Raw genomic sequence first — 60,419 nt, 5'->3', positions numbered from 1 at the left:
AACAATAAATACCATTTTGGGTCCTAAACTGTCTGGGAAATATGGCTTTTATTCTGATGTCTGAGAGAAGGTGAAACTTTAGGGAGAGGGCTGCAATATCTGTCCTTGACAGTCTGCATTTCTAAGGATGTTGACCCAGGTTCAGTTTCTCTTTCTTTCTTTTTTCAGTTACAGAAGAACCAAATTATTAGGTATTTCCTCTTTCAGACAACTTATGAGTGGTTGTCAAAACATGAGACTGGTGGTGACTGGCTTTTAATTTTCCCCCCACTAATGAGGCATTAGTGTGCAGCGTTTGCCTTTTGCCTCAGCCTCCATATCTGGAAAATGAAGAAAAATCCCACTTCCCTGTGCATCAAGTCTTGTGAGAGATGATGTGTAAATGCCCAGAAACCTCCAGTGCTTAGGAGTGCGAAAAATTAGGTGGATTTCTCTGTTCCTTCCAGTGTGGAATACAAGAATTACGCTAAAATGAACTGAATTCATTTTAAAGAAGAGGGAGTTTTCATTTCATCTGGGCAGCTTGGGAAATGCCACTCATGGGGTCAGCATGCCTGGGTTGGTCTGCATGTGTCAGAGAGCTCTGTAAGGGGATGAGCGTGGGTTTCCTTTTGTCCCAGTGCTGGCAATTCTGCGTCACTGTGGACAGGCTGTAACCAAAGTGACGCTCCCAGCACGCCTGACCAATATCAGCCCATTGGAACGGCCCCTTGGAAAGGGGAAGCAGAAGACACACACTAGCTCTGTGGTGCTGTTCCTCCTTACTGATAAGCTCTTCCCTGAACACGTCTTAATCTCCTGGAGAAAAGGGTGCAGGGTGAGAAGTGGGACATATATTTTGAAGTTTGGAGAGGGATGTTCACTGTGGGGTTGGGATATAGGCCACCCATAAGCAAAAGTTGTTGTATGTAACTGGAAGCCAGGGCTTGTCCATCCCCACTGGTTTTGCAGGAAGATGGAGACAGTGCCGGAAATTGTTTGCATTATTTTCCTAAAACTGCATCTCTCTCACAGATGGCAAAACTCCCTCTAGGCCTCCTCCTTGAGGAGGAGCCAGCACGCTGCAAAAAGCCTGCAAGGCTCTTTTTTTTAGAGTCCTGGCTGCTTTTAACCACTCCTTGACATTATTTACAAAGGCAAGGAACAACTGTCTGGCACGTCTTGTCCTCGGGTACAACTGCATGGAAAGCAGTTCACCAAACAACCTTGGAAGCACCTCGGAGCCTGCGTCACACGTCCTGCAGACCAAGGAGATGGGCAGCTCACCTGTGCCCACACAGGGCTCATCTCACGCAGGGCAGTGTGCCCCCCACAGCCAAATGCCCAAATGGGAGCAGCTGGGTTTGCAAGCCACGGGAGGATGGTCAGACTGTGCCAGGATCACAGCCAGGGGTTTGCTTTGTGGGTGCTGCGTGCCCGGCTCGGAGCGAGCAGCGAGCGCTCAGAAGAAGGTGGGTGCGGACGAGCCGCTCCGGGGCGCAGCCCGCTGCCCTCTGCCCGCGCTGCCGGGGCTCGGAGCCCCGCGGGCAGCGTCCAGCCCGCCGCTGGGCTGGTGCCTGCAGTGCAAATAAGGCCTCCAAATGATGGCTGCATTAAAGTGTTCCCAGCCCCCACCGATTACAAAGGGTGCCTGGCAGAACAGGAGTCTGTTTGTCTGCTGCGCTCTGCACAAACAGTCGCTTCTGTAAATACATTTCACATGAGCAATTAGCCCCGACAATAAAGAGGTCCCATCTCTGCTGAGCTCTTCGGGGAAGCTGCTCTTCACCGGGCACAGAAGAAGGCTCAAACAGCAATCCCCCACCGGCTGCCTTCCCTGGGAGACCACGGCTCTGGGTCTGCCAGGCATCCCCTCTGCTCTGCTCCAGCCCTCTTGGCTGGGTCTCGGTGCCTTGGCATGACACCGTGATGTGACTGCTCTCAAAACAGCCCCTGGGTGATAACTGAGCACCCAGTGGCCTGGGGCTGCACAGGGAGGGGACAAACATTGCTCTCCAGCTCCTCTGACACCCTGGGGGCAGGGAGAAGTTATTTTAAGGGTACAGGAAATATTATGCTGTGAAATTGAAGCTGGCTCCCACTGTGCTTGGAAACCACCCAGCCCAGCTCAGCAGCCATTCTTATCACTGACTAAATGCACTTGTAATGATTTCTCCTTTCCCTCCTTCCTCACTTTACTAGCATTTTTCTCCTCTTTCATCTTGCACAATTAAATATGAAAACCAACCCAGGAAAAGCACTAATCAGTTGTTATTCATGCATACTTGCAATGCCAGGTAGAGGCCTCAGCTGGACAGCAGGGCTCTCCGTGCCAGGCTCTGGTCATTGCAAAATCCACAGAGAATTATAAGCACCAAAGCCCTGGAAGTCCTGGCCCCACATGTGGAGGGGAGATGTCAGATGTGATGAGCATATTGTGGGCAACGTGCCTTGATGCCTCTTCTTTTTACAGAACATTCTGTGCTAAAAAAAGAAAAATTAAAAAAAAAAATTAAAAGGTAGAAGGAAGAGGCAGGGAGAGGTAGAAATGAGAGAGTCACCCCCAGGCATCGGGCAGCCTCCTGCCTGCTGTCTTAACTTTCCAAGGAGAGCAAGTCCTGTGTTCCATATATCGCTGTTGTGGAGGGGAAAGGGGCTTTTGCTAATGCTGCTCCCTCTTTAATTTCTAGCCTTGCTGCCTGAAAGCAGTTCATCCTCTCTAAATCTTTCCAGAAGCGAACACACATCTTTTTCATGGAGCAGAAATTGAAGTGCTCCTATACTGCTTTGCTGGTATCACTGGAGTCCAGCTCCAAGAAGATAGCCAGTCTGGCAAAACTTGTGCAAAACAAACAAACAACCAGACAAAACAGTGACACATATCCGTTAATTTATTTAAGAACATCAGAGTATTTCTGTACCACTACTTGCAACTGAGGAATAAAGTGCTATTCCCTGCCTTTGAGGGGGAGCAAGAAGCCGGTGTGATCCCTGGCGGCAGCCTGCTGTCCTCCGGACTCCACATTCTATGAAGACTCAATGGCACCATCTGATGGTTGAGAGGAAACATTCATGAATTCGTGAATACTCCTTCAGTGCTGACACAGGGGAAGCAGCAGCACTGAAGGAGTAGATTGAAAAACGGCTGACAGTGAGCTTGTAGGGCACAATCACAAAAATATAGGATGCTGCTGAAGCTCCCCAAAATCAGCACAGATCAGAGTGCACTGTGCAAGACTGGTGTGCTAGTAGAAACAAAGAAAAAGTGCTGCCACAGCAGCACAGACAAGGGAAAGCTGAGCTGGAGCTACTGGAGAGGATTTGGTGTGTATAGATGGCCATGTAAGGCTCTGTTGATGCAGGTGGTTCAGACCAGTGGGGATTTGTTTGGTAAGTGCCCTCCATTGATTTTTCTATGTATAGGAAGTGTTGATTTCTCCAGCAAAGTCTGTAAAGGAAGGTCTGGTTTATTCCATGTCTGCTTTGCAGCATTAGCAGTGGAAGGTGACCTGTCCTCCTTGACTCTGATGACTGCTAAGGCAGTAAATGCAAGGAGTCAGCTAAATTTTGCCCTCTGCTCACAGTAATCTGCTACTACATGAAATCCAGAAGGATAGGGTGACAGGTAAGGAAGCTTTGCCCAGGGCAACTTCCTCAGATTTGTTGGGGTACAATGCTGCCATGAATGAGTCATCACTTAAAACAGATACCACCATTTGCTTCCTCAGCATGATTTGTGTATGTGGAACCAGCTGGAACAAATCCCTGGAGTTTATCTTTGTGGGAGTATGGGAGTACATCCATTGGTCTTTTCATGGGATCAGACCTGTGTGTCTCATGTGCAAACTGGGGCCACATGAGCAGCTTTTAAAGGAAGACATGAAAACTCCTGTGCTGGGCATGCTGGGGATCTGGCTGAGCTGGAGGTTTTCTCACAGAATCCACAGGCTCTGTTGTCCACAAACTTACCCAAAAATTAATTACTTCTCTCTGCTAGTCCTAATCTGTCTGCAGGGAAAAACATGGCCACTACCAAATCCCTCCCAGGTCTGCAGTGGGGGCTGTAGCAAGATGTGAGCTTTCCTCCATCTGCAAAGGGTCACTCCTCCTTCCCAAACACTGCCTGCCTGGGCCTGCCTGGTCCAGCACGGGGCAGTTGTTGTCTGCCTGTTGCTTAATCTGGCTGATGTCAAAGGGAAGTCTGCTTCCTGGGTGGAGCTGATGGATGCAAGGGAAGGCTTGATCTCAATCTGCTTCTGGCAGCCAGCACCAGTGCTAATGCTTTAGATGGCTCATTAGTCATTTCTAGAGTGCACCAAGGCACCTGAGAGTCTTCCTGGGGATGTGGGGAGAGTGAGGCAACACATTTTATAAGGGGCTGGGCAGCAAGTTGCTTGCGTCATACCTAGGAAATCAGCCCAGAGCAGATATGTGGTTTCTGGCTGTAGGTCCACCAGGTTTTTTTGATGCCCCAGCTGCCCAGCATGGTTCCTCACCCTACCACCTGATTGCTTGGGCAAGGTGAGCCTGAAGGGATGGGAGAAGCAGCCCAAGGGGTGTAGGATTGTCCTTCAGGAGTAGCAGGATGCCACTGTGCTGATCATTACCATAGGTAATTTCCCCAGCAGACTCACAGACCTATCTGCTTGTGCCATCAGTGTGAGTCTGCACAGAGATGCAGTCACCTGTTAACCAGCTGGTGCAAGTCATGCTGGCAGCCCTGAAATGTGGAGAGGGTGGAGGGGGCACTTCCATGGACACAGCCCCTTCAGGAATTCTGTGCCACGGATGAGCAGAGACCATGGAGGCTGCATTCCCATGAAAGGCACCAAGCTTTCCCTCCCCTGTTCTGAAACCCTAACTTAGGGGAAAATGTCCTCCCCTTCCTCCACTGAGGAAGATGGAGATGATTAATAAAGCCACACACAGCCAACCAAAGCAAACAGGCAGTTCTGGCCAGGCTAAATCCCTGGCCCTCTCACTGCAGTTCCTGTTACTTTTCCCTTAACTCTCAGCTTCAAGGTCCCTCAGAAAAGCATTCTCTGGAGGTTGCAGAGAAGAAACAAGGAGAGGACAAGCAAAGAGGTTTCCTGAAACCAAAGGCCTGAGGGGGACATGTAAGAGGAGTGGATCAATAGCTGCACTTCTGAGAGCCTCCAGGCTCCCTGGATCAGCAATAATAGCGGGCTGAGCTCATTGCTAATGGCTTTGGTGGGTGAGAGAGCCAAGGGCAGCCTGTCTGCCTTAGAGAGAGCCTTGATGCTGTCTCTGTGCCTCTGTCAGCAGCACTGCCTGGTGCAGGAGGAACCAGGAGGATCCTTTTTCATTACTTCTCTGTACATGGATCCTGTTTTTTGGTGAGGAGGGGTATCAAGACTTGGTCTTTGACTGGGTGCTATCAAAAGAAGAGTAGAACTGGCAAAACCACAGAGGTTATCTGAACTGGATTACTCCCTGCTGTGATCTGAGTTATCTTGCTGCTTGTATTCTCTTTAATCCACCCTGATATAAAAATACCCCAAGGAAGGATAATTGCCCTGCACAGGGAAGTTATTCCTCTTCCTAAGAGATATCCATACTCCCAGTGCTGCTCTGCCAGGCACCAGATTGCCTGGCTTTGAAGGAGTACAAGGTGCACACTTGTGGAACTGGGGTGAAACCAATTACCATCAGGAGTCCAGGGCCTGGTGAAGAAGGCACCTAAGCTTCATAATTCTTGTTTACTGCCTCCTCCTGCTTTGCCTGGCAGGGTTTACCTCCCCTGTGCCAGCCTTGCACCCAGGGCTGCAGCATGGAGAACCAGGGTAATGTGAGTGATAGGATTTTCAGAGGAATACTGAATTTTCCTTTTTTCTTCTTTCCTTAGGTTTCCACAGCTAAACAAACTCCTCAGGGATGAAAGCCCTTTGGGGGCCCTGAGTGACCCTGAGGACTAATTATGGGGCCAAGGGGGAAGAGGAGAGGGCAGAAAGTTCAGTCATCAGAATGCCATCCTGCTGTGCTGTCTCAGTGGTATTACAGCCTCAGCTACAGCCCTCACAGGCACCACCTAGCCAACCAGTGCCTTCACCCTGGTGGAAACTGCACTTCTTCCATCTCCAACTTCTCCATACCCTCTGTGCCCTGCCCTCAGCATGGTGCCCAGGGCTGAACGCACAGCTGTCTGCAGCAGGGGTAAGCCCCACAAAGCCCTGAGCTCCTGGGTGTTTTCTCAGGGGCTTCACAATAAAAATATCCTGGTCACCTGTGCCAGTCTGTCCCAGAGGTTTGTAGCAAGTGAGAGGCAAGCATGCCAGGTGCCTGTGGGGAGCATCTTCTGCACATCCTGGCTGCTGCTCCCTAATGGATGGTCTGGTCAGCAATTAACAGGGAAAGCAGAGCAGGGAGAGGCAGCCCTGGCAGCGCTCTGACTTTGTGATGTACTTTTGCAAGTACAAGCAAGGGCTGAGGAATGTCTCTGGTGGGGGAACGTTAATGCTGCCTGGCTGGAGACAAGGCAGTCTGGCCCTTGCTCGGGCACCACCAAGTCTGCTGGACAGGGGCTGTGGGGGGTTCCCAAATGCAGACGCTTCGTCACAGCACTGGGCTCAGGGGATGTCAGGGCAGAGCCAAAGCCAAGCCTTGAGACAGGCTGAAGGCAGCAGCATTCCTGCCCATCCCAGAATGATGTGCTGAGCCAGAGAGGATTGCTGCCGGGCATTTCTCACCTCCTGCAGTTGGAGGGGACTGCACAGATGTGTCACAGCTGGCACGTGGAATCTGTAAGGCAGCGGTCACTTGTCACTGGCCTCTCTAATGAAGGAGAGAGGGTGGGATGTCAGTAAAGAAAGAGGTTTTGGGGTGCAGAGCAGGGTCTCCTAGAAGTGAACTGTAGCATCTTTTACAGCCTTCTGTCCACAGCCCAACAGTTGGTGCCTTGAGTTTATCAGTGCTTCAACCCAAATCTGGTTCTCAGTGGGTTCAGAGATGTAAAAGACTTGAACCACATGGTTCGAGTGAGTGGAGCAGCACACGGGTGGCTCTTAGGAGCACATGGAGCCCTTCCTTTCTCCAGTACCTAATGTAGCCTGGAGATGAGATGGGAGCTGGATACTGCAAACATTAGGGTTGACACGTTTTTCCCAGCCTTGCTGATGAAGGACAGGTTGCTTGCAGGGGCACTGAACCTCCACAGCCTTGCTCTTAATGCTCTTAGTTTGCACTTGTAGGGTGCAAGAGATTTCAAAGCTGGAGCGTAGAGTGGCACTGACCCTTCCTCAAGTCACAGCCAGGCTGGGGGCTTCTGGCCGATCGAGGGCTGTGGCCTTGAAGATGTCTTCCCTCTCCAGAATTCTGTCCTGCATCGCTCCAACAGGATGTGTGAACAGCTGTTTGCCTTCGTCCCTCTTTCCTCTCCTCCTCCTCCTCTTTGTACCAACACCTGCAGCAGTGCTTCAGCACCCTTGCTCAAAGGGGTTTCTCCGGCACCGAGTGTCACCGAGCTCTCCTGAAGGACACCAAACGAGGGTTAACTTTTCTCCCTGGTGTTGCACAGACAGATCTGCGGTGGTGTGAAGGCTCCCAGTAGAGGCCAGTAGAGGCTGCTCGCTCTCCTCGCTCTCCTCGCTGCAGGGCCGGTGCCTGCAATGGTACAGCTCAGGGACTGCCCTCCCCTCCCCTCAGGTGCCAGGGAAAGGTGTCCCACAAAGCTTGCTTTGAGCTTGTCCCCATTGCCTCCTCTGACACGGCCTGGCTTTGCTGTGGCCTCAGCTCCCGGGGATGGAAGCAGCCCTTGGCAGTGTGATGGATGCTGTGGATGCTGTGAGGTCTGTAAGAAAGGACCAAACTGGGCAGGGTGGTCCTGTTCTCCTACAACACCATGACCCCAGATGGCCCCAGGGGTTGTTATCGAGGGGAGGTCACTGGGATGAAGGGAGCACACAAATATGTGTTTGCCAGCAGGACATGCAGCACCCCATTTCCAGCCCATGGTGGATATTCAGGCTCCTGCTTCCTTCTGTTCTGCATCCCTGGCTGCTGCCAGCCTTGACTGAGATGGAGACACCATGTCCTCTGAGGAACAAGCCCCCATCTCTCCTGTGCTGGGCTTTGGGGAGAGGCACTGGTAGCCCACTCATCCTGGATGGATGGATGGATGGATGGATGGATGGATGGATGGATGGATGGATGGATAGATGGATGGATGGATGGATGGATGGATGGATGGAAAGGCTCCCTTGGGGTTAGCAATCCAGGATCAGAATGTGTTGTGTGGAGACCCAGGGCACAGTGGTGACAAGTGCCACAGCCCAAATCCAGACCAGCTGCCCACTTCCATGCAAGGTGGATCCATTTACACCCAACATGCATCTCTCCGAGACACACACCACACCTGGCCTGGGATACTCAGGTGTGCCTCTCATGGAGGTTGTGCCTGCTCTCAAGAAGCCCTCTAGGTGCTGTTGAGGCTTCATGAAGCATCTTGGAGCAGAGTGCTGGGATCCCTGATGACAGCAGGGTTGAAGAGTGATGCCATGAAAGAGCAGGATTGGAAAAACTGGAAGAAAAACTTGAAGAAGGGCAAAAAAGGGAAACTATGGGGCTGAAGCAGCAGAAAGAGAACAAAATGCCATTCCTACAAACCTCCTCCAATTCCTTTGCCCACGCCATGCTTTCCTTAGCCCAAGCAACTGTCCCTGTGTCCTTCCCTGGCAGTGCTGTTGAGGCAGTGCCTTACAGACACAGATGTGCACTGGTCAGGATGCAGCTCTGCTCCCAGCAGGACTGGCTGTGACTCAGAGGATGCCTCAGGGGAGCAAACCAGATGAGGAAGATGCTGCCTTTTTGTTGTTTGGAAATGAAGCCTCTTTTTTAAAAAATTGAGGCCTTTTTAAATTTGCTGAGGTGCTTTGCCCACTGGGCAGTGACACACTCAGTGGAGAGGAAAGAGGATTGCAATTAGTGTGGGCTGTGGGCAAGATGGGAGCAGCTGGGTCATGCCATGGGCATCTGAGAGGCCAGCTGGATTTGGGCACAGTCAGATCCACACCGGTATTCAACACAGATGGTTCCTGCAGGAGAGGATTTTTGTTTCCATTGTTACCCTGGTGCCACAAAATGCAATTTTGGGAGGCATTATCATTTACCTTGTTCCTACCAGCACAGCTCCTTCCTGGCAAGGCAGTGAGAAGGAGCAATGCTGGGCTGCCACTGTGATCTATAGGGGTTGCAGCATTTTGGGTCAGGGCACACATATTTAGAGGTAAATCTACAGCAGGAAAACTACCTCTCCTTGTGCATGGTGGCTTTATTAAATAGAAATAAATAAAGTATCTTTAAAGAAGAGGCAAAGGAGAGACACAAACCCCATCCTTGGGGCAATGCAGACAGATGAGTAATGGGGCCCTTTGAGTAAGTGCCTGCCTGGCCAGCTCTGAGTCACTGAGCAAACAGCACCAGCCTGGAGCCAGAGGCAGGGCTATTCTTAGCTCGCTTGTCAGGAGATGCTGCTGAGGGAGAGGAGGCAGGTTAAGGGGTGTCAGAGGGCGAAAGTATTTGGTTTTCACTTAGAAAGCCCCCAAAAGCCAGCCCCAGGCTCAGTTGCAGTAACCCAGACTGGAGATGACAAGTGTGAGGATGAGGAGGGTGACCACTGCCATGCTGGGGAGTGCAGGACAAATTTCTCAGGGAGTTGCAGGGAGGTAAAAGGACACCTGGAGGGACAAGTGCTCCTCTGCTGTGTGCATTGCCCAGAGGGAGCTGGAGATTCCTCTGCCTGGGGAGCATCTGTTACACAGACTAAGCATCACCCTCACCTGCCCCTAACAGCATCTCCCTTTCCCACCTGCCTGGCAAGGTCTCATTTTGAGGTTCCAAGAACCACCTCTTTTCAGGCATCCTGATGTCCCTGCTGCTGATGGGATTGCATCAGCAGGGAAGGGAGGTGGCAGAGGGGTGCTGCAAAGACCTGGACTCAGTTGCACTTGGGCTCCTTCTAAATAAAGAAGCTCCAGTCATACTGGCTCGAGCTGCTGGCTCAGCCCAGAAGCCTGGAAAACTAAATGACATCATCTGGGTGCTGCCGACAGACAATATTTCCACTCAGACGCTGAGTGCCTGGGTTTCAGCTGAGGAGTGTGGCCAGGGAGCATTGATGGCTTTATGGAACCCCCTAAAACTGCCTTTCCTCTCTGCAAAAGACCCAGGGAAGCAGCTGACCCTCATTTTGGTCTATACTTGCCTGGGGCATCCTGATGCAGACCCTCTGTGCCCCTGGAGGAACCCCAGCAGCATCTCAGCTCTCCAAGCCAGCCTTGTTCCAATGCCACATGGCTGGGACAAGCCCAGTGACCATCCCATCAGCTCCTTTCCCCCCCTGGGGTGCTCTGGCCAGTTGTGGAGGCCACTCAGTGGCTGAGGGCTGGTGGGATCTACCACACATGGCAGCAGGTCTGGGGCTGTTATTCCAGAAGGGGAGGTCACGTGTGGGAATTTTGTGATTTGCTGCAGTTGTGCTCCAAGCCAATATGCTCATGAGCCTTTTCAGCACCTACTGTCATGGAGAGCAGGGTATCTCTCTAATCACCTTGTGAAGGGACATCGTGGACAGGAAGGTAAGCAGTAATACAGAGCATCTGCACATCCCGTGGGTATCCTGCAGGTGAGGACCTGAAGGGACCAGAATTACCCTAATTACCCTGTCAGATGTGGAATTATAGTCTGGTGTTTAGGAGGACTGGAGCAAGGATTCTCTCCCCGCCCCCCCCCCCCACCTTTCACTCCACAGAGGCCCCAACTCTGCCTTCCTGGGTGGCCTTTGGCAAATAACCTGCCCCATCCTGGTTCCACATTTCCTAATTGTACAAGCTGGGATGAGGGGGATACTTCTCTGATTTCCAGAGCTCTCTGGACAAAGTAGAGTTGATCCCCATCTGCAGGGGTACATGGAAAAGGAAAAATTAAGTCCAATAACAATAATTACTTTTCTCCTTCCCATGGGTGTTGTAAGAATTAGCTCATGTTTAGCAAAACCCTCTGTAAGTGCTAAACATTATTAATGTTCTCGGATTGCTCCAGGAGCGAATGTGGCTTTCCAGGGAGTGACGGGGTTTTTCCCTTGGCTGGCACACAGCTGCAGTGAATTCCTCACAGCCCAAGGAAAGCAGCATCCTATTCCTGTTAGGCTCAGGGTGTAGAAGAGCATCTACAGCACAGAGCAGTACTCACCTTGTTTTCCATCAGTCCTTGAGAGGCGAAGCCCATCCCTTCTTGCATCAATGCACAACCAACAGTACTCTGGAGGAGCATGCATCCCCCAGAGCCTCTCAGAGTGTGGGGCCCTAATAAGGGCTCATCTCACCAGTTTGGCGAAGGGCATCTCCCAGGCTGCTCCCAGACTCACCACAAAGTGGGATAGCCCCGGGAGGGGACATGGTTGCAGCACTGCCTGAAGACCACCCAGCAGCTGAGGCCAGAGACCAGGTCAGAGCCACAGCCCAGCTTACGAGTTTGAGTGTCCTGGCTCAAGGAGGTGTGCAAGGGTGGGGTCAATTCATGCCCCTGGCTGTCCTAAGTGTCCTAACACACAGCAGCTCTGTGCACCAGGAGTAGTTATGCTCCTGCTAAGTGTGGAAAAGCAATGCACACCACCTAATGCTGGAAAGCCTGGGGGATATGATAGATAGATTCTCTTTTCCAGGCTCTGGTGCTGGAAAAAGACACCAAGTCCTCACAGGAGAGGAAACTGGCTTGTGACTGGTTCAGCCCTGCCTGACTGCTCCAGCAAATGTCCCTCCTGGGGACCCCCAGCTCTCTGGGCAGGGATACAGGGTGTCGAAGCTCCTCCATCTGCCAGACCCTGTCACCCTGGCTCTCCTGCCCTGCAGAGCTGGAGTTGACTTTTTGTGACCCCTTCTCCTCGTGCTGACTCAGCCATGCCCCCATGGTGGGTGGCCACAGCCCCGGGTGGGACAGCATGAAGGTAAAGGCAGTATGGACTGGCAAGCTTTCAAAAAGGCCACAGCTAAATAAATAGCCAGCAGCCTATTTCAGTGGCTGCTATATTTAGCTCAAGGAACATTTATTTATAGGCTTGGCAGCCTTTCTGAGTCAATAAAAGCCAGAGAGCTGGAAAAAGGACGTTCCTGGGTTTCTCGTTGCAGTAATGGTTTCTGCCTTCAAACCATGAGGAACAAGAGGAGAGGGGAGGAAGCTGTGCTGGCTGCACACCCATGGGTGCCTCTGCCAGGGGACAGAGCCTCCACATACTTATCGATAGCCCCAGCTAAGAGCAGCTTCACCTGGGTTTCCTCCCACCTGGGTGCTGCTGGCAGTCCCCTGGCGCAGAGGCAATGTCTCTCTGAAACATGAGAGGATTTAATTGTGCCTGTGGAGGTGGTGACACAAGATGTCAACTCCAGGGACTCTACTGCAGCACTACTCTTCCCCTGGGTAGTGAGTCTGGAAAAACTAAGCCAGGGGCAGGTTAACTGGAGGGGAGATAGGAGCAGTGTTCATGTTTCTCTGTTAAATAATTGTCCCTTCCCACGTCACACATGGCAGCAAGTGGTTGAGAGAGGAGGACAAACAGCCTCTCTGGAGCTGCTAGTGGTGTCAGATGCAAAGGAGGCCAAAGCTTCACACTGGGCTTCTACTCCAACAGCAGGTGATGGCAGCAGTTTTGTGAAGCTTTACAAAACACCCAGCAATTGCAGCTGGTTAAGGGGAATGAATTTATAAAAGACACAGGGGTTTAGCCCAGCCTGTGGAAAGCAGCTGTGAGGATGGATGTCCCTTCTGCATACATGTCAATAAGTGCTGAGGCTTTCTGGAGCCAGAACTGCAGGGAGCCTGCTCACTCCTCCCTCCAAAGAAAACCTGCTGCAGGGGAGCAGGGAAATGCCTCCACCAGCTTCCACTTGAGCACAGTCCAGTCAAAATGGGGCTGCCGCTTGGCTCCTGGCAGCTGCCCCCTGAGCACAGCATGGCTCAGTTTGCCATGGGTGAGTAGGGAATCTTTATAGGGTTTTGCTGTAGTGCACAGCAACTGTGTGGCTACATGTTGCTATTATGTCAGGAGCAAGGCGGGAGCAGAGCAGAGCTGGGAAGCAAAATAATAATAATAATGATAATAATAAAACCATCAATAGTATGTCTCAATGCAAACAGTGCATATCTGTGCTCTTTAGCTTGACGATCTGTACCACTACCTACACGTGTGTCCCCATCTGGAGCAGGACTGGGACAGTCCTTTCCATTAGAAAGTGGATGCTTAGGCACCTGACTACAGCTTCAGAGCCCCTAGAGTGGCAGTTTGCAGTCTGAGTGCCCATGAATGCCCCAATTAATTTTTATGCCACTACTCTCTCCGCCATGAGCCTTACTTCTGCTTTGAATTAGTCCAGCTGCAGCTTTCAGCTGCTGGGCCCTATACATAGACACAGGTCTGGCTGTGCATCCAGGTCTGTCTGTGTCCAGGTCTGCCTCTATGTCCAGCTCTCCACCAGCTCTAGGCCCCATCACTACAACCAAAGGTCCATTGCCCTCCCCAAACTCCCAAAGAGCCCCATCCTGGGAAGGTCTGACCCTCAAAAACCAAGGCTGACACCAGCTGTTAAAACACCTATTTGGGTATTTATTACAACACGTTGTTTCAAAATACAAAAGAAAGGAAAAGAAAGTAGAGGGTAGAAAAGCACAGCTGTTTACAGCCTCCGGTAATAAATAAATAAAGACGAGGCAGGGGCAGGGTGTCTCCCCGGGCCCGACGCCGGCGCTGGCCAAACGGACAGCGAGGAAGGGAGTGTGGTGGGGCTGGAGGCCAGACCCTCTCTTCCATGCTTGGGAGTCCCCAGGTACACCAGGGTGGGTACAGACCCCCTCTCTGTGTTGTGCTTGCTGAGGAAGGGTCTGATCCTACAGGGATGAGGAAGGGAGAAGAGGGTCAGTCCCGGCATGGTCGGAACCTGCCTGCTCCCTCCCTGTCCACAGCTGCTCCAAAGGCAGGTGAGGTAGGAAGGGTGATGCTGGACCGGGACCCCAACAGACATCTACCAGAGTCCCCCAAGAGAGGGGTGAGACCTGAGCTCTCTCCTCTCCAGTGTGGTCTCAGAGGAACCTTGGAAATGTGTTCAGCACAGCATGATGAGAAGGACCCCGACCCATGACAAAGCAAAGTCATGACAGAGACAAGAAACTGTGCCTGGGCCACTTGGAGAAGGGCAGTGTTAAACCCCGCAAATTAAAATGACTCTTCATGGGGCTGGCGCAGTACAGGGAGTGTTTTGTACCACAGTGCAGATGGGGGTCCTCTTCCCTTCCCCTAATGTCTCCTCTTAGGCCCAGATGACCACAGCCATCTGGAAAGCTCCAGGTTGTACAAGGAGAACAGGCAATGGGTGCAAAAAGCGAGCACCAGCCTCTGCCTACACATGACACTACGATTTATCAGTGTTTGATAAAGACCACACCAAGTCCCATGCTGGGAGCTATTCCCAGCCTGTCTAAATCCCTCCAGGTACCGGAGGCCTCTCACATGTCTCCCTGGGGCTCTGCCACTGGACTTGCTCTAGCACTGTCCATGTGTCTTCCCCAGGCTGTGCTGCTCCTGGGCAGGGGAACCACCAGCATGAGGAGGACACTCAAGCCCAGAAAGCCCAGGGCACGTGGCTAAAGCAGCAGCCACTGTTCCAGGCTCAGCTCAGCAGGGCAGCTTTTCAAAGCAGCTGCAATTCCAGGGCAAGAAGCCCCTGTGGGTGAAGACGCAGCCTGCAGCTGCAGCCAGCTGAAGAAGGTGAGAGGACCATGACCTGGAGGGAGCTGATTCCATGAACTGAATGCCTGGCCAATGCTCCTTAAAGCTTTAAGCTTTTGCCATTTAATCCTCTGTTGTTGGTGCCAGTGGGTTCCTGCATCTTGCAAAGATGAGCAGGAAGCTATATGGGGGAGAGGAGCTGCAGGAAGGGAAGAGTTAAGAGAATGGATCTGCCCCAGGTTTGGGTGCCTTTATATCCTTAGGAAGCACCTCCCTCCAGCTCCTCTGATAAGGGTTTGCCTCCTGAGGCTTGGGGCAGCCAGAAGCTGTGCCGAGTCAGCCACAGCTGGGCTGCGGGGAGCAGAGAGAAGGTGAGATGGGGCCTTGCTTTTATTCACAACAGAGAAACGAAGAGCAACATACAAAGAGTAAGAAGCAAAAAAGTACAGAATCATAACCATAATAATAATAATAATCATAAATACTCAAATCTATCATTCATAGATTGCAATGACAACACTGATAGCTTATTATCATTAGTATTAAGAATGGGAGGGGAAAGGGGACAGCAGGAGGGGTTTCTGAGGGGCATTGTCTCCTAAGGGGCAGATGTAACAGGGATGGACATCCAAAGAAACAATCAGACAAAGAGAAGGGCTGGGAAAGCAGCAGGGGCAGGGGATGCTGCTGCTGAGGCCAGGGACGAGCCTGCTCTGACCCAAGCCTCTGGCTCAGTGTTGTCAACCTGATCACTGCCCTCCTGCCAACTTTGCTCAGCTGGCATGGAGGTGGCTGGGAGGCTCAGCCCTGAGGACAGGCAGAGGCTGAAGGGAAAGGAGCAAAATGTCCTTCCTAGTCTGAAGGAGAGTTGTGATTTGCTCAGTCCTTCATGTGGTGGTAAGTGCAGGCATTGCCAGGCATTGCCATTGGACACTCAGCAACTTTGTTGGTTCCTCCCTTGAAAGCAGAGACCTTTCCTCTCCTCTGCTCCTCCTTCCGCCTCTGTAGGTCCCTACAAATGAATTCACCCTCATCAGATCAGCATGGAAAAGTGATTTTTGGTTCCAGTGAGGCTTTGGGATGGGTCAGCTGGCTGTGAGAGCCCACAGAAAAGACTTGGCTGACAGATGATGTGGAGGATTACCACCCGGCACATCTGTCCTCATGACAATTCACAGCTCTCTGACTCATGGACAAAGTGGTTCATTAGACAGAGTTTGATTAAAAAAAAACCCAAAAAATTAAGTTAATTGCAAATCACTTGGTGACCCTGATGGCTTTGGGTCAGGATGGGCAGGAGACACTTGGGCAGGGCTGCTCAATAAAGGCTTATTTTCTGGGTATCGACTTAAAATATTGTTTATATGAGGGTTTCAGATGCACATGCCCAATGTAAAGGAGAGGGATGAATGGAAAGGCTGCAGAGGTGGGTCATGAATATCTATGATCTACAAATCTTAAAATACACATATCTTTGTTCTGGTTTCAGAGAAGAGAAGAGTCCACAGTGTGTAAAACCTCAAACAAGTCTCAGAAGCATCCAGGTGATGGCAGAGTGTAGATGACAAAAAGCAAAACCCACTGCCTCTTTGCAGGCTTTTGGGATCTCATTTGCAAAATGCGCCCTGTCCTTCCTGACTTCAGGTCAGCAGCTCCATCTGCTTTTTTGTGCTTGCAACACACTCTGTCACTTAACAGGAGGAATTAGATGGGAGCTTGCTAGTGCTTTGTCTCATCTCCCCACCTGGTTGTGGCCACCTGATGTCCTTTCTATTACATCCCTTGGAAAGCCATTTAAGCCTCTCTCCATTGCTCAAAGCTACACCAGCTCCTGCCAGCAACTTGCCTGACCTGAGCTCAGTAAGTCCTTGCTGGAGAACTATGGGATGGGCAGGGACTGAGTGCTACGGGGCAGAGATCAGCAGAAAATCACCACTGGCATGCTTGGGAAGAGATGCCACCACTGAGGCCAGCAGAAGGGGAAGGAGGACCAAACTCCTTGGGCAGGAGGCAGGTGACACTAACACTATGCCCAGTGAGGAGGCACCAGAGGAAGGATGAAGCCTTTTTCTTCTCCCTCCTTGGACTTGACATTGATGCCTATTTAAGATGGCCTGCTGAAAGTGGAGCTCCTGAAATAGCTGCCCTGCTCATGGGGTGGACCTAAATGCCTTCTGGAGTCTAGAAAGGGAACTTAGAAATTGGTGTCATCACTGCTTCATGATGAGAAGAGAGCAATGTTCAGGTTGGCAACACTGAGCAGGTTTGAGGTGGTTGCTGGAGGCAATGATGGGTGGTGGTAGGCTTTTCAGGACTGACTATGAGATCTCTCACTCTCAGCAAAAGTAACAGGGGAGAGGAGCAGGTGGTCCCTGGCTCTCCATCCACCCCCTTGCCTCCCTGCCACACTGTGGGGAACCACCCAGGAGCATGTGGGGGTCCCCAGCATCTCACCAAATAGCTCCATGGAAAACCAGAAAAACTAAAGCCGGAAGAGAGCAAGGAGTCTCCAGGGAGACTTGCCTCAACTGCAAACACAGAGGTGGTTGAGGAAGCAACGAGCTGAAGCGAGCAGCACCTCCTCGTGTGATTGCAGCTCCTCACGCCTCTGCTTTATGTTCAGTTTTAAACCTGAGATCATTTGGTTTTGTCACGGGTAGTTTGATTTAAAGATAGAAACGAATGACAAGAGGAGGAACAAGGGAAAGGGAGAGAAACCATGTGGACCCAGAAAAGAAAAAAAAAACAATACTCCAAGGATGACACAGGACACAGACATGCACGAACACAGACCCCTGAGGTATCAGCTTTGCAAACTAGTGTGAGACAAAGGAGAAAGCGAAGAGAGCTGCAGGGAGAGATGTGCTTTGCAGCGGAGGCAGCTCAGTGCCTCCAGCTTCAGAAAGCAGCTTCTCAGCAATCCTGACATTGGGGTTTGGGGGCAAGAGCTTGGCTTCCCACCAGATGGGAGGAAGCAGCCAACCATCTCCAAAAATAAGTCACTTGTGCTCCTCCATGTGCTTGCAGAGCTTCATATCTGGACAGCTTATCAGCCGCTGGATGGAGGGGAGCTGGCCTGGAGGGCAAGAGGACCGGGAGAGACCCGGCACCTGCAAACGCGCTGCCCCTGAGTTTCTCAGATGTGAAACAGATGTGGGAAGCCAGAAGAACCGCCGCCCCCAAAGGGATAGTGGTGCCCATACTTCTCAAGCAAGGTAGCTGAGGTGAGGGGGAGCTGAAGGGCTGGGGCAGGCAGGCAAGACACCTCCCAACAAGAAATCCCAACTACCACCAACCTCCCATCCCTCCCTCTGCTGTGGCAGCTTCCGACACCTTCCCCATGCAGCTGGAGGTGACATCCTGCAGCCTTCCATCCACTTCAGGTGACTCCCACCTTTCCCCCTCCAGCAAGGATGGGCAGCCAAAAGGAGGGGAGGGGAGGAGAGAGGGTATGACTGGGATTGGGTGACAGCCAGGATGGGGACAATGCCTAGGACGGGATGATGGCTGGGATGGTGGTAATGGCTGGGATGGAGATGAGGAGAAACAAACAGAGACCAAGGTGGGAAGAAGAGGCAGCAGCTTCCAGAAGAGTTTTCTGGCTCAGTTTGTGTCATAAGAAGGTTTTATGGTTTGCTCATTTACTTGTTCATTTCTAGAAAAAGTGCCCAGAAGAGTCTCCCGTCCCCTTGTTGGTATGCCCAGAGAGAAGGGGGGAAATCTATGTTGTGGACATTAACTATAGAAGGAGCCACAGGCCTCAGATATTGCTTAGAAACTCGTATTTCAGATTTAAATACCATACACAGTAAAAATAGAGCTGAAAGTACCGCCCCACATTGTCTGCAAATCATTGCCAGAATGAACAGCTTCAATAAATTAAAAACAAAACAAAAAAATTGAAATATTATTTACGTCTCAATAAAAATTGCAGTAAAACCATTTACCTTTCTTTTGTGTGTGTGTTTTCGGGTTTTTTTCTTTATATTATATATAATATATATTTATATATGTATAGGGCTGCTCCAGTGCAGCATTTTTAGGATACTTAGCCAGAGAAACACAGCGGAGCATGCTTAGTGCACCAGGGTGCAGAGAAGGGGCAGCTGTGGTCCCCCCTCCAGGTGCTGTGCCCCATCACCACAGCCAAAATTGCAATCCCTGCCACTTCCCCAACTCTTCCCACTCGAGTTTTAGGCCCAAATTTTCAGTGTGGGTCTCTGAGGGCTGGGGCACCCTGGGGACGGGCGGGAAAGGACCAGGGTGAGTGCAGGAGGGACACTAAGCATCCACCACTATGTTTCCTGACTCTGGAAAGACTCGTCCACCTTCGCTTCGGTTTCAGCGCTTGCGCTCCCGAAAATGCACGCGCAAGTATAAATACACCCCCCGACCCCACCGCCCCCTTCCCGCTCTCCCCAGCTTAAATATCCCCCCACCCCAGCCCCGTCCCAGGTCTCCGGGCACCCCAGATGAGTGTCAGGACACCTCGATGATCTCCATGCTGCCCGAAAAGCTGGACTGTTTGCTGATTTTGCCCAGCTCTTCCCGAGCCCTGCCCTCGGACATGGTCTCCTCGAATTCCATCTGGCAGCTCCTTCGCTTGAATTGCTTCTCGGCGCCGGCCTCCTCATGCCAGCTGTGCCGCCCGTCCCGTGCCTCGGCCCGCGCCTTGTCCCTCAGTCTGATCTCGCAGCCGGCCGCCGACGCGCCGCAGCCGAACGGCGGCGGGTACGGGCCGGCGCTGGGAAACAGGCCCCCGCCGCTGCCGCCAGTGCTGCCGGAGTCCTTGCCGAAGTACCAGCCAGCCTCGCCCGAGGCAGCGCTGGGGGACTCCAGGTGCACCCCGCTCCAGGCAGCGGTGGCGGCGCCGGGCGCGGCGGGCGGCTGGCTGAGCCGCGGCGGCAGCCCGTCCTCGGCGCCGGGGCTCTTGCGTGTGGCGCAGGTCCCGCCAACGTTGAGGCTGAGCCCGTGGGCCGGCGAGCCCGCTGCGTGCCGGTGCTTCCGCCGCTGCCTCACCTTGGCCTCCAGCAGCAGCTCGGGCCCCGTGGGCCGGTCAGGGCTGTCCGCCCCTGGAGAGAAGGGGCTGAGGCTGCCCGAGCCCGAGGGGCTGTCCAGCTTGCAGAGTTTGGGGGCTTCCCCGGGTCCAGGGGGCCCAGGGGGGTCCTGCCGCAGGCCGGGGGAGTAGGCAGACTTGATGTCCAGGGAGAAGGAGCGTTTCAGGCGGTTGGTGTCCTGGATGCGCTCGGAGGAGAGGTGCAGGCCATTGAGCCCCTGCTGCAGGGTGGTGGGTGACAGGACCTTTGGGGTCCCGCCCTGCCGCTCGGAGTCACTGGTAGGGGATGCCGAGCCGGCGCTCCTTGGCACATCCTCGGCCTTCTCTGAGGTAGGTGTTAGGGGATGCCGGCTGCTCTCAGCCACCTCTGCTGGGTCCTGCTGCGCATCCCCCTCGCCCCAGTCGCCCTTTGACTTGAGGGCCTTGAGGAGCTTCAGGCTCCTCTCATACTCCAGGAGCTGGCCCAGGAAGTTGAAGTTGGGTGAGATGGATGGGCGACGGTCCTTAACAAACCTGCCGAAAGGCACAGACAGCCCCGTTGGTGCTTGGTCCTTCAGGGGGCCACCCCTATTCTCTCAGCCTCTTTAGGGAGAAGATGCATAATCAAGAACCTTCTGACCAGACCCTCCAAAGAAAAGGATCTTGGGGAACCATGGGGCCTTGAGATGCCTGAGTATTAGAGCTGGGACTGCCTCCCCACTCCCTTTTACCACTCCCAAGGAATGCATGCATTCCTTGTTGCATGCATTTTGTGACAGAAGGTTTGGTTTGGTTTTACTGGGACCCAGCCAAGGCAAGACAGGAGCCCTGACCCCCTCCTTCTGGGCTTAGCCTGCTTTCCTTTCCTGGAGTGAAGCATACTGGCATAACCCCCCCCAGTACCCTCATGGGAAAACTCACCTGTAAGCATCATCTGATGACATACCCATGGTCTTCATGATGTAGGCGATGGCAATGGTGGCTGACCGGGAGATCCCAGCCAAGCAGTGTACAATCACCTGACAGCTGGACACCTTAGCTTTGTCTGGAGCATGGCAGAGGAAACAGGGAGAACAATCATGGTGAGCAAAACAGTTCTAGCCTCCCTCCCCACACCCCAGCCCCTTTGTGTGAGAGGACAACAGTTGCAGCAAGAAAGACAAGGGAGGACAGAACAGTTCAGGTTGCGAAGGCGGAGAATTGGAGAGTCTGCAACCATAAGAAAAGCTCACCGATGAATTCAATGGACTTGTCCAGCCAGGGAAGCAGCTTCTCACAGTAGTTGTCATTGACAGGAATGCGCATGAAGTGACTATCGCAGATGAAGTCTGGCTTGGGACAGGAGTTGCTGGCATTTAGGACGTAGCTTATCCCATTCTGTGTCATCAGGTCCTGGTGGGAAAGAAGCCATCAAATGATCAGCTGAGTTCAGCCTGCACTACATACTGAAGGTCTGTCTTGCCATGCACACTTCCTGCCTTTTCCCATCCCAGCATTTTCTCCTGTGGGTCTCCTAGTGCTGCCTTAGCCTAGCTGATGATAATACAGCAGAGACCAGCTGAAAAGGTTGTATCAATTTAGATGACACAGGTTTCAACCTCAGCAGATCTTTATTTTGTTTTGGTCCAAGTAAAGTGGGCAAGGCCAAAGACACCTGGAAGGGGGTTCCAGAGGGAAAAACCCAACAACCCCACTATGAGAGGAATAGGCAATTAAAAAAAAAAAAAAAAAAGCAAAAATTCTGTTTGAATGCTGTGAAGGTATCAACTGAGGAAGAATGGAGACATCTCACTAACAGGGTGGAGTGAGTTACTGGTAGCACCCAGTATGCTAACCAATGTGGCCAGAAGATGCTCTATCCATAGGCAACTGTGAAGCCTTGAGTAGGCAATGCTTCTCTTCTCCATCACATGGCCACATTGTGGGGACGGCAGAAATCACAGTTCCAAAACACGAACAAAACCCTCCAAGGAGGTGGGGAGGGAAGGAAATCATCAATTTCCCTGCCTGGCATTGGCTCCTCAGGATTTTGGCCCCAAGATTTCAACCCTGCGTCTCCAGTGGTCCGTTCCTGCCCTTCCAGCAGGCTTGATGGAGCCAAGCTAGCTCCCAGGCTCACATTCTTGTCATTTTTTTCTTTCATTTCCTTCTACTCCCTGTACATAATTTCTCTCTCCCTCCTTTCTGTCTCCAGCTCCAGTCTGGTGTCATGGTCCCTCTCCCTCCATGCCTGCCATGAGGACGCCTGGCTGGCTCCCTCATGGCTGCAGTAGGCAAATGCTTGACAGCACTTTTACTACAATTCCTCTTTCTTCTCATTTTACTTTTCCTTTAAACAAAATTTCCTTCCCTGGTGTGACATCACAGATCAGCCTTTCTGGCACTTTTTAAAGGGCACTGTGTGGTCTTCCTACTGGGAAGGAGAGGAATCCTTAATACCTTCACCCCTCTGCATGACTGGGGTCCCCAGTGGGACAGGGCAGACATGTCCCCTCAACAGGGCTGTACCTTGTTCAGGACATCCTTCTGGGAGCCCAGGTAGAGATGTGGCAAGATGCGCGTGGGGCCAACGTTGGCCACAGGCAAGCATGGCTGCGAGATGCTCATTGGCAGGATGGCAGCTGGCTTCCCCTCACAGAGCCCTGGGAAGCAGGATGAGAAGGTGGCAAAGCCTCCTGTGGAGAAAATGGGGACAGTGAGCTTGGAGCAGCATGGCCAAGGTCATCAGTAGCTGGCACCCTGAGGCCTGGGGTGGGGACAAAGTGGTGATAACCCTGCAGCCCTGAGAACAGAGCCTCCGGGGCAACAAGCCACCAGCCACCACCAACCAGTGCACATACATTGTGATGGCCGTGACACACACACAGAAAGGAATGGAGAAGCAGCTCTGACTTCTTCCTGTCACAGCTGGATATTAATGCACATGTGAGGCATCCCACACACTTGCCAATGAAGTTGGCTCTTCTCAACTTCTTTCAGACAAAAAACAGGAAGAGTTCTTGGCTCCTTACTATTCTGAGGACAGGGTCACCTTTTGATACCAAAATCCATCAGGGCAGGATGACGACAAGAAAACCCACTGAGACACAAAGCTCCTGGGGTCTGGGAGGCCGCCCCAAACCTTTCTGCATTGGCTACACTTACACATTGTGATTTCTGAGAGATGTCTCCTCTGCCCAGCCCTGCCAAGCCCATGATTTCTGCCACACCATGGTGGCATAATGGTACTTGCAGGCCACTGCTGTTTTTCATGCTCTGACCTTGCTGAATGCGACAGCAAGCAGTGTCCAGTTTACTTCACCAAGCTGCTGGGCAGTCACACTCAGCTTGAGCATCTTGAAGCCCAGTGTTGAAAGAAAACCCCCAGATGAGGTTGCAGTAGCTGGCATGTGACAGCCAGAGGTATTGTCAGTGTCTGGCATGGTCAAAAGCCTGAGAGCCAGTCCTGAAAGCTTGAGCAGGGCTGCAAGCCTTGCCCTGCTTGCACAGCAGGCAGCAAGGAGAGCTGGAAACCCCCCGGTGCTACTGCATGTTCTGCACAGTTGCATAAGACCACTAATCCTGATTTGCTCTCACTTGCTGATCCTGTACTCCAGGATAGAGCCAAGTCTGGCTAGCAATGGCCTAATTCCACTCCCCTCCAGCTGAGGACATCTGGGTGGCAACTTCATGCAATGGAGAGGAGCTTGAGTCATATCTGCCTTAAGTCTCCCTTGAGGTTTTCCCAGTTATGTGAATGAGCAGATGCAGCTTGACATCACCCAAAGGGCAGAGAGGACTTGGGGGCTTGACTGCCTTAGACTGTCAAAGGAACCAGTATGTTCCCACGAGATCCTTTTGAAAGCCCAAGTCTCTGGACTGAGCACCCTGAGAATTCCAGGCCCAACTCCACAGCTAAACAAGACCTTTTAATGAGCCCGTCCCTCTCCCCTTTGGAAGCAGGGCAGCATTGGCATATTCTCAATTTACCTTCTCCAGCATTTTGGCAACATTTCTGCTGATCCTCCTGGAGCACCTTTCTGGCTGCTGGTGTGGCACCCATGCTCTAGAGAGGCATGACTGGTGCTGCAGACAACCCATCTGACATGTTTGTGAGATGAAGGTGATGAAAGCAGCACACAAAATCACGCTCACACCGCTTGGGAACATCCAAGCTCCTCCATCACACTCCATCTCAGCACCTCCTGGTTTCAGCTACCACTGGCCTAAGGAAAAGGTGTCCTTCAACAAACCTCTTTCCTCCCCTCTGCTTTCTTGTCTGGCAGCTAACACACCTCTCAGCTTTAAAACCCAGTCAAGAATGGAGGGGTAGAGTTAAAGCACCTTATCTTTCCAGCACTTCCTTTTCTCTTGCTCCCTCTGAAATGACATCACCCCTCAACTGGGACATTAAATCAGAGCAAAAGCAGGAGGCCCAGCACAGGTGCTGCATAGCTCTGGTTACTGCTCATCCCTGCACTGTGGCCGGATTGCCAAGGGCTGTCCATCACTAGCCAGAGCTCTGCCTGGACACATGTGATCTCCCTGCTTTGCCCCATGCTGATGCCTAGGTGATGCTGGGGCAGAAATCCTTGGGAAGTGTTTCCTTCAGTTGCCCCTAGAGAAGCCTGCAGCACTTGAGTTTCAGTGGGGCACAGATCTGACCCCGGGCTTGTGTGAAACAACATGGGAATTTTTCTGAAGGAACACAGCACATTTTTGGGGAGCAGGGCGCACACAAATGCAGCCCCAGGGATCAGTGCCTGCTCTGGTCCATTGGTGCCCAGCCTCTTGCACTCACTCACATTCCTCAGGAGATGCCCAGGGCAGTGGATGGGTTTGTATGGCTCTTTAAGGTGATCTCATAGTTCAAGCAGGTCAGGACATGCTGTTCTCTGCCGATTGCCTGTGCCCACCACACTCAGCTGGCAGCAGATCCTCTGCCTGGGGAAATCCAGGTAGGAGCTAAGGGGGCTGTGAAGCAGGCAGGGATGTTTGGAGAGAGGCAGCAGCACCCTCAGCTGCAGTGCCTACCTGGGCAGGCTGCAACAACTGGAGGATGCTGGCACCTGAAATGATGCCTATAGCTCACCTCACTTGTCCTAAGCAAAGCTTCAACCCTGTGTCTGGGAGTCCAGGCATGCTCCCAGCCCCCCTGTCCTCATCTCCCCCATACTTGCAGCTGCTGAGGGCAGTCCGGGCTAGAGGGAAATCCTAGAGATGGGACCAGGTACTTGACACCATCCCAACATGGAAGCGACGCTCACCCCACCCTGCAGCGGCTGCTCCCGCGTGCCTTTCATTTTTAGAAAGTGAAGCAGCTCTTCAAACAATCCCAAAGGCAGTGAATGTCCCTGGCTGGGCTCCAACTGATACTTGGGCTTTCCTCCCCTCTATGCCCCAGGCCATGGATCCCAGGTTTGGCTGGGAGAGAGCAGCAGAGCACAATGAGGTGAGGAGCCAGGGTAGCACCAGTTCTAGCCTTTCCTCTTTTATTCACAATGCTCATGCCAGGAGCACCATTTCTCCTGGCACATGTGGAATCAAGCTTAGGAAGGATTTGTATCTGTCATGGATGGGCGTTTGGGGATCTCTGGTTTCTTTTGGTGCAACAACAGGGACCTTGTATCTCCCTCACTCAAGGTTTCACCCACCGGGTGCTGACCACCCTTCCACCTCCTGCTGTGTCCTGCAGAGGCCCCTCTGAGCCAGCCCCCAGCCTTGCTCTGCATGTCCCTTCTGTCAAACAGAGGAGAGGGGAAAACACCACAACTTCTTCCCTATCTCCATCTTTGCCAGGCCCTCCCCTCTGCACATTTTCCAGCTGAACATCTACGATAATCACCAGTGAAACTGGATTTATTGTGAGAACAGATGCTGCAGAGGGAAGGCAATGAGCCTGGGAATCTCCCTGAGCCTGTCCATCAGGCCAGGGGGAAGATGCCAGCAGCATTTTTGAGCAGGCTCTTGTGGTACCTGCACTGCTGTAACCGTTGGGAGCCGTGTGACTCCTCCCCTCCAGCAGCAAAGTGCACAGGGAGGATGCTTTCTGCCCTCTGCCAGGCCCTACACCAGTGCCTGCCTACAGCCCTGAGACTGCTGCAACCAAAGTGAACAAAAACAGACATGGAAGGAGATTACAAGATGTAAGGACAGAGATGTTGCACTCCTGAGCTGGGACCCTGACACAGCTGGGGAACCCTCCACTGCCCTGGCTGTCACCTTCAGGTAGTTTTTGGGAACATCCTATCATAGCTGGGTTGCTGACAACATTGCAGGCAAAATCTGTCACCTGTGAGTTGCACTGTGCCCCTCTCTGCCAAGGCTGGGCAGCATTGGTGGTGCAGAGAAGGTGACACAGAGGGTGACAAAGTCCTGGCTAGGGACAGGGATGTGGTATGGCATTATTTTCTTCTGGTGGTAAGCCTTAGCTTTAGGGATTTACAATCCATTAAGCTGCATGAGATGCTAACAGAGACACTGCTGAGGATAAAAAGAAAGGTGTGGGACACATGAAGCATGGATATCCCAGCTCCCTGTTGTTCCTTGTGTCCCTCCCTGCACTGAGGCCATCTTTTGAGGCTGGAGGTGTAAAGTGGAACTGGGGCTTGAGAAACCTCTCACACCTTGCTCTGATGGCTGCACTCTAGCAGCCATGGAGCCCCATGGACTCATCACCTCCTTCAGAGGCCTCTGAAATAAACCAACAGCTCTGGCCTTAGTGCTGTGCCCTTCTGGCAGCAAAAAGTTGCAAAAGGGCTGCCTAGGGCACCTGCCTCACCCCAAAACTGCTCTTTAAGAGAGCCACATGCCTCTTGAACACCACCAGCCCCATGAGTCGCATAGAAGTTGCCCTAGAGACAGACTGAGCAGCATGTCCTATTCAGCAGCCTCCCCTGTGCATTGCAGGCTCAAAGGTTGCCACCAAGAAACAGGGAAGAAGTGACATGTCACAACTGCTGTGCTATCAGTTTGTGGCAGCAAGGAGGAGGGGATCCAGAGCTAGAAATCCTCCCTGGGCCACCAGCTGCCACACCCCACTCCTCACCTCCAGCTCTCACACCGGAAGCTAAAAAGAGACCTGCAGGGGTATTAAAGATGTGTTTTACAGCCCACCCTCGTGGTTGCAATAATGAGAGGTAGAGAGCAGCAGCCGGAGCTGTTCAGAGAGCGGCTCCTCAAGCAGCTGCCAGAGGTTTTGCGGCAGCCCGCAGCCTCACCAAGGAGTTTGGCGCCTGTGCTTGTGCTGGAGACCCTCTGCCCCGCTAAAGCTCCTGGCAGCTGAGGGGGCTGAGAGAGGCCAGGCTCTGCCCGGCTCTCATTAAAATGCCTGTGGTGGCTGGGAGCTGCTGCCAGGGTGGCACGTGGCAAGGAGCAGCGGGGCATGCAAGCGAGCACGCGCCTCGGCTTGCTGCTGGAGCAGCCGCCACGCCAGCATGGCTCCCTTACTGCTGCCAGGGTGGTGCCTGGATACCCCCTCTTCATCAGCCCAGCCCCTTGGGGGACATGCTGCTCCCAGCACTCTGACCCATCCGTCCCCAGGTGTTAAAGCACCTTGCTGAACTGAGGTACAGAAGGAGATGACAAGAGCTGGGGGGATCTGCAAAACCCCAGCCTTCACTTGCATCATGCTCAGCCTTCTTATGACAATGAGCCTTAGCGCTCGGCCGAGCATCTCTGCCGCAGGTTGAATTGAAGGGCAGAAAATGGAGGAGCCTGGCAGGCTGCACATCAACCCCCAGAGCCGCTGGGAAAATCCCTCTTTACAAAACGCCATCTCCCGGCTCTCGGCTCTCGTGCTGGGTGGGAGCCTGTTGGTGCCGGCAGCGAAGCCAGGCGGCATGATGAAACACTGCTTACTGCCACCCTTACTCACTGTGCTCCAGGGAGCTCCGGGCTTTGTCAGCATTTCCTGCTGCCTGGGACATGTCTGAATTTTCCCCCTGCCTCCATCCTCACCGTTTCCCCGGGTACTGTAGTCCCTTTTTGAGCCCATCCCTCCCAACAATGCCTGATGTGGACACAGCCCATTTGCTTGCACATCCTTCCCACAAGCCTGGTGAAATCCTGGTGCTCTGTAACCTGCCCAGCTTGCCCTCTCCTGGTTGATGCTCCTTCGTGTCCCCCCATCTAAGTGCAATGGAGAGAGATGTCCAGTTTTCAACCAGTCTCTTTTTCCACTCCTCCAGTCCCCTGCCCAGGTTTTACAATCCCCTCATTTGGCACAAAATTTCATCTCCCCACTGTCGGCTCGTTTTTTTTTTTTTTTTGGTTTTTTTTTTGCTTTGTTTTTTGGTTTTCTTTGGTTTTTTTTTATTTTTTTTTGTTGTTTGTTTTTTCCCAGGCAGTGGGGATGAGAAAGCCGATTAATCAGCCCTATTATGGATTCATGTGCATTCCCTGTTTCCCCAACGGTCACCCCAAACAGCCTCTGTCCATCTGCTGCTACACTGCCCTGCTGCCTCCCAACCTGTGACAGCTCCCAATGCCTTGCAGGCTGGTCCCAGAGCCTGCTCCCATTCTCCCAAAGAAGCAGAAAACATCTTTTAAAAAAGGAAAAGCAGCAGAAAGGAAGCCATCCGCCTACACAACCACGGACACACTCCTCGAGCTGTTGAGCTTGATTTTCCTTTGGTGACTGTGCCTGCTTTGGACCAGCCTTACTCGTTCTAAGTAAAGAAAAATGTGTCATTTCCAGGAGTGACTTATTACTAATGACACCATCACTGGGTTATGTGCTTCATGCCACAAAAACCTGTCAGGCACTTTTAGCAGCCTCCCATTTTAAGTGGTGATGGAGGGGAAGTTGCTTGATTCAACCCTTCGGTAATCTAGGTCATCCCAGGCTCGGCATATTTTTAAGCTGCTCCAGTTAATATCCCCTTCCTCCACGTGCCCTTCGCCCTGTCACTGGGGGGTGTAAGCACTGCAAAACCCCTTTATGAAAGAAACCACCCAAGATGGGCAGGCAGGGCAGCGCTGGTGAAGCGAAATGGCTCCGGCGGGCAGCTGCCTGGATGCGGGCAGCAGCGCAGCGCTCGGAGCCGACGGCCCCTTGTTCTCCGCGCCGTGCTCGCCCGTCCTTGCCCCGCGCACGCTGCTCTGCCCGCTGCCCCCTAGTACCCGCAACTCGGCGCCCGAGGGCGCAGAGATGCTGGCGGCAGATCCTCCTGGCTCCCGCAGCTTTCCTCCTTCCCTTCTCCGCTCCGTCCGCGCCCTCGCCAAGCTCGTCTGGACGGCGAAGGGTTACAGGGAGCCCGGAGCGGTGGTCCCCGCGGCCAAACAGTCTCACCGGCCCCCGCACCGGGTGGGAGGGCTGCCTAGCGCCGGGGCCGCTGCAGATGCTTCTGCCCGCTGCAGGCAGCCGCTCACCTGCCTGGAGGGGCTGCCCCGTGCAGCTCCCGTCCCAGCCCGGCCGCCTCCGCCGGCGCTGCGCACATCGCCCCTAGCTGGGGACCGGCCATCGCTCCGCTCCGCTCCCCTCCGCACGCTCCCCGCTCGCTTCCATCTCCCCGCTCGCCAGCTGCCTGAGCTCTTTGTATCACCAGCACCGCGCTCCGCTCCCCGCCGGCCATTCGGCAAAGGCGATCTCCGGCCCCGGGCAAAGCAGGGCTCCGGCGGCGCAGCCCCCTCTTCCCGCTCCGTCCCCATCGGAAGGAAAGGCGCCGGGCCGGCTGACAAACCTCTCTTGTCCCTGCTCTCCTTCATCCTCCGCACCCTTATTTTCAGCTTCATCTGCCCCTCGCGCATGTCTGTCCAGAACTGGTCCTCGGAGGGAGCAATCATTACATCCACGGGCATCCAGGCAGCTGGGCTGCGGCTCGCGGGGGCACCTCTCACCGTCGCCAAACAACAGCTGGCGGGCAAACAAAATACTAAAAAAAACAAAAAAGCGCCCCTGCAGCAGAGCAATGCCAGCCTCCCCCAGGCTCCAGCCTTCAGGCTGAAAAAATAAAAAACATCAAAAAAAAGCCGAGCGGGGTAGGGGGGCTCGGCGTAGCCCCCTTTCCCCGGCCGCCCCCCTCTCCGCCGCCCGCTCCAGCCCGAGTGAGCTCAGCCCGGGAGCAGCCGCCCCATCTGCCGCCGCGCTCTCTGCGCGCCCGTACCGCGCTCATAGCTAACGGGTCAGGCATGCGGCCGCATTCCTTACTCAGCACACAGACACGCAGCACAACGCCGGGCTGACATATGCTTCTCTCCCCGCTTAAAGGCGCAACCGCGATTTTCTCGCCTGCCCAAAGCCCCCCGCAGCGAGTGGCCGCGGCGGGAGATGGATCGCTGCACCGCGCCGGCTTTGGCCCCGCGCAGCAAATATGGGGACGGGAACGTGGTGGGAGGAAGCTCATGCCCACACCTCATTTTAGCACCTGCCAGGGCGGTGTGCGATCAAACCCACACAACGAAGGGGGGATGCAGCACCGCACTCCATCCCGGTTCCCTGCTGCTCCTCGTACCGTGAAGGCACCCCACGGCTGCACCCCCTCCCCAGAGCGGCTCCTGGCAGGACCAACGTGCATCCCCTGGTCGATGTTTAACTCTGAACCCCAGCACCAGAAAGGGCAATGCCATGATCTCAGTTTCCCAAGAGGGAAACTGAGTCACAAAAGATTAAATAACTTCTCCGGGGCTCTTTGGTGCAGGGCAGAGCTGGGGACGAGACAGCAGGTCCCTAATGACAAGTTCATCTTGTCCCTTAATGTCTCCACTGAGAGCATCACCCAGGAGGATGCTCATCCTGGAGTGGCCCCAAACAACTGATGATGAATGGGTCCCAACAGCTGGCAGGAAAAGGGGCTGCTGGCACTGGGCTGCTCACACCTGTGCGTGGCCATGTCAGATGGAGTTATCTGCCATGTCCCAGCAAAGCAGCACCGTGGTCTGGAGGAGATGTACCCTCTGCCAAAGCCTCCTCACGTGCAAAACTCCAGCAAGAGGGGACATGTGGGAATGGCCTTTCCTGGTCTCACTGGGAGTCTATCCATCTCTAGGGGCTTCTGAAGCAGGTGGGGAGTGATGTATTCTTTCCATTTGTTCTGGGAAAGAAAATTACTTGTCCCCCGCTACCCACCCGCAGAACTCCTTAATACATCTCCACACAGCTCCTTACAAGTTTATTGCTCTGAGCCCAGGCCTCCAGAAAATCATTCAGGATTATAGTAAGCGGGGGAGAGAAGGGGGGGGCATGTATTGTGCCTTTGAAAATCTGAAGCTTTATGGGCTGAAAAACCCCAGGCTGAGCCATATGTGAGTGACTTCAGTGTTTTTCCTTTGAATGACATCACATGAGATGAGGTCATTGGCATTAACTAAGTGCTGTCTCCTCCCCCCCACCCCGAGCGGAGCCAGCCTCCTAACGAGCCTTGTTGTTGTAACAAATATGGTTTGATTATTATCAGATGTGGGTCAGAGGTTGGATAAAATTCAAAGCGTGCTCCAACTAGGCTGGAAGAGAGAAGCAGCCTTCCCCCACAAGCCATGCTCGGGAAGTGACTACCACAGCACATCCCCAGGGCGATATGTGGTCCCCCACATTTGTCACCACTGTCACTACAAGGGAGGGCGCATGATGCTGGTGGCCAGTGCCAACGCCTGCCAGTGATGGCGATCCCTCTGTGTCCCACTGCCACTGCCCCAGCAGAACTCTACCCCTCTTGGTGGGTGATCCAGCTGTGACATGCTGCAGTGGCTGTGGCTGGGGGTCTACTGGGGGGACCCAGTCACTCTACTGGGGTCACTGGGTCATGCAGGGGCAGTGGGCAAGGAGGATGCTGCAGGAAGCATGTAGTGAATTAGGGGGTACAATATTCAACCTGTCCCTGACCCAGAGATCAGGGACAAATTTGCCTGTTCTCACTGGCCCTCTGGTTGTCCATCTCCCTCAGGTTTCCAAGAGCCCAAGGCACAAATTATTTTGGTAATGCCAGTGTCCTTCATGATGTGTTTGGACTGATAATTCAGTTCAGAGCTCCTGGGAGCACCAGGTGGGAAGCTGGGCATGACACCACCAAGCAGAGCTCAATGCAGGAGGCTTACCAGGGTCCCACACCCCTCTGATCCTCAGCAAAAGGGAGCCCCCTTCCACCACTAGTGGGAAGTCCAGCCACATGGAGATGCCACCTGCAGCCACCATTCCCCAGGCAGCATCCTCCTCTCTGCTCTCTCCCCATTTTCTGCACCCTTTTGCCAAAACCAGTATAGGGGTTGGCACCTGGGGCAGGGGGCAGCTGGCAAGCAGAGAAATAAAAGGCAGCATCCATTGTGCAGAAATACATTCAGCTACTGCTCCTTGTCCCTTTTTCCCAGGTGCTCCTCCTGGCCAGGATATCACCCATCCTGCCTCCAGCCCCTATTTATCAGACAAGAGGTGCATCGCCCAGGGAGAGATGCCCAGCCTAGTCAGCCTTACTTCACTCTCATTGTCACAACACTCACTGGAAAAACATCTGCTGCAATGGGTTGGAGAGACTCATGTAATCCTCCTGCAAGAGCAGGGAGCAGGATGAGTCCCTGTCCAGCACCTACATACCCTGTCAGGACGGTGCCTATAGCCTGGCACAAGCCCAGCTGGGCAGGGCCAGTGGTTCCTCTCTCCACCCAGCACTGGGACCTAGTAATGATTGCCAGTGACGACCTTTTGCAAGCATGCAGCACAGGCCCAGGGAAAAGGGGGAGGCGGATGAGGGGAGGCAGATTTCTCAAAAGGAAGGAAGCTGTAACTGGGCAGTGGCCCCTGCCCATCAGGATCTCTTACCGGGGAAGTTGCCTTCCTCCCCTTGACCTTCCAGAAATGAGAAATGAAATTACACAGCAGTTTTCTAAGGCATAGCAATCAAAGGGCTGCTCTTCCCTATGCCCCTTCTCCTCTGTCCCACTCTGCCTTTGACCCTTTTGCTTGCCTTTTCTGGGTCCAATGGTTAAAAAATACGGCCAGAGGGGGAGGGGAAGCTCCTCAGGGTAATTATAGAATCGGGAAAACAAGTTGTCTGACGACAGCGTTGCTAAACAGGGAGGTTTAGAGCATAGGTCTGGAATACAATCAGCCCTGCACATACGTGACCTGGCTTAACCCTTCCCAGGGATGCAGTCACTGCTCCCGCCGGGCCGAAAGCCTCCCAGGCATCTCCTGCTTGTGGTTCAGGGTGAGAAGGGGGCACCTTACTCCGCCTCCGTGCCTTGGACTGAGGAGATTGGGAGCACTCCCTAGGGCAGCCACCAGGCTGGGTGTCTGAAGTTGGATGCCAGCACCCACTGAAGAGGGGCTAGAGGGCAAGAAAACACAGTCCTGCCCTGGCTAAAGTGGTCCCAGATGGCTTTGCTCTAGGAAAGGAAGCAACTCCTCCAGGGATGTTTTGCATGAGAGGAAGGGAGTTTCAGAGAGTTACCTAAACCTCCAGGATTGTGAAAATCACAAACCCTGGTATTCGCATTTGATTTTTTTAAAAATGCCTTTCCCTCTGGGCTGGTATCAGTGTACTACCTCCAGTCCTCTGGACAGTCATAAGAAAAACATCACCACAGGTAATCCCCGTGCACCTCACCACCTACAGCACCAAGAAAAGCTGGATGTAAGCCCCTGTACAGCTCTTCTTATCCTTCTTCCATTCCTGACCATCATGTGGTCAATTTTACATGAAGAACAACCAGAATCCCCATTCCCATTATTTAAAAAGCTGGTTCTTCAAAACTCCCAAGTCTGGGAAAAGCAAGAAATTGAGAGTGCTATGGGAGCTCTTTTTCCTGCCTCATCCCACTCCCATACCCTCCTTATTCATACCCACACTCCTGCCAGCTGAGCATCTGCTTCTTTGGGTTCATCACAGTGTGCTATGGGATGGAGATGGCCACAGGTGGGCAGAGTGCTTGTGAGAGGTTCAGAGACAGTAATCAGACTTAAAGGAAAATCTTGTAGGTACATCTGATGGATTCATGCCAGTAAGTCCCGAAGTGCTCTTAGACATTACAGCCTGAGGGTACCTGAAATAGCCCTAATGCTTGACCTCCAAGGGCATCTTCAAGCCCATGTACTGAGCAGAGGCTCTGCTGGAGTCCGGGGACAAAAAACCACCAGCTAGTGCATTCTGCACATGCTGTGTCTCCAACAGACACACTGACAGCCCAAGCTCAACAGGTGAAATCATGGTGCTGTGCAGAGTGGGTGATGAGGAACGTGACCATCAAATCACCAGCTGCACTCAAGTCCTGCCTCCCCACTCCTATCAGACAGCTTGTGACTGATAAACCCTGAGATTTGCTAACATGGTTAGAGCATTGTGCTAGTGACACCCATGGGTTTGATTCCTGTATGGGTCATTCACTTAAGAGCTGGACTTGATTGTACTTGCGGGTCCCTTCTAACTCAGAATATTCTGTGATTCTGTGATTAAAATGTGGGTATTTGGGGTATTTTCTTTCTTAGGTTTTAGTTTTTTCTTTTTTCTTACACTGAGTTTATAAAGCTACCTCAGTCCTGGTTCCAGATATCCTGCTAAGCTTTTATCTTCAGCATATGCCATGACAACCTTTGGATGCACATGCTGCCACTCCAGCCTCTGACTCAGACTGATGGCAAGCCCCCTCAGCTCTGCCTTGCCTCTGCCCTGCTTTCACATCTGCCTAGCTTGGCTTTATTCATTCACCTTTCTTTTCCTCCAGAACAGCTCCAACCCAATGTGTTTCAAGAGGAGCAGGCAGCAAAGGAATGTATAGTTGGCATGTGGCACCAACACGACACGAGAAAGCATTATGGAATTTTCAGCCAAGGATGAGCAAAGCCATGTTCAGTCACCCTGATGTTTAACCTCTTTTTAGGGCTGTCCCTATACAGAAAAAAAAATTAAAAAAAAAAAAAAAAAAGAAGTGTTTTTTCTTTCCTTCTTTCCTTTTCTTTTTTCTAAAAAAAGTAAAATAATCTGAGTCCTTGTGTCTAAAATAATTGCAGCCAGTGCTTCAGTGCTAAACCCACTCATGCTTGGGCAGCCCAAGTCAGCTCCTGCAATGGAAATCCCCTTTCTTTTCTCACTACTTCTTTTTGCCTGCGGCAAAGCCACCTGTCTTTGGTAGATTCCCCAAAATTCCCAAAATCTCAGCCCCCACCCAGATCACTGCAGCCATGCAATTACAACTCTCTGCAGCCGTGCTGGAGGGCCATAGCACCTCCGGGCTGGAGAGCCCTGGGTCATGGCCAGCCTGCTCGCTGAGGAGCATGGCGAGTGAAGGGCTGGGAGGGATTTGTCGCTGATGATATTGTTACATTCTTTCCGAATCCTGGGAGTAAACAGACGCTCCAAATTTAGAAAGAACAGGACTGGAAAATTTAAACATTCCTTGAAGAATTGGTACAAAAGCGGGGGGAGGGGGGGCGCTGAAGATGATCTCACACGCGCTCCCGAGCCAGATGAAAAGCTCATGACTGGAGTTCAGAACGCAATTGAGGGGCCTGTTTCAGGTTGGAGTACGACATCGCAGTGGAGAAGCTCCCCCAGCACATGGAACTGAGCAAAAAGAGCCTCTGTCGTGCAAGGGAGGGTCCCAAGACCTGCAGCCCAGGCTGTGGGGCCGCCACTAATGGCCACTGCCGAAAACCATCCTGGTTTTATCTCCAGCTGGCACGTGGCTTCCAGCACAGGAGAGAGGAGGCTGGTGCTCAGCTAAGGACAGAAGTAGGGACAGGATGGGTGACTGAGCATCATCTGGACCAGCATCCCAAGCCCTAAGCTGTCGCTTTCAGCCACTGAATAGGAGTAAAGAAAATCTCCACACTGCCTGCTGCAATGGGACAAATGGAGAGGAGCTGGTGAAGCTCAGCACCCACACCACAGCACCACACACGGCTCTGGGCAGGCTCCCATACCAGAGCTGGCACATGGGAGCTGTCAGGGAGCAATGGAGCCAGACTGCTGCTGCTTCATAAGCAGATAATGCCTCTTAATAAAAACCAAGAGGGTGATTACAAAGGGGAAGAATAAGGGAGTTAAAAAATAGCAAAATTAAAAAAAAAAAGGAAAAAAAAGGAAAAAAAAGCAGAAAAAAAGCAAAAAAGCAAGGGTTTGTGCTGAAGTAAACAAAGGTTAAAGAACAGTCAGGCTCCTGCAGGAATAGCAGAGCTGGGCTGGGAGGGAGGGGGCATTACGTAATGCAGGAAAAATGTTGGCTCCATTCATTTTTCCACCACTTCATGTGATGTCAGGAAAACCATATAAATCAACAGTCTTTCTGCTCCCACGGATGGAGGGCAGCAAGCAGCACTATTTATACTTACACAATTAAAAAAAAAAAAAAAAAAGAAAGAAAAAAGGAGAGAAGCTGATGATTTCCAAGACTGGGAATAATTGACTCAGATTCTTCCCTGCCAGCCACTGGAATAGCTGCTTCTGGGCTGTTAACCCTTGAGGAGTCCCTGGCACCAGTCCTGCCACCTCCAGCTCCCCTGTCCTCACCCATTAGCCTCCATCAGCCGCTTCAAGGGTCAGAAGGTTGCTGGCCTGGAGGTGAGCAGGAACAGCCAAGCCTGGTGTTTGCATGAGATGGGGACACGGAGGCAGAGACCCCAGCATCTGCTAGGCTGAGAGAGCTGGGCAGCACAGAGAGGCTGTGCAGGGCTGCCACACTGAACTGGGGATCCTCAGGACAGTTTCCCTGAGGTAATGGCACCCACTGAGGGACAGGCTGAAATATTCCCAATTTTGGGTTTGCCAACTCACTGGGATCACAAAGCACCTCCAAGGAGAACTCAGGCACTTCTGAGAGACCAAATGGGTTGGGGCAGAACAAGGTGCTTGAGGCCCGAGTGGACAGACCATGGGGTTAAACCCCACAAGGGAAAGGGTTCAGAATCAGGCCCCCCCACACATCCTGCCCCAGAGCTGTCTCTACACCAGCCCACTGCTGCCCACAGCGCAGGCAGGAGGAAGCTGTGCCTGTCAGCAAGCGTGCCCAGCCTCCCCTGGATGCTCTGCACAGCCATTCCAGTCATGATTTCCATGTGAAACTCCGCCACCATGACCCAGTGTTCCACATTTCAGTTCCAGCTTTTCCCCCTGCTGGTGGCCCGTGTTCCACATAAGGCTGAGGCCCTGCTGTGCTTTTAATTTGGGAGGCTTGAGCTTTGCTTGGTGCCTAGCACACCCACTCTCCTGCTTGGGGCTCCTGCAGCCCAGGAGGATGGAGATGGCTGTCCCGATGATGGAGGAGGAGAGTGCCCAAGTCGGGGACAGTAGGTTTGCTGGCAGGGGTTTGCTGGTGTCATGCTGATGGCTGGGGGGATGGCACGCTGCTGGTGCGTGCTGTGCATGCAGCTGGGGGGCACTGGAACTATGAGGCTTCCCCAGGCCTCCACTTGCCTTAAGGCAGGAAAAGGCTCTGGGGTTTTCAGGGACACCTCACGCAGCCCTGTCCAGCTCCAGGAGGACTCAGTGGGGCAGGGTAGGGGTTTGCAGCCAGCACACAGGTCGGCTCCTCACCCAGCCCTGGGAAAGTGGCAGTGGGTTAGGGGGTGCCAGGGTGACACCATCAAGGCTATTTCCTGATCCATCCCCATGACTAAGCAGGTTCCTTCCCAGATGCAACTGAAACTACCATTTCCTTCTCCTGCACCACATGCCAAGCTGTGCCCTAGTTTATGCCACAGTGACCTGAGGCAGGCCAGGGACTGCCACAGCCAGTACAGGGAGGCATCCTCCAGCACTGGCCTCAGCAGAGCTCCTGCAATCCAGGCCACAATAATTAGCTTGAACATGATTTCATGTAGTCCCTGCTTGGTTTTGTTGGTAGAACCCAGGGCCAGGGGGTTTAATCCTGCTGTTTCTCTGCTCTATTCTTCCCATAACAATGCAGCTGCTCTAATTCAACAGCACTTAGCCCTGCCTTGCATGGGCCAGGCTCCTTGAATGCCACTTGCCCATGGTACCTCCACCCCTCTCCAGTTACCCTTCCTCAGCATCTGTCACTCTGTGGGTGTGGCAGTTCCCTCCATCCCTGTGGTGTCCCAGGGCACAGAGGTCAGTACCCTCTGCCTCAGCCCCAAAGCAGTATCCAATTGCCACAGGATGAGGACAGGCTTGAGGGAGAGAGGTGATTCCCATCTCTGTGCTTTTGGCACTGTTTAGGAGTGTGGCTGAGCTCAGTGGGACTGAGGGGCTGCACGGGGCAGTGCCTGCCCACCCATCCATGGGCAGAAAGCTCAAAGGTCAGCAGCCATCAGGGCATGGCTGTCCCAGCCTGGCTGTCCCAGCCAAGGGGAATCAAAGGCATCTTCAGCTCTCCCTCAGGCAGTTCCCTGCCTCTTTCTTCTCTCTGCTGGGCTGGAGCTTTTCATTCATCAGTCACCTGCCTCACTGCAGAACGGTTGTAATTAGGGCAGCACGTGCCTCCTCCTGCCTGCACATTTGTGCCTGGAGAGTATCATCTCCAGCAGACCCTGACTCACTCAGTGATCACCCTCTGCCCCTGCCATCCTTCTCCTTTCCAGTACATCCATGGATTTCTTCTCCTGCCCTCCCTTTAACAGCAGCAAGAGGGAGCAGAGTGCCTGGACTGGGTCTGGTCCTTGGCACACTGACCAAGAATGGAGCAACACAGGGATGGGAGAACAAAGGGCAGCTTTTGGATGGCTGGATCCATGCCACCACAGCTCCTCTGTACCCTCCTCTTTCATTCACCCTGGCTGGTGGTGAGATGCAAGGAACGAAGGCATGGGGAAGACCCAGCGATGCCAGTGTGGGCTGAGCCTCCTCAGCCTGCATGCAGGGCTGCCTTCCTCCACCACAGCCACTGGTGGCCAGGGCGGCGGGTGCACATGGACACAGACGGCCACAGCTCCGTCACTCCAGGCTAAGGGCCTGAGTGCCCCCAGAGATGCAGTGGTAACCCAGGGCTCCTACCTGTGAGGATGGAGACGCTGTGGAAACAGCTGTCCAGCTTGCCCAGGAGGATGGAGAGGAAGCTGTCAGCAGCCAAGCCAGTGACATCCCGTGTGCTCTGGTCGTAGACCACCACGTCCTGGTGGTCCTCGGCCTCCACCTGCAGGGCAGCAGCAAAAAACAGGCGTCAGAGAAATGGGCTGAGCACTGAGGCTTCCACAGCACCATGGGAAGCAAAGCTGAATTTAGTTGTCAAACAAGCAGGAAATTCCAGCTCCACACCATTTCCACAAGCTGGTTTTGACCACCACCAGGCTGGGACCCTGCTCCATGGCTGCAGATGAATGTGTCAGTAGAGGTGCCCACTGGTGCACTCTCACCAACTACAAGTGCTTTTGAGCATCCTACCCAAAAGAGGGTCACTCCTCCCCATCGCCCACCCTCAGCTTGCTGTTACTTAACTGCATCCCAGAAATCACCATGACTTCTTCCACCACTTCCTCCCCAGACAATTTTGCCCTCAGATACTCCTCCTCAGCCAGGCTGGTGTCACAGGGACAAGAACTCAGAGATTTGGGAATGGCTCTGCAGTTAGGGGTGCTGCAAGCACAGCCCTTGTGCTGCAGCTGGAGTCAGTGGCAGCTGGATCAACACCTCTTCAGGGCTCAGCCTGAGGACACCATGCCACTACACATCACCCCAAACCTGAGATAACCCCTAAGAGCTGAAGGGAAAATCTCTTCTTTTGCTTAGTGGATGTTCTGGGTGATGCTCTTTCTTCCTTTTGTAATGCGTGCTGGGGCCTGCACACTGCAGGGATAAACTGGGGAGAGTGGAAGGAGTTCCTGGGCTGCTCTCATGTGATTTTACATACCACAAACTGCACCTAGCTGCCCACCACTGCAGGCATCAAGAAGGGCAGGTGAGATGGTGGGATAACCTGCAGGCAGGAGTCCCCCAACACCTGGTGATGACTGGATTGCAATGAGAGCGCTCAATGCACACACAGATACTCCCACACCCACCTGAAGGTCCATGCACCAAAAGGAGATAAAAATCCTCACAGAGGCATGGCTCTGCTCATCTGCTGAAGAGCTGGGTGTATGGCACACACCTGCCCTGAGAGCACCTGCCGTTCCAGCCAGCAGGGTAAGGCACATCCATCACATCATGGGAGAAGGGGGAGGCAGCAGCAAGCAGGGAAGGAGGGAATGTGTGCAAGCTGTTCTCTTCTCAGCAGCTAATGCTGGAGCTGCCCATTGGCCACCCTGTGCCAAGCCCTCTCCAAAATGTCTTTAGGAGACCACTTGAACAAGGTACCACTCGTGGACACCCGCCTCGTTTTACTGTCTCACTGCCAAGCCCTATCTCCTCTACCACCAGAGCAGATTCACTTGGGGTTGCTGTCATTATTAATGCAGCTTTCACACCCTGCTGCAGGTGCTTCCCTGCTCAGCAACGTGAGCACCATCCAAATAAAACTGCAGGGAGCACTGATTTAGCTGAGCTCATCAGATCTCTGCGCCGCAGCGGAAGGACAGCCTCGCACCAACAGAAATCCCCGTCGGGGCACCACGCACAGCTGTGCTCCAGGAGGGGGCTCAAAGGACCCACCTGTCCCCAGCCTGGCACCAGGGACTGGAAGGCAAAACTGGCCCCACGGCTTAGCAGGATGACAGGAGGAGTGAAAGGACAGCATAAGAGGAAGAGAAAAGGACATGGGAATTCTAAAATAAGACACTGAAAAATGACTGGAGCCACCTGAGATAAACCAGATGAGGATCTACTCCAGCATCTTTTCCTCAGCCAATCCTGATGCAGGATTATTGTGGGAGGTCGTCCAAACACAGCTGGAGGGAAACACGGTGAACCTACCAGTCTTCAGCAGCTGCCTAGTCCTTCAAGGCTCCCTAGCACATCCCAAAGACCCAGTTCTCACCCTGAAGTCCCATGCCAGGAAAAACATCTTTCCCCAAAAGCACAGGGAGGCAGGAATCACTCTGCAGTGGGGCAGTGGCTCATCCCAGCTGCACAGTCCAGGCTGAGGAGGCTGCAGGAGAGATACCAGCTCTGGCTGAGCAGTGTTATCCCACAATAGGATTTAGTGTTCCCTCTGCATGGGAAGGCTTTGTTTGGGCCATTGCTGCAGGGTTGCTGCGCAACGGCAGAGATGTGCAACACGGTTTACATCTTATTAAAGTTATAAGGTTTCACTCAATGTAAATGCCAAACAAGTGCTGGCCTGGCTACAGAAAATAAATACCTGGCTTGCTGGGGTGAGGATACCTGCAGAAAGGTCCTGAGGAGCCCTCATGGAGTGTACAAGGATGCACTGGCATCCCAGCTCTTCACCACAAAGGGAAATAAGATGCTTAATCAAGCACATAGGTCTCCTATTAATCTCATGCCCTCCTGAAATGCCCCATCTCTGGCTTTAAACATAGGGAGGCTAGAAGCTAACTGGGCAGAGGAAGGGAAGAGATGCTCCATACTAGATTTCTGCTTCTGCCAGGTGCAGGCAGAGGAGAGAGACATAGCTGACAACAGAGGTATTCTTCTGAGAAGCAACACTTTCATGGGGGTTGCTGTCGTCCCAAGACTGCTGAAGTAACCCCAGGCACCACCTTCCAAACAGGGTCCCCACATCCATCTAGCAAGGGAAAGGAGGGCCAAGATGAAGCAAGTCTTTTGGCTCCAGGTGGATGTTGAGTGGAGCTTGCAAACCCATGCATGCCTTTGAAAAGCTGCTGGCCCACTCCACTGTTGGAGGTGCCCCAGAGCAGCTCCCTAAAAACAAAATCCTGGCTGGAGGGATATGACCAGCCAGGAGCCAGGACCAACAGCCAGCAGCTGTTGGTCCTGGAGCCAACAGCTCCAACCAAACCCCAGCTGAGAGCACAGATTCATTGCCTTTGTGCCAAGCCCTGTGCCTCCCATCACTGTCCCCACTCTGGCTGGAGGTAACTCCCACATGGACATCAGTCCCCAGCACTGCATGCACTGCATGGTTAACACAGCTTGGGTCCCAGCTCTGTCTCTCCCCAGCTGCCAAGCAGGGATAATGATGCTCTACAGGTGATCCAGGCTAAGATAAGAGTGAGCTATTATTATTATCCCAATTACTACTGACATCTCAGTCACGTATTGTTTCAAAACACAGTGAATCACCCCACTGAAACAACAGGGCTTCCATCAACATAAAAAGCAGCCAGGCACAAGGCTCAAAAATAAGCCCCAGCTTTCCCTGAAGCAAAACAGCTGCTTGCAGAGCCAAGCTCCTAGTGTAAATAAATAAATAAATATTCCCATCACCTGAAGAGACCCTTGTCTTGCCTCAAAGCATGGCTGTAGCTGCTCTGGAGATTGCTCCACTTCAGGAAGTGAGGAGTGGTTGAGAGGTGGACTTTCCAGGGGATCTTGAAGAAGTAAAATTTTCAACATTTCCCTAAAGAAATGCTAGTGAAAAACCCAAGCAGGAATTTCCCATAACCTCTGCTCTCCAAACTGCACAGAGGAGCTGAATTATTCCAGTTGTTATCGGAATTTATTATTGTGAGAGTTTATTATTGTCAGCACTGGGAGAAGGGTTCAAAACCAACCAGAAGCAGTTAGGTTGGTACCATTTCTGTGTGGAGGGAAATGACTGCAAGAGGAATTGCTTGCTGCTGCAGCTTTTCCCAGATTGGGCACCATGTGAAGATGGTCCGCCCCAGGGCTTGGGGAGCAGTGGCTATGGCAGCTGCCACAATCGTAGGATCATAAGCATAATTGATTGAAAAAAAGAAAGGGATTTTAAATGTCTCCGCTTCTTCTTTCCTCCCAAATGGTCCTTTCCTCTCCTTGCTCCAAAAAAAGCCAGGAGCTGCTGTTATCCTACAGCATCACTCCAAACTGCAGCCCACAGAACCATTTTGTTAATGGTACCCTTCCTTAACTGCTACATGGAAAAGGAGACAGTAAGCACTGGGAAAAGCAAATTAGACAAATTCTCCCTTCCCTCCCTGCCAGCACGCAGGCAGGAGGAGCAGTGTTGGCTGCCAAGTGGGGTTTGCCCAAATGCTTTGCCCTGTATCAGCCCGTCTTCTTCCCCAGGAGGCGCTTAGAATGGCTGGGATGGAATGAGCAGGTTCAGCTCTCTTCGCTGAGGCGAGGAGGACTAGGACCAGGCGAGGACTCGGGGCTGCCCTGTGGCTGCCCGGGCAGCCCCGCGTCGCTGCCATCCGCCTTTGTCTCGGCAGCCCCGGCCGGCCGGGAGCAGGAAACAGGAGGAGGATAATGGGGCCGGACAATCGCGCTACTGATGTCACCCTTCCTGCCATCTGCTCCCCACGCCAGCCGTGCCCCCCGCCCCCCAGCACCGCGGAGCCGGGGGCAGAGCAGGGCTGGGGGATGTTGACCAGCGGAGGCAGGGAAATGACACAGGGTGTCAGAGGTGTAAATCAGCTTTTCAGCATCCATTCTGAGGATCTGTGCACCTCGAGGCAGCAGCTCACATTGATTTCTCGGGGTCCCAAAATACAGTCTGACTGAAATGGGATGTGGGGAGAAGGAAAAAGGGTGAGAAGAGAGTTCATCACCTCAAAATGCAAACACACAAATGCATGCACATAAAGGCCTGGACACCCCAAGCCACAGCCACCCCCGCTGCTTTATGTCAGATGAGAACAGGGCAATGATCCCCTCCCAGTATCCCACTGCAGCTTCCCAGGACAAGTGGCTTAACGTCTCAAGGGTGTCTTGAAACTTAATTAATTCCTGGGCTGCATGTGTTGGGAGAGCCAGCAAGCCGTGGGCATGGCAGGGGCTGTGCAGAGCAGCAGCAGCAGCAGTGGGGACAAGCAGCCTCCTGCCCATGGATGTGGCCAGGAGGGATTTCAGCCGCATCCAAAAGAAAAGCAAAAAGGAATTAAAGGGGATGGCAACGCCTCTCTCCTCTTCTCCTAGCATCCCTGGTTACAATGACATCCTCAGCCAGTACGTGGACCATTATGCAATGATCCAGGAGTCAGGAGAAAACGATCCTTCTACGCTACTTCTGTGGGGGCAGAGCAGGGAATGCCAGGAAGGACCAGCCAACCCCTTTGGGAGCCCACTGCTCCACTGCAGCTGGCGAGCTGCAGGTTTGCAGGCGGATGGCATCAGCTGATGTTAACTCTTCCACGCTTCCCTCTTCCCTATCATGCTCCTCTTCTTCCTCCCCCTTGCGCATCACTTGTTCTGCTGCTGCTGCCGCTCCACGTGACAGCGGCCACTGCAGAGGTGACCCTCGCCGGGAGGAGGGCGGCCGCTCCGTTCTCCTCGGAGCTTGCGAAAAACTGATTATTCTGCTTTATTCTCCAGGGGATTTAAGAGCAGCTAAAGCCGTTCAGGAATCAGTCTCTGCAATCCCCTCCAAATCGCCCAGCCCAGAGCATCACCACAGCAGATTGGCGCGAGGCCGCCCCCCCGCACCGCCAGTCCCCTTGATCCCGCGGGGTGATGTCACCGCCAGCCAATGCGGACAGCGGTGGCTTCTCGGGGTGGCGGGGCGGGGAGGGGGGGACACACGACGCAGATGGCTCCAGCTGGGCCCAGCATTTGATTAATCGCCTGAATTACCCTCGCTTTGCCATAAAATTACAAGGCGGGAGCGGGGGAACGGTGGGAGAGAACCGGCAGGGCTGTGATGGCAAGCCACCTTTCGGACGGTGAGCCACCCGCAGGCTCGTCCCGCGGCCACTGCGGGACCCACCGGCGCAGCCCTCCGGCAGCATCTCGGCACCCACCGGCGCAGCCCTCGGGCAGCAGCTCCGGAGAGCACGACCCAGCCCACGGCCCTGCAGGGACACCCGGCACTGCTCCGGCCGGCGCTCCAGCCCAGCTCCGTGGCTCGGAGCCACCTCTATTATTTAACCAGGAGCGATAGAGAGAAGCCTGGGAGAGATAATATGCCATGACACCGGATAAGAGCTTCTGGCGTCACAGGGGAGGAGGATTACATGTCCCTGAATGGAGTTAGAGATGACAGAGGGGAGGGGAAGAGTTTTTAGCAGGGGATTAAGTTTACAGCTCCAGGAAGGCTTTGGGGGGTTGTTTGCTGTCTTAAGACAAGTCCTAAAGCTGATATACCTGTTAGACTTGCTTGGGGAGGGCTCCTGAAGCAGGGAGCCACGTCAGTGGGGTGGGGGCAATGAACAGGTCCCCGAGGACAGCCCTGAGGCCAAATGAGCTCACACTTTAGCTCTCCAAAGGGTGTCAAAGAGATGCTGGCAGATACCAGGGTCAAGGGATGGAGGGGAAGGATCCCTTAGGCCAGTCTGCATCCCACAAGAGAAGATGATGTGAGCACCCACCAGGAAAGGTGAGGGTCAGATCCCTTACCTTCATCTTGGAGGCAGGCTGGATGAGCTCCGTGATGGAGACCTTGTCCTGCTGCAGCCTTCTCTTGACGAGCTTGGAGCAGCAGATGTTGACAGAGCTGAGGACGTGCCAGGAGTTGTACTCCACGAAGGAGCGGCTGTCGATGACCAGGTGCCCTCGGCGCCGTTCCTCAGGAGGCTGGCCAGCTTCTTGGGGTCCATCACCTTGCGTGGGAGCCTGTCCCCAGCCATAACGGGCCAGTCCCCTCTATGGCAAGTGGGGAGCAAGGGGTGGAAGGGCAGGGCACCCGTGTCCCCAAGGGGAATGAGCAAGGGGTGAGGGATGAGTAGGGCAGCACCCGTCCTATTCTCCTGACGCTGCTAATGCCCAGAGTGCCAACTCATTGTGCTAAACCTGAAAAGAGAAGAAAGGAGACAACAACCCATCAGCTAGGCAGGATGATCTCTGGATGTCTTCAGAAGAACCTAAAGGTGCAACAACCCACACTTTCTAGGTGTGTTTCTCCCAGCCTGCTGGCATGAGTGGCTCCAGAGCTGCCCAGGCCAGAGGTTTTCTCTTTGTATTTAATAGCCCTCAGCAGAACTTTCTTTCATAAATTTATCTAATTGCTTTTTGAAGTCATGTCAGCTTTTAATTTAACAGGCACAGTGGCCAGTGGCAGGGAGTAGAATGGCTTGCCAGTTACACTGAAGAAGTCCTTCCCATGGTTTGCTCCAAATCTGCAAACTGATGGCTCCTCCAGGTAACCCTTACTGCTTCACCAGAAAACACCACATGTGCCTGTTCCCTAATCTTCTCCACAGTTCTTACCACATTTAGACCTAATTTAAGGAGCTTTTCAGGTCTACAGAGCCACCAGTTACACAGACAGACACCTTTTGCCATGCTGCCCAGCCCCAACGTGACATGTATGAGAGCCAGGCACATCAGGGACCTGCACAGGGCAAGATGTCACCTCCTTTCTCTGTTTCCAGTCCAATAGCTCCTCGCACTCAATTTGCTTTTTCTGACCTCTGCCAAGCCCAGAGCTAATGGTTTCACAGAAGCAGCTTAGCTCAGCTCTAAGGTTCTGCTGCTGCATGGTAAAAGCTAGTTCGGGGTCCATCACACATTATCACCAAATCAGGTCTGCTCACTCATGTTCATCACTTCACACTGGATTTCACCTGCATGTTTATCAGAGCCTGCTCACAGATATTTTTGCCAGTTTGCCTCCTGGCAAGTCAAGAGAAGACAAGAAATCAAGTTGGCCTTTACTCCTGTGTTCAAGAAACAGGCCAGGCATCAAGGCAGAGGTGCTGGGAAGCTGTACTTAGCCTGAGATGGCCCCAGAGAGCTCTCTGCTTTTCAGCACCTCACTTGCACAGGATTAGAAAGAGGCTTCACATACAGGAGTACCTGGTATACAAATACCCTGTGTTTCCATCTCGGGAGCTGATGGGGGGTCAGCCTGATGCTCTCTAAGGTGAAGAACAAGATTCCTCCATGTCCAGCCCACGAGGCCTGCAAGAATAGCAGGCAGGCTAGGGAGCATTCAGCTCAGGGTATCCTCTGAAGTTTTAATGGAACACGTCACTGCAAGGATGTTTTAATGGCATTAGGTTTTAAAGCCACTGCAGTCATTCAGAAAATAAGCCTGGGCTACTACCCGGCTCCTCCTGTTCTTGCCAGACGGTGTTTTAGAGAGAACCCACAAGCTGCTTCATGGAAGCTTTAATGCATCTGAATTAGGACTATGAATAACGTGCCTGGAAAGGCCAGAGTAAAGATTTTCATTGACCTCTGCAGGATCAGGATTTGGTCCACAGACCAGAGGAGGCTTACGAGTCACTGATCCGAGCAAGCCAGCAGTTCCCATGGGCTCTTACACCTGCAGGCACCTACTGCAATGGTAGCTCAAGATACAAAAAAGATGCTTGAGTCAGACACGCTACTGGGTGACATGACAGGGACCTCAGCTACCAGCCACCAAACCCGGAGGACACTGCCAGCTTGTAGGAAAAGAATGGAAAGCCACAGAATGTGAGGATGGGGGTTCTAGCATTTGCTCTGGCTCGTGACTCCAGCATTAACAGCCTAAACTTTCCTGGGCTACCAGACCTGCCTCCCAAAGCAGGAGTAGAGGTCCCAGGCTTCAGCCTCAGGATCCAAGCTCCCAATAGGAGGCCACATTAGGATGTGCAGTATTTTCTGCCCTTGTATCACACCCCTGCTGCCTCAGCCAACGTGTTAATACAAATTATGGGAAGGAAAAAAATCCCCTAGAAGCTGAGATGGTGACATCCCCTCCTGGCACAAAGCATTTTGGCAGCCCCATGGCACTCTGGCACACTGCGCCTGGCCCCACGGAGCGCTCCGCAGCTCCTGGACACAATTCCAATTAGAGCAGCCCCCTCGGCGGGCATCGGGCGGTCCCCCCGCTGCAGGAACCCCGCTCCCCCCAGCTCTCCTCAGGGGGGCTTAAAAATTGAAACAGTTCTAATTAGGGGGTCTGAGGGGGAGCGAGGCTGGCTCCTGCTGGGATATGACACACCTCATTACGTTGCTACCGCCTTGCCAGAAGCCCCCCTGCTGTCCCTTGGCTATAGAGCCAGGGCACTCAGAAAGGATGCAAATTAGCCAGCTTTTCCCCTTAGTCTTCCTTTCACACCCCACTCCCCAAATCACTTTCTGCCTCCCTTACCCATCAGGACACCAGGCTGTGAATGTTTTTTGGCTCTTCCAATTACATTGAAGAAAGAAAAAGGGAGTAGAAAGAGTTGACAGACAAAAAAACCCTGGAATAATACAGTGGCAGAGGGATGAGTGAAGCGGGAGGAAGGAGTGATCCAACATTGCAGAGCTCCTCCAGATATACCATGGTATCCAATCTCCAGATAGTGAGCAAGGGGTAAACTTTTGGGGTGTCAAACACAGAGGGGTCTAGGAAAGATAGCAGATCCTGATGAATATAAAACTCTTTAAGGGAAACCAAGGCACAAGAGGCCTTCACAAAGTTTGGCAGATGACCGGAAGCTTGGGTAGAAAAGATTGGAGAAGACAAAGGAGATTTCCCAAGTCAGCTAATAACCCCCCTCCTGCAGAACAACCAGATAAACCTCTGAAGACCCATGTGACACATCAAACAGGTCCCACTCCCAGCTCCACCCAAAAGATGTGGGGGAAGGCAGGGCAAGATTAGTCCATTCTGCCCCTCTTTCCTTTACAGGGGATGGAGTTGGCCAGCTCAGTGTGGCCATGGGGAGCTGTAACCTTGGCATCAGAACCAAGACACAAGGACTTCTCTGTGAGGTTCAGCCAGGTCAAAGGCAGACAAGCAACTTCTCTGACAGCACCTTCACAGCACCTTGCAGGCTGTGTATGAGATGATCTCTGAGAAGAACCAGCTGTAATGTCCTCATACCTGGGAAGACCAGAGAAGGAGGGAGGATGTCTTTCTGCTTCTGCTCAGATGGGTCAGAAGGAAAACTGAGGGAAGAGGCTTAGCCATGGAGCAGTGCTAAAGTAAGAGATCTTCTCACCCTGGTGAGAGGAGACCAGGGGGAAAAGGTTAACCTGGAACCTAAATTAGGGTTTCAGAAACACAGCTGTGTTCCTCTCTTATCAGTTTATTAAAGCCATCTTAATCTTCTTGAGTGTTCCTGAAGAACATTATCATAATCCTTTAATCCCACCTCTCCCTGGAGTGCCTGTAATGAGGAGATGGGCACATGGCTTAGCTGAATGGGGACAGCCAGCAGGAGAGGCCACACTTCAGCCAAGGGACAGAAAGATGGGCAGAGATTAGCAGAGGGCTGGGCCAACTCAATGGGACTCTGTCCCTGGTGTCACCTCCACAAATGCGTGTGTAGGTGAGAGGAGCTGGCCACATGAGTCACAAGCATGGCAGAGGGGCACACAGCATGCAAGTGTTCAACCTGGCTGTGACCTTCTTCTGGGCAGGCCGGGCAAGAGAGCAAGAAAACCCAGGATACACCTCAGCCTGAGTCTGTCCATGTGGCATGAGAGACCACAAGAACTCATCCCTGTGCTGGCCCAACGCAGGTCACCCAGATGGAGGCCACTTCCCTCAACTGCTCATCTTGCACAAGGCCCCAGCTGAGAGATGTGGAATGGGAAGGGTGCAGATCTGCTTTCTCTTTTACTGCAGACATCAGCTGGAAGGGCAGCAGGTCTCTACAGCAACGCCAAATCTCACGAACCAGCATGTCCACTCCTTGCACCAAGCTAGGGTTGTGTCCTGGAGAGCTCTACCCTCCACAGGCAGCCCCAGCGAGGAGATGCTCCTCCCACTGCCACAGAAAGCCAGCCCTGCTGCAGGAACACATTTCCATCACTCCTGTGAGACTCGAGCTACAGCAACCTCCATGTGATGCTCATCCCAGGAGCACATTCTTCTGGTGGTGTCTCCACCTTGAGTTTACCAAGGGATAAGAGCATCACAGGAAAACATTTGTTTATTTGTCCCCCATAATCTGAAAGCAGCCACTCCTGAAGAACTGCCACCTCCACCAGGTACTCACTGGCACTGACCCAAGTGTTTTGGATTTTCCCCTCACAGCCCTGGGGATTGAGGGAAATATCTGTGCCTTATGAGCCCTGCACTGAGATGCTGCCTTGCCAGAGCTCCTCCATCCATCCATCCATCCATCCATCCATCCATCCATCCATCCATCCATCCATCCATCCATCCATCCATCCATCCATCCATCCATCCAGGTGAGCCCTGCACCAGCCTCAGGCTCACTGCTGTGATGCTGGCAGGACCCCACTGGACCCCAGCTCTCCAGACACTTCCTAAGATGCAAACTGCAGCAGTTTTTTCCAAGCCCCACACCCTTTTTCCTTCCTCATCCCCTCATTTCTTTCAAGTGCTTCAGCATTTAGCAAACTCCCCTCGGCTGGCTCATGCTGTTTGAGGGATTCCTAAATCACAGGACCATTACTAATTATTATTATTATTTTGCAGCAGCAATCAGGGACGCGGGGCTCATTAACAAGTTAGCACCTCTGGTTTCCCTGGAAACCCGCAGCTGCCAGGCAACGGCAGCTCTCCGGCCGGAGGCGATGCTACTGCAGCGCCTTCAGCTCATTCCCAGAAAGATGCTCGGGTCCTGCACGGGTTGATGAACCCAGCCTCGCCAATGGGATGTGGTTAGGAAACTCCAGGATGTGTCCCCTGCTCCACCCCATCTGCTGGGAACCTCAGCCCTTCTTCCCGATCCTGTTCTGCCACTCACAGCATCACAAACTGCGCAGTGGCTCCTCCCTCCCGGCGAGCCATGCAGGCTTTCTCCAAGGGCGAGGAATTTGGAGCATAATGATTCCCCAGAGTAACAGTGGGACAAAGCTGTCAGGTGCCTGCAGCAGCCGTTTTAGAGGTGATGTAACTGATGACGATTTCTCAGCAGTGACTCAAGGTCCCTTTAAGAGGCAGCACAAAAGATTTCTCTGCTTGACGATGGAAAAATTGAGTGGTTTTTTTTTTTTTTTTTCTTTGCTCTTTAAAAGGAGGCTGGGAAACACCACTAACCACATCCACTAACTCAGACAAAAAATCTGCTTGTCCACCTTCCCCTAGTGAATCTCAAGGATGGGGAGGAATGACGTTTCCCAAGCTCCAGCAGTATGAGGATGTAGGGGAGATGGCAATGACTTTCCTGGTGTCAGTTAAGCCAAGTTGAGATCCAGTGCTCTTTCCTAACCCCTGACACCCACATGGCAGACAGAGAACTCCCCCACAGCCTCATCCACACTGATCTTACAGCCCCATCTTGGATCCCTGCACACCCCAGGCACATTCCTCCTGGGACAAGAGCTCTGGCGCATGCCTCTCCATGCAGGGAGCACTTCAGGAAGGAGGGAAAGGGCAGCATTCTCCTTTTCCCACAGCACATCACCCGGAGGCAGCCACTGCACTTTTGCCAGGGTTTCAAGCTTGCCGATCTCATGATTTCTTTAATTTTTCCTCCTCCTTTCTACACCGCAGTCTCCCATCAATTCCTGTAGGCTGGAAGCAGCATGCCAGGGAGCCCTGCAAGGAGCTGCATGCAACCAAACAGCACCCACTCGCCTCCCTGCATCTCCCACCGCCCTTCCCACCTGCACCCTGTGGCCCAGAAGGTGTTTTCCACCAGAGGACGTGGCTGAAGGGCCAGGATGTCCTTCAGCAAAGTGCCAGATGGTGCATTCACACCGGACAAGGGTCGTGGCGTGGAGCCACGTGGCAGTGCTGGTGTGGGGGTGCTCAGCCTTGGGTACATGGCTGGTAGCATGGGACAACTCAGGGACAAAAGGGGACAGGCTGTACCCAGCTGCCAGGGAGTCTTTCCCATGCACCCTCACCCCACAAGGCAGATTGGCTCTCCTGGCTGCAGTAAAGCCATGCACAGGGGTACTTCATCCTCTCTCACCACCTGATGTTGTGCCAGCAGCTTCCGATGGGTTATGACTGCAAATGCAATTGCCTCCCTGCCGGTTTCCACCAAAAAAGTGAAGTTAAGGATTTATAGACTGGCCACTCCCAGAAGAATTTCTGACTGCAGTCATGGTAGTCAATCTGGAGATCCGGTCAGGAAAAACCAATACGGACAGCAGGGAAAGGAATTTGTTTGGAGTCTAGATGACAAGGGCAGTATCTCCTCTTAGACTTGTGCTTTTAACATGATTTATATGGTTTTCCCCTTTAGTATAAACACAAGTTTTCATTTGAAAGCCTACAAAAGCAAAGACCAAAGGTTATCCATGACCAGCCAGCCATTTCATCACTGCCTTTGCCCATGCTGAGGATGTTGCTCCCAAGCACACTGCTTTCTGATACCAAAGCTATCCCACTTCCATTCTCACCCTGCCAAGCTGAGAGCTGGCCACATTCTCAGCTCAGACCTAAAAGCTCATTCTGCTTTGAGCAGGTTGGCACACATCACAGAGGACATGTCATGATGGAGAGGAGAAACCTAGTCCTGCTGATCTTCAAGGGCCCTTGCTGCCCACTGCCTGGTATCCCATCATGTACTGCATGACCCCCAAGCCCAACAGGTTTATTCTGGGAATAAGGTGCTTCTTTGCCTTTTTACAACAAGAGCAGACAGAGGCAGCCCAGAAAGGTATGCAGTCAGATAGTTCTGCAGGGCTGGTCTGCCTCTCTCAACCCAAGACAATAAACACCATAAATACCTGCTGGGCGCATTTGCAGTCTCCTGGAGAAAGGGTCTCCAGGACCTGGGTCCTATTTTCCCACAACACCTACACATCAAGTGAAAGAAAGCACAGGATTAAGCTGTGGTTCTTCAAAGCTGCAGATAAATATAGCATTTCACTTCTTAAGCACAATCCCCAGCGACAGGAACTTGTCCATCTCAGCAGAGTGCTGGGGACAGTCACAGGTGAGGCCAAAGAGAGCACCCAGCACACACAGGGGCAGTCACTGCACTGTGCAGTGACTAATGACAGTGGCTAATGCCAGTGCAGTGTCACTGACCCCCACATTCAAATGACAAATAGGAGCCCTGCCTCCCTGAAGAATAATAATGTTCCTTTCTGTCAGGTTGTCTGCAGTTTCTGGCGAGTACCAGCACAAACTGAGGCGCAGATCCCAGCACAGGTGTGCAGCCAGAAAAAGCCCAGTTATGCCTCCCTATTCCCACAAAACTGTCAATCTCCCTAGAAGATCCAGAATTCAATGCAAATGCAAGGGGCTATGTTGGTTTTCCATGGGATGAGACATTCCCCAGGCCAACAAACACATTCCACAAGAGTTTTCTGACCTGGTTTATGGCTTGCTGAATTTTCTATATGCACACAATAGCCAAATTGCTCATGGGTTTGGGATGAATTAGCACGTGTCAGCTCATGTTCTACTTTCTACCACAGACCTAACAAGGAGGCACCAGCTCCTGAGTTTTGGAGGAATACCTTTCTCTAATAAAAAACACACAAGACAGGCAAAGCCCAAGATAATGCTCCTGCCCTGCTCTTCTCCTTTTCCCTTGGGAGCCATGATTCATTACCAGCTGGTTTTGTTCTTAATCTGAGGTGACACAGGGGTGAAACAAAGTGATTTGCAGGTCTTCCTCCATCCTCCCCACCATGTTGACCCATGGTTTGCTGGTCAGATGCCACAGCTCCTCATGTATGAAATCCTGCAGCCTGGCCTCCTGACTGAGAGCTGGGTATTGCAGCACTTTGTAATATGGGTCTTCTCTCTGCATCCATATTATCACTGCTTCTGTGGGTGGCAAACTACATGGACTCATTTGCTGGAGGAAACAGGCAGGAACATTCCCCTCACCAACTCCAGGCAGGTGTTAAGCATGACATACATATATGTGCACTTTAACCCCAGTTTAAAAAAACCCCAATAGAAATATCATGACATCCACCCAGAGATTAAACATCCTCCAACTCATCTCCACGCCAGCAGGTCTCACTCAGCCCTGCTTTGGAGCCTGCAAGTGACAGCTGGGGTGATCACACCAAGCCTTGCTCCCTTTGGTCTGGTTGACCCCCAGCTAAGACCAGTTCAGACACCCTCACCTTCCCACCTGTCCTGCTGGACTCCAACAGAGCTCGCTCTTATCTTTGCACCAGGTACTGCTGAATGAACCTTGCTCAGGTGCCAGACAAAGAGGCAGCCAAGCTCAAAGCAGAAGGGATTGTGAGGATGACACAGAATTAACAGGCATCAGCATTCAGCAAGCAAGCAGAGAATGCGTCGATCTATTTTTAATGGTACAATGAGAGTGCTTTACAAAAGGATGTGTCTGGGGAGATTCTGCCCAGTCAGAGATTTGCATTCGCATTTTTTTGCAGCAGTCAACTTCCCTCGATGTGTGGGAGGCATTTTGTCTCTACACCACCCCACAGAGCAATTCAGAGGGCCTGGCTCAGTTTTGGCTGGAGGCTCATCCCTCTGGGTCACCTTCCTACCCTGCTGCATCCTTCTGACTTTCCACCAGAAGACCTGACCTGATGTGAGCAGCAGGTAAGGTGTACAGGTCAGGTCCAGGCTTCCTTGGCTTCTGGATGTCAGCCCTGCTGAGCCAGCACAGCCGCTGGGGACATCTCTGTGAGGTCCCCGACAGCAGCAAAGCGGTTAACGTGGCTTTTCATGGGCTAGCTCCAGTCAGCAGTGCTGGCACCCTCTCTGCACCGGCCCTCCACCCAGCTGCCTCAAGTGCCAAGCAAGGCTCCGTCTGCACCCGTCCGCTCCCCATGCAGGGCTGCCGGCCAAGGCAGATGAAGATGGCATGAATAACTCCACTCAAGCCACGGCTCCAGGAGAACCAGGCCGCCATGGCTAGCTTGGAAATGAGGGTTGTTAGAGGCAACGCAAAAACAATCAGATGTTGTAGACACTTCTTGGATGCTTCTTTTCAGCAGCATGCCCCAGAGACGGAGGGACCCTCTTTGTCTGGAGGGTCTGGATTTCAATGGGAGACGCATGATTCATTCAGGCACAGGTTTAACGTGTGGAAAGGGCTTGACTTGCTTGATGCAAAAAACCTGCAATGCCCTAACAGACTGAAATTTCTCCCTGAGCTTCTGCTGCATCAGCTGAATTACCATGTGTTAGCTGTAGACAGCAGAGCTCCTCAGAGAACTAAATCCCCTATTAAAAAGCTGAAAAGAGGCGAGCTGAAAAGCCGGGATGCAGGCACACTGCGCACCTCCGTGCCGGGTGAGTAATGTGGGTTGACAGAGACGGACCGGAAAGACACACTGCATCATTAGCAGGGCTGGAGGACGTGGTGGGGGACAGGATGCCACGGTCATGCTGTCACTGGAACCTCCATGCAGGATCAAAGCAGTGGTTCACCTCATTCATGTCCCCTCACCAGCACTGCCTAATAACAGGTATCCTACAAAAGCCTGGGAGAAGCAGGGCGGTGGGTATTTATGGACTAGTCATGCAATAATTTAGGTTTAAAGGGACCTCAGCAGTTCAGCTGGTCCAACCCCTCTCTCCCTTAAAGGAGAACGAGCACCAGCACCAGAACAGGTTGTCTTGCCCTTCTGGTTGCCAAATGACTTGTTCCTAGTCACCAGTGGACTCAGAAATAATGCCCCTCATAACTCAGTATGCAGAAACCCTACACAGAGAACCTCTTTTGCAAATTGGTAGAGGACCTTGAAGGACTCTGGAGAAATTCCTGAAGAACACAAGGTCTCTGACCCAAGAAAAGTCTTTATTTAAGGAAAATACAGTAAAGGCAGACAAGGCATATACGCACACATTAGGGAACCATGAGTGCTTTCCACACACAAAAAACAACATGGAAAAAGGCATAAGAGGAGTGCGAAGAAAAGAGGAAATCAAAGAAGGATTTCCAGCCCCAGATAGGTTCCTGGGAGTCTCTTAAGTAAGTTTAGGCTAAATGCACACAGTCCCTGCATTTCTGTAAGGTTATTGCTCCCTGGTTATTTACAACAGGAGAGTATGTACTGGATCAGCTTCCAGCGAGCACCTCCAGGTTCTCCTCTGAACCCAGCCTGGGCTAGCACTTCGCCTATCTTCTGAAATGCTGATCCTTCCATGACACTGTGCAAACAATACCTATTACTCTGGGAAACTAGAGATCCAAAGCAGCAAAACCAACCCCACAGAAGCCCTGGGCAAAGCAAGCAGAGAAGCCTCCTGCACACCAGCCTAGATTATTTTGTCCAGCTGGGTCTAGAAAACCTCAGAGGAAGAGCCAAATAGCAGAGAAGTGGAGCTGGCCAGCCTACAGGAGTCATGGCAGTCTGCAGCATAGTCTGAGCAGGGCTCTGTGCTGTGCACAGTACCCCAGTGTAACCCACCTTTACTCTTAATCTCCTTTCTTGAAGTGGACATGGTTAAGAACCAAAGGAGGGTCTTGGACTGCGTGGACAGAAAGGTTTGGGGCAAAAAGTCTAGAAACAGCTCTTGGAAGAGAAAGAGATGTTTTCCTCTCCATGAACTCATGCTAAAGAGGAGACATGGTGACCAAGGCACTGACCATGACCAGAGCTTGGTATGTTCCATGATGGTCTCAGCTGCTGGCCCACTTCTGGCAAAACAACTGTCCCATGGGGATGGGACACATGGCATGGTCTCCCCCTCCAACAGATGAGCAGGCAATGCAATCACTGGGGTGCACTACATCACTCATTGTCCCTGCAGGAACCTGCAGTACCACTGATCACACCACAAGCTCTACCTGGCTTTGACAGCAGCCTCTGACACCAGCAGTGCATGGCATCTTGGCACGGTCAGTTTTCACCCTCCCTCACACTCCCCTGGCTGCATTATAATCCTGAAGTACACCCAGGTCTCCTAAGCAAGCTTGAGAAAATCTTGAGCACAGAGCTTGTTTAGCTTCTTATCTGATGAATGCTCCCAGGCCACTCACCTCCCTTACAATTACGTCAGGTGCTCCTTCCCACTGGCATCAGGCGGGACAGGTGTATCTTCAGAGAAGAAATGTAAAGCTTGAAAAACAGGTTTTAAAACCCAGAGGGCATGGGGATGCAGAGGAGTGTCAGAGCTTTCCCCACAGTATGACTGCATTGCCGCTCTGGCTGCTGGAGTTTCTCTGCATAGCAGCAAGGAAAAGAGTGCAGGGAGACCCAGAGACCATGAGCACCTGGGAATTTCTGCAACCATCTCCCCCGTAACACTGCCATTAAACACATGGCAGAGGGCAGAACAGTCTACAGACTCTCCATGGCTGTCCTACTGGGAGAGAGGGGTCAGCATCCACAAGCTCCTTCTCTTCATCACCTCCTTCTCTACCAGATTCAGTTTGCTGGCACAGTTGCAGTATGATGGCAGTGTCCTATGAGCCTGCACCATAAATCAGGGCTCCCAAACGCTGGAGCACCTTCTTTTCCTCTTCCCATTCTTGATAGTGTGAACATGCTCTTCACCTGACTGTGCCCAGGGCTTTGGGAGCTGAGCTGTGCACCACAGAAAATAACCTCTGATCCCTAAGAAAAGCCTTGTTTAAAGGCAAGGAAGCAAACCCAAAGAGGAAAAACCCTTGTCCCCCATGCAGATTACAGCTGGTGCAGAGGTAAGGGGGAGGTATGGAATGGGGACTCACTTATATTCATGCCAAGAGAAGTCCCTTCAGAAATCCACAATGGGTTTCCAGCCTGTGGAGGTTTCCTAGGGGAGGACAGGGCTGCACAGGAGAGAAGAGAGTTTTCCCCAACCCCTTAAGATCCAATTTGGCAGCATAGGACAGATACTACTGCTTAGTCCTACCCAGCCCTTAGGGGTGTTTTTGTAGTAAAAGTGACGTTGCATTTAATATTAGGTGAATATAAGCTCTCCAAAGGCTCAGTGGCTTTCTCACTGGCACCCAGCAAAAACACACTGCAGACAAACACGATGCAGTATTTCCAAGAATAATCTCCATGCAGAGTCCCCAGTGAATGCTCCTAAGAACTCTGGCCACTTTGTTCAGCTCTCCCAAGCTTAGCTGAGGCTAGATTTTAAAGAACAATGCTAGATCCAGGTTTTCCTGACTTTATGTCTAAGCAAGTACAACAGAAAGCCACGGGAGGACAATCTGTTGGGTTAGAAGACTTTTGGTGTCTTCTAGAGCTGCTGACATCTCTGCTTGGAAACCTTCCAGCCTCAGGTTTGAGCCTCTCAATTTTGCTGCCAATAGACCAAGGGCAGGAATTTCTGCGTGCTGCCATTGCAAAGAGGCATGTGGGCATCCCCGTGCTGCTCACACTCTCGCCTGTCTACTCTTGTCCCAGCCATTTAGACAATCCTGCACATCCAGGCTCTGCCACTGTGGCTGTGCCATGCAAAATTTGGGACAAGACACCTGCAAAGTCCTTGAGGGTGTTTCAAAATCCCAAATACACGATGGCCAGGAGGATTTTCTTGGTGGCATAGCTTATTTCGTTTCGGGAGCCATTACAAGCAAAATCAAAGCAAGTGCAGGAACCGCCATGCAGACCCAAACCTCAACAAACCTCTTCTGCAGAGAGAGTCCTCCCGGCACAGCCCTCCGACAGCACAAGCAGAGGCACACAGAGGCGAGGCCAAACCCAAAAGCACCGATTCCTCCCGAAAACAAAGCTCTCCACAGCCGCCTTTGGGCATGCAGGCAGCCCTGCCCCGAGCCTTTGCCTCAGCGCAGGACGATGAGAAATGCAAGCCAATGTCAAACACCGCTCCACGGGCAAGCTGCTCTCAAGGTTATCATGGCCCCTGCACTGCCAGGTGCAATCCTCCAAGCGCTACCTGCTTGGATATCCTCACCCTTTCCTGCGGGAGAGGGATCTGCCTTACTACCCCAAATCACAGGGAGATGGAACCTCTGGCAACCATTCCCAATGCATTCGTCATCGCCAGCTGCTTGGGACAGGGATGGTGTCTCCTACATATGCTTATGCAGCACCCAGCTCCCACCAGGGAGCTGTGGATAGCTACCGCAATATGAGGGATAAACGCATCCATGCCTAGAAAAATCCAAATATCCCAATCAGAACAGCCCTGCTCCGCGTTCTTCCTTCCAACGAAACCGCAAATTACTGACCTGTGCACAGAGCTCCCCCAATGCAAGCTGAAGCACTGACATCAGCTTTTGCTGTTGCTCAGGAATTTAATTCTGGGGGAGGAGAAAAGGGAGGGGGGAGCAGGAAGGAGAAGGAACTTATTTATCAATAAGGGAAATAAACAGGAATCTTTAAAAACAAACAACGCTGAGCACAGAAAGCAACATTTGCCACTACATAATGATTGAGGGTATGTAGGGGGTGATCAATCGGTCCAGGCACATTAGGGGAGGTAGAGAGGATTTTTTTAAACGAGCAGCTTAACTCATTAATCGCGAGCAGCGCCTTTGGAGCCGCAGCAACGAAGTCTTGCATGAAAACCCCCGCTGCTGAACACATGCCGGCATCGTTTAAACGCCAAGGACACAGGGCGACACTCCAACCTCTTTCATCATCAGAAAAACCACAGCGCTGTTAACACCACTTCCTCAAACACCAGCCCTCAGCCCCGCCAGAAAACCCCTCCACCAGCGACCCTCGGCCCGGCAGGACAGCGGGTATTCCCCGGAGCTTCCCAAGCCCGCTCCTCACCTGCACCACGGCCGCCCGGCAAGCGCACACCGCGAAGGCAGGGTGGGATTTCCACCGCCCCCCCGCCCCGAAAACAAGCGCAGCATCCCCGACATGCGCGGCCGCGGAGCGCCAGCCCACCCCCCCCCCCAACCCCCGCTTCTTTCCCCAATCCCCGCCGTGGGGCTGCTCCCTTCCCAGCCCCGGCACTTCACACACATCATTCTCCCTCGCACCGGAGCCGTTCCAGCCCTCACGGCCGCCAAGCGCTGTTCCTCGGTGCACACACACACACACGCACATATACCGGCACATGCTGTCGCGCTGTCCGCCGCCTCAGGGCGCGATGCCGGCTCCGCTCCCCACACGCGGGCGCCCCGCACCGCCCCCGCGGCCCCCTACCCGCCTCCCCCGGGGCACACGGCCCCGTCCCGCACGGACACGGCGGGACGCGCACTGACCCGGCGCGGCGGGCGCGGGCGGCCGCCCCGCTCCGCGGGCTGTCCGCTGGCGCGGCCGCTGCCGGCGCCACAGGGCCCGCATGCCCTGAGCGGCGGGCGGGGGGGGGGCCCGCTCCGCGCTGCTCCGCGCTGCTCCGCGCCGCTCCGCGCGCCGCCGGGAATGCGCCGGCGATGAGGTCATGCCTCGGGAGCGAGCGGGGGGGTGGCGGGGGAAAGGGAAAAAAAAAAAAAAAAGAAAGGGGGGGAAGAGACAGCGTTGACGTCACCCGCAGCCAATCAGCGCGGGCGGCGGAGGGCAGGGTGACGTCAGCCCCGCGGGCGCGGAGCGGCGCGCAGGGAGCGGGCGCTGCACCTCAGGGCTCGGTGGGCCCGCGGGCAGAGCGGCCCGAGCGGCCGGGCTCTAACCGGGTCGCCCTCCACCTGGGACGCCCCCGAGCCGCGGTGCTCCTGGCAGAAAACGCGCTGCCGTCTGTTTTTGGGTCGTGGATGGTTCCCGGGCTGCCTGGCGTTGCGAGGCTGAGCCGAGAGCTCTCCCGTAGCTGGGGCCACCCCTGCCGCCTGTCAGCCCCCGGCCTGCTGAGCCGGGATCAGCGGGGACCTGCGGGCCGCCCCGCGGGACTCATTCTCTCTGGGGTGCCCAAGCTGCAGAAGGACAGGCGTAGGGGCTTGGAGGGCGGCATGGCAAAAAGCTGGCTCAAAAAGCAGGAGGAGCCTGACCCACGGGTCAGCTTCTGGATGGATGGATGGAGTGGGCTCCATCCCCGTCCTGGAGCTCGGGGCTCCCCATCGTGCTGCGGGTTTGCCAAAGAACTGGGCAACTGGCCTGGTTACACGGCAGGGGCTTTTCTCTGCCCTTGGCCCTGGCCTGGCAGCTCCAGCTTAGAGAGGGATTAGGGTTTAGAAGCTTAGGTTTTGCTGGTGCTTAGGAAATGAAGGGAACCTTCCTCCCTGCCGATACGGATGCCGGA

General features: G+C 53.1%; 1 protein-coding gene across 1 annotated transcript; it reads right to left on the bottom strand.

Moving 5' to 3' along the window:
• Window positions 1-13,568: 13,568 nt before the first annotated feature.
• DUSP8 (dual specificity phosphatase 8) lies at window positions 13,569-58,990 on the bottom strand. The gene is given in 8 exon segments (XM_050975119.1): window positions 13,569-20,279; window positions 20,667-20,790; window positions 20,978-21,137; window positions 22,254-22,420; window positions 38,603-38,741; window positions 44,942-45,090; window positions 45,093-45,334; window positions 58,746-58,990. Coding segments are annotated over 7 exon segments (1,908 nt in total). The 5' UTR covers window positions 45,172-45,334; window positions 58,746-58,990; the 3' UTR covers window positions 13,569-19,189.
• Window positions 58,991-60,419: the final 1,429 nt, after the last annotated feature.

Source organism: Serinus canaria, chromosome 5, assembly GCF_022539315.1.
Source record: "Serinus canaria isolate serCan28SL12 chromosome 5, serCan2020, whole genome shotgun sequence".
In the NCBI taxonomy this organism is placed as follows: domain Eukaryota; kingdom Metazoa; phylum Chordata; class Aves; order Passeriformes; family Fringillidae; genus Serinus; species Serinus canaria.
This window is presented reverse-complemented; position numbering and strand designations above follow the sequence as displayed.